General features: G+C 43.1%; 1 protein-coding gene across 2 annotated transcripts; it reads right to left on the bottom strand.

Moving 5' to 3' along the window:
• Positions 1-19,651: 19,651 nt before the first annotated feature.
• LOC139376268 (protein-glutamine gamma-glutamyltransferase K-like) lies at positions 19,652-67,452 on the bottom strand. 2 transcript variants are annotated; one of them, XM_071118621.1, is made up of 14 exons: positions 67,226-67,452; positions 54,821-55,092; positions 54,489-54,680; positions 40,791-41,042; positions 38,084-38,202; positions 37,780-37,887; positions 37,328-37,505; positions 32,952-33,090; positions 30,187-30,379; positions 29,855-30,008; positions 29,299-29,583; positions 28,852-29,012; positions 27,910-28,046; positions 19,652-26,458 (listed from the first exon to the last, which is right to left on the bottom strand). In XM_071118621.1, the coding sequence occupies exons 2-14, from the start codon at positions 55,077-55,079 to the stop codon at positions 26,314-26,316; spliced, it is 2,322 nt and encodes a 773-aa protein (XP_070974722.1). In that variant the 5' UTR covers positions 55,080-55,092; positions 67,226-67,452; the 3' UTR covers positions 19,652-26,313. The 2 variants fall into 2 exon arrangements, with proteins under 2 accessions (XP_070974722.1, XP_070974723.1); XM_071118622.1 differs by lacking the exon at positions 40,791-41,042 and having other exon boundaries at positions 67,226-67,400.
• Positions 67,453-72,089: the final 4,637 nt, after the last annotated feature.

The following is a 72,089-nucleotide window of genomic DNA, read 5'->3' as shown; positions in this document are numbered from 1 at the left end:
GACAGATTCAATTTGGTTTCTCAAAGGGAAAATGTAAAGTCTTGCCCTTTACCTTTGTCCGATCAGATAGGACAGGTTGGCCTGAGGCTATTTCTTTTGGGCTATTGCCCTTGTATATTTGGTCAATCTACTTGTATATTTTGTTATGGCGCTTTCACCATTTGATCACAAAGACCTGTAGATACAGTGCCTTGCGAAAGTATTCGGCCCCCTTGAACTTTGCGACCTTTTGCCACATTTCAGGCTTCAAACATAAAGATATAAAACTGTATTTTTTTTGTGAAGAATCAACAACAAGTGGGACACAATCATGAAGTGGAACGACATTTATTGGATATTTCAAACTTTTTTAACAAATCAAAAACTGAAAAATTGGGCGTGCAAAATGATTCAGCCCCCTTAAGTTAATTGCTTTATGTTTTGGATCATTGTCTTGTTGGAAGACAAATCTCCGTCCCAGTCTCAGGTCTTTTGCAGACTCCATCAGGTTTTCTTCCAGAATTGTCCTGTATTTGGCTCCATCCATCTTCCCATCAATTTGAACCATCTTCCCTGTCCCTGCTGAAGAAAAGCAGGCCCAAATCATGATGCTGCCACCACCATGTTTGACAGTGGGGATGGTGTGTTCAGCTTTGTTGCTTTTACGCCAAACATAACGTTTTGCATTGTTGCCAAAAAGTTCAATTTTGGTTTCATCTGACCAGAGCACCTTCTTCCACATGTTTGGTGTGTCTCCCAGGTGGCTTGTGGCAAACTTTAAACAACACTTTTTATGGATATCTTTAAGAAATGGCTTTCTTCTTGCCACTATTCCATAAAGGCCAGATTTGTGCAATATACGACTGATTGTTGTCCTATGGACAGAGTCTCCCACCTCAGCTGTAGATCTCTGCAGTTCATCCAGAGTGATCATGGGCCTCTTGGCTGCATCTCTGATCAGTCTTCTCCTTGTATGAGCTGAAAGTTTAGAGGGACGGCCAGGTCTTGGTAGATTTGCAGTGGTCTGATACTCCTTCCATTTCAATATTATCGCTTGCACAGTGCTCCTTGGGATGTTTAAAGCTTGGGAAATCTTTTTGTATCCAAATCCGGCTTTAAACTTCTTCACAACAGTATCTCGGACCTGCCTGGTGTGTTCCTTGTTCTTCATGATGCTCTCTGCGCTTTTAACGGACCTCTGAGACTATCACAGTGCAGGTGCATTTATACGGAGACTTGATTACACACAGGTGGATTGTATTTATCATCATTAGTCATTTAGGTCAACATTGGATCATTCAGAGATCCTCACTGAACTTCTGGAGAGAGTTTGCTGCACTGAAAGTAAAGGGGCTGAATAATTTTGCACGCCCAATTTTTCAGTTTTTGATTTGTTAAAAAAGTTTGAAATATCCAATAAATGTCGTTCCACTTCATGATTGTGTCCCACTTGTTGTTGATTCTTCACAAAAAAATACAGTTTTATATCTTTATGTTTGAAGCCTGAAATGTGGCAAAAGGTCGCAAAGTTCAAGGGGGCCGAATACTTTCGCAAGGCACTGTAAATCTACACGCTGAGCACATCAACCTGCCTTGTTTTCTACTGACTTCATGCCCTTATGACTGCTACAAGATCCCTATTTAACAATTGGTGTAGATAAAATAATGATAAAGGCTCTCTGGTAGCCTCAATAAATAGACAAAGATTTGTAGTTGAACAAGTTGTTGTATGTGTAGATTTGATTTTTAATTGACTTGATTTTCAAACTTGTCACTTGACTTAATCTGAGAATGCACTCGCGCATTGACCGGTTCTACTTGTGACTCGACTTGAGACTTGTGACTTGAGAATCGCTTGTGACTCAACTAATAGTGACTTGCTCCCACTTCTGCGAAGCAGTGGTTAAAATGTGACCTGTCGCTCTAAGAACATTGCTAATGATCACCAAGATGTCATGCTCTCTATTTTGCAGATCTTTCGCAGCATGGCTGAACAACAGGACATGCTCTTCAATTCTGATGGCAGCACTGAGATCGAGGAGGGTATCGAGTTCAGGAAGGTAGCGTTATCAAAGATGGTTAAGTATGAAGATGCCTAAACTGCTTCTCCAGTAGAAATCCCTGATCACCAGTCTCAACGTCAACAGTGAAGAGGCAACTCCGGGATCCGGGTTGCAAAGAAAAAGCCATATCTCAGACTGGCCAATAAAAAGAAAAGATTAAGATGGGCAAAAGAACAGACACTGGACAGGGAAACTCTGTCTAGAAGGCCAGCGTCCCGGAGTCGCCTCTTCACTGTTGACGTTGAGACTGGTGTTTTACGGGTACTATTTAATGAAGCTGCCAGTTGAGGACAACTTTGTGAGGCATCTGTTTCTCAAACTAGACACTCTAATGTACTTGTCCTCTTGCTCAGTTGTGCACCGAGGCCTCCCACTCCTCTTGCTATTCTGGTTGGAGCCAGTTTGCGCTGTTCTGTGAATTCTGTACATTGCGTTGTATGAGATCTACAGTTTCTTGGCAATTTCTCACATGGAATAGCCTTAATTTCTCAGAACAAGAATAGACTGACGAGTACTTCATTTCTAGCCATTTTGAGCCTGGAATTGAACCAACAAATGCTGATGGTCCAGATACTCAACGAGTCTAAAGAAGACCAGTTTATTGCTTCTTTAAATCAGAACAACAGTTTTCAGCTGTGCTAACATAATTGCAAAAGGGTTTTCTAATGATCAATTAGCCTTTTAAAATGATAAACTTGGATTAGCTATAACAACGTGCCACAGGAGTGGTTTCCGATAATGGGCCTCTGTACGCCTATGTAGATATTCCATAAAAAATCAGCCGTTTCCAGCTACAATAGTCATTTACAACATTAACAATGTCCACTGTATTTCTGATCAATTTGTTGTTTTAATGGACAAAAAAATTGCTTTTCTTTCAAAAACAAGGACATTTCTAAGTGACCCCAAACCTTTGAACGGTAGTGTATCAACAACCGTCGTTTTATGTGACACAAAGATATGTGCCTGCTGGGACATGCAAGTGTATCTGTAGCTGCAGTAGGCCTACACATCATTTGCACCTACCAACACACAGATCAGCTCAACAATATGAGCACCACTAGACTATTAAAGATTCTCACAGGCTTCATAACTTGAACTAGATTGCTGTCGAATTTGTGACACTATGCAATGAGTGTAAGCAAGCCACAACGTCTCCAAATGGGAAATATTTTCTGTGTGGGAGAGTTTTACACACACGAGCACACGCAAAAGAACACGGAGTGGGCGAAAAATGAGGCTGTGGCGTTTTATAGTATTCACATCACTTTTACAGTAGCCTATCACTCAACAACTGTGTAATGCAAGTGAATGATTATAGAGTGAATGCTTGCCTACTTCTTTTAGTGGGCTACACACGGTATTGGTCCTACTACTGCGACATACAAAATGTAGGCCAATGTCAACTGGATTCCGGTGCTACATGCAACGTAATGCAACGTAATGAGCTACAAAGACAAAATCAATCTGGCACCTGACACACATCTATTGCCCAGCGATACTAGACTAAAGCTGTACTCAGGAGCGCTAATGAGCTCTATGGGCACCTTTTGAGACCGAATGTGTTATTCAGGGACGCAAACACAAGCTGGAGTTTGAGATTGTGAAAACCAGTAAACATCCTTTTCTCTCAGGCTCTACATGCGAACGAACGCCTGCGACTGATGCAGTTCACTGTACCAAATGACCTGCACATTGTGGATCATGTCCAGCATGGAACCCTGTCCAAAGAACAACTACTCAGCAGATATGACGATGTATTCAACATGCCCGTTGAATCAGTGCCTGGGCAGGTACACTTTGAAGTGGATGAGAGCATCACTCCAGTCCAGTGTGCTCCTCGCAATGTGCCCATTGCAATGAAAGTGGCTGTGAAGGCCCAGCTGGACAAGTATGAGGCCGATGGCAACATGACATCTGTGACTGAACCAACTGACTGCTACAACAATATGGTCATAGTGAAAAAAACAGAGAAGCTGAGGGTCTGCATCGACCCAAAGCATTTGAACCAAACACTGAAACGATCCCACTACATCATGCCGACACTAGAGGATGTCCTCTACAAGCTTCCCAAGGCCAGGATTTTCACCTTGGTGGATGCCCAAGATGCATTCCTTCAATGCAAGCTGGACGAAGAAAGCAGCTTCATGACTACCTTCTGGACCCCCTGGGGTCGGAAACGCTGGCTCAAGCTCCTGTTTGGTGTCTCAGTGGCGCCTGAGATATACCAACGCAAGCAGCACAAGTTATTGGCTGGGTTCAAGGGCATTGAACCCATCACCGATGATGTCCTGATCGTAGGCTGTGGTGACACAGACGAAGAAGCAGAACGGGACCACGATGTGAAGCTCCTGGCACTGATGGAGCGCTGCCGATCAGTTAAGCTTTGTCTTGGCCTGAAGGAGCTGCAGTTCATGGTGAAAGACGTCCACTTCCATGGCCATATTCTCTCGGCCAAAGCTCTGTAGCCGGACCCAGACAAGGTCCGAGCGATCCTCGACATGCCAAACCCGTTTGATGCAAAAGGAGTACAGCGTCTCATCGGTTTTGCAAACTATCTTGCAAAGTTCATGCAACACCTATCAGCAGTCTGTGAGCCTCTGCGCCGGTTGCTGGACAAAGACACACCATGGCACTGGCTACCCAAGCACGAGGCCGCAGTGCAGGAGATTAAATCTCTGGCTTCATCCAAGCTAGTGTTGAGCTACTACGACGTTACGAAGCCTGTCACAATCCAGAGCGACTCCAGACAAAGGGGACTTGGATGCTGCCTTATGCAGGAAGGCCAGCCCGTTGCGTTTGCCTCGAGAGCGCTCACCCCCACCGAACAAAACTATACACAAATTGAGAAAGAGTGCCTCAGCATTGTCTTCTCCTGCCGGTGATTCCATCACTACTTATATGGTCGAGAGCTGGTCACCCCTGAAACTGACCACAAACCACTTACTGCCATATTCAGTGAACCTCTCCTCAACGCGCCCAAGAGGCTTCAAAGCATGCTCCTGACTCTGCAAAACTACAGCCTGAAGGTAATTTATAAGCCAGGACCAGAGATGTACATCAGCAACATACTGAGCAGGGCAACAGCACAATGTACAGGCAGAGGCACTGCCTATCAGCGGCAGGCCATCTGTTCGCTACAGCAGGAACAACAAGATGTTTAACAGATCAATCAGGCAGACTACTTAAACGTCACAGATCACCGCCTAGCCCAGATCAGGCAACACACTGACAAGGACGAACACCTACAGTCACTGAAGTCCATGGCTCTCGCAGGTTGGCCATACCTGAATGAGGAGACACCTTTCACAGTGAGAGAATACTGGACCTTTCGAGATTAGATCATCGTGCAAAATGGCGTCTTGTTCAGAGGTCAGAAGGTCATTATTCCCAAATCCCTACGTCCAGAGATGCTTACCTGCATACACTCCAGTCACGTTGGAAGTGACGCATGCTGCCGCCAGGCTCGGGAAATATTATACTGGCCAAACATGCAAGCAGAAATGAAAGACTTTGTCAGCAACTGTACCACATGCAACGAGTATGCTCATGAACAGCAAAAGGAAACCATGATGCCACACGAACTGCCCACAAGGGCCTGGCAAATCGTCAGCATGGACTTATTCAGCTACAGACAAAAGGACTATCTTCTCATCCTTGATCACTACTGCTCCCTGACTTGTCTGCAGAGACGGTCATAAAGTGCTGCAAGGTGCAGTTTGCAAGGCAAGGTCAACCTGACAAGGTAATCACGGACAATGGCCCACTGCACAGTTCAAGCCTCAATTTTGCCTCAGAATGGGAGTTTGACCACGTGACCTCCTCTCCAAGACACCCAAAAGCAAATTGCAAGGCAGAATCATCTGTCAAGATTGCAAAAAACCTGTTAAGCAGGGCCTTGCGCGACAGTAACGACCCATGGAAAGCGATCTTACAGTGGAGGAACACACCCACCGAAAACATGGACAGCAGCCCAACAGAACGCCTTCTGTCCAGGCGTCTGAAGACTACCATCCCCGTGGCTAACAAGCTACTTGAGCCCTGCGTCATGGTTGGCGTAACGGACAACCTGCATCACAGAAAGCAGCTCGCTAAGTGCTTCTACGACCGGACTGCTCGAAGCCTACCAGAGCTGGAGGTTGGTGAAACGGTAAGGATGAAACCGCTGCCGGGAGACCACACAGGACTTTGGAGGCTGGGCACATGCCTGCAGAGAGTTGCACCACGTTCTTACCTGGTGGATGTTGGTGGCTCCCTCTATCGTCGCAATCTGGTGGATCTGCGCGTAGCAGAGCAGACAAACCAGAACACGCCATACACTCACCTAGATGAGCTGGATCACAGTCCAGGCCTAAGTGCAAGGGGCGCAGAATTGAGACATGAGCCAACTGAAGGTGAGGCTTCTACCCCACCAAGCTCTCCATCTCGTGGCCCTAATCCTACCCCTGTCAGAGCCAATACTTACTCACGGGTGGGTCGGCTGTGCAAGCCACCGGACAGGCTTACTCTGTAAGCAAGAGACTGTGTTAACTTGTCCTCTGTTTATAAAAAATTGAAGATTTTTGACAACTGAAGTAAAAAGAAAATGTCATGCTTTTTCAATTGTTATGACTTGACTGTTAAGAACTTAATGTTATGCCGTTATGTTTGTACTTTCTATTGAAAAGGATGATGTTACGGAGTCTAATTGATAGGTAATCGACTAGCCGGACTGTTCCCTGGACTCCGCGTGTAGGGATTTGTACAATGCTTGAACAAGGCTATTGAACTTGACTCTTTCTTCCTTTATCCAACATATCATACTGAAACAATGTGCCTCACCCAAATTATTAGTCCTATTGGTCCCTTTCCCCTCATCACTTAGCCTACTGTTCTGACTTGGTGGTGCACATGTTGCCTATAGCCTGTTTTAGAGAAATGTAATCATCTGACTTGGTGTACAGGGAGAATACAATACAATAGGCTAATACAATATAAGAACAGCCCATGTTGCTGTACATTTCAAAAGTGCTGAACAAATAGTTATGTTAACTACGTTTGTCCTAGCTCGCTCATTAATGTCTTAATCAAAATTACGGATTGCATCTTATCTGCTCGTCGTCCCCTTATGCCATAGTTTGTACATCTCAATTGTTAGTAGAAACCACATTTATTTAAGCAAGTCGGACATATCAGCTATGGTTTTTTAAAAGGCAGTAATTGAGGCTGAATGAACTGCTGTTAGCCAGGTGTAGCAGTGGTAGTCCCTCCATGGTGCAGAAAAGAAAGCAGCTTGTGGGCACTGTTTGTCACCATTATAATGCAATTAATGTACTGTTTTGTGTTTGTGTAGTGGCTTTTGCATCTACAATTGTTATTTTTTTTGTTGAGTTTGCCCCACCTAGATTTACGTGCTAAAATCGCCACTGATGATTACAAAGATCAAGTCATTGCTTGCTATACAGTTTTCGAAAACATAAGTTACTTATCTTTCATATCTGACGTGATGTTTTGATAACCATGTAAATCTCTTTTCGGCTGTATTCAATTCAAAAATAGAAATTAGCATAAAAGTTGACATCATGCAAAACTACAAATCCCTGCAAGCTCATGCACGTAATCTCTTAGCTGGCACCTTTGCTAACAGGTATTGTAAACATTTAAAGCTTGCACGAGACAGTTAACAGAATTGTTAATTCAAATAATTTTTTAGGCAATTTATTCCTTACTACATTTAGCTAACATTATGGCATTTGGAGTCGTAGCTGTGGGAAATAGGGGTGCTGAGAGTGCTGCAGTACCCCCTGAATTTTTTTTTGTTGCCCCAAAATATATTTTCACAAAAGTAGTGCACTGAGCCTTTATTATTATTATTATTATTATTATTAATATTATTATTATTAGGGAACCAATAGCAGGTAAATACAGGCAAATATATTGATAAGTCACCTTGTCCAAAAACATCACATCAGGGTAAGCCTACATGAAACACAGCCCTTATTTTATGCAAACAGTTGTATGCTGGTAACAATGCCTGCTTAGACCTTTACCCTATTCAGTCTCTGCTTTGTAGTAATCATCGTGTTTGTCATAATACAGTGTTAATGTGTTAATATGGCTGTCAGGAACATAATATTCTGTCTCTCCCCCCCCAAGCCAAATTTGGGTTGGGGCTGCTGGCCCTCCATGTCCCTCCTGAAGAGGCAAAGATCCTCACCTGTAAGACCATGTTAATGTCTTTAGATCTTAAATTTGTCTCTTTTCAGTGGAACAAAATCATTGACTCCTATGTACAGTATGTAGTAGTAGTTCCACTGACATATTGTTTCTCCTAGTGTCCCCCCCAGGTATTCAGAATGACCCGTGGTCCAGGTTTGTCACATCATTCAACCTGGACAGGATCTGGACTCAGGTTTATGGACATTTTTGCAAATGTATATATATATTTTAAACAAATACCTTATTACATAAGTATTCAGACCCTTTGCTATGACACTTGAAATTGAGCTCAGGTGCATCCTGTTTCCATTGATCATCCTTGATGTTTCTACAACTTGATTGGAGTCCACATGTGGTAAATTCAATTGATTGGACATAATCTGGAAAGGCACACACCTGTCTATTTAAGGTCCCACAGTTGACAGTCCATGTCAGTGCAAAAAACAAGCCACGTGTTGAGGTACAGATCTGGGGAAGGGTACCAAAAAATGTCTGCAGCATTGAAGGTCCCCAAGAACACAGTGGCCTCCAAGTCTCTTCCTATAGCTGACAGGCCGGACAAACTGAGCAATTGGGGGAGAAGGCCTTGGTCAGGGAGGTGATCAAAAACTTGATGTTCACTCTGACAGAACTCCAGAGTTTCTTTGTGGAGATGGGAGAAACTTCCAGAAGGACAAACATCTCTGCAGCACTCCACCGTTCAGGCCTTTATGGTAGAGTGGCCAGACAGAAGCCACTGCACAGTAAAAGGCACATGACAGCCCGCTTGGAGTTTGTCAAAAGGCACCTAAAAGACCTTTAGACCTTGAGAAACAAGATACTCTGGTCTGATGAAACTAAGATTGAACTCTTTGGCCTGAATGCCAAGCGTCAACTCTGGAGGAAACCTGGCACAATCCCTATGGTGAAGCATGGTGGGGGTGGAAGCATGCTGTGGGGATGTTTTTCAGCGGCAGGGAGACTAGTCAGGACTGAGGGAAAGATGTACGGAGCAAAGTACAGAGCGCTCAGGACCTCAGACTGGGGTGAAGGTTCACCTCCCAACAGGACAACGACCCTAAGCACACAGCCAAGACAACGCAGGAGTGGCTTCCGGACAAGTCTCTGAATTTCCTTGAGCGGCCCAGCCAGAGCCCGAACCTGATATAACATCTCTGGAGAGACCTGGAAATAGCTACACTGCGACACGCCCCGTCTAACCTGACAGAGCTTAAGAAGATCTGCAGAGAAGAATGGGAGAAACTTCCCAAATACAAGTGTGCCGAGCTTGTAGCGTACCCAAGAAGACTCAATGCTGTAATCGCTGCTGAAGGTTCTTCAACAAAGTACAGAGTAAAGGATCTGAATGCGTTTTTTAATTTTTAATTAATGTGCAAACATTTCTAAAAACCAGTTTTTGCTTTGTAATTATTATTGTGTGTAGATGGAGGAGGAGGAGGAGGTCTGTGGATCTGTAACCTGGATGCTTTGAGTCGCTCTCGGAAAGTCAATGCGTTTGACCTCCTGGGGTTTGGCCGGAGCTCTCCACCCCCCCTGAGCCCTCCACCCCCCCTTCCCCACAGATGCTGCCCTGGCCGAGGAGCTGTAGAGGCAATCAGTAGGCCTTGAACAATGTCCTACTGGGACATAGTCTGGGTGGATACCTGGCAACGTCTTACATCATCCAGCACCCTTCTAGGTGAGAGGCCATGTTATTGTTCACTCATGTTGATGTCAGTATTTATTATGGTATCGCCTTGAAACTAATGCTTGATGTACATTGACAGTGCAAACATGTGTACACTAGGGCCGTTGTGTTGACCATATTACTGCCACACCGGCAGTCATGACCGCAGTAAAATTCTACGTGACCGTTGAGTCAGGGTAATATTTTCTTATGCACTCTGGACATGCGTTAGTAGTACCCAACTCACTAACGACCATTGGGTCGCTATTGGCCTGGTACTCAGGGCTCTATTGTCCTTCTAACCAATCTGACATCAATGCAAAGGCAATTGAAAATCACATCAAAAACAGTATGTGCTTTTAAAACTCACCTCACTGTGATTGATCAATTTGAAGAAACAAGTTCAACAACAGGTTGAAACTGAGTGCAGAACATGGTCGTTGTGGATGTTGTTTCAAAGCCTAACACAACTAAATCAAATCACTTTTTATGGGTCACATACACGTGTTTAGCAGATGTTATTGGTGGGTGTAGCAAAATACTTGTGCTTCTCGTTCCCGACAGTGCAGCATTATCTGACAAGTAATATCTAACAATTTCCCAACATACACCCAATACTTACAAATCTAAGTAAAGGAATGTGGACGAGCAATGTCCGAGCGGCATAGACTAAGTATAGAATATATGAGATGAGTAATGCAAGATATGTAAACATTAAAGTGACTAGTGTTCCATTTGTTAAAGTGGCCAATGATTTCAAGTCTGTGTATATACAGTTGAAGTCGGAAGTTTACATACCCTTAGGTTGGAGTCATTAAAACTCGTTTTTCAACCACTCCACAAATTTGTTGTTAACAAACGATAGTTTTGGCAAGTCAGTTAGGACATCTACTTTGTGCATGACACAAGTCATTGTGTCCAACAATTGTTTACAGACAGATTATTTCACTTATAATTCACTGTATCATAATTCTAGTAGGGCAGAAGTTGACATACACTAAGTGGACTGTGCTTTTAAACAGCTTGGAAAATTCCAGAAAATTATGTCATGGCTTTAGAAGCTTCTGATAGGCTAATTTACATAATTTGAGTCAATTGGAGGTGTACCTGTGGATGTATTTCAAGGCCTACCTTCAACCTCAGTGCCTCTTTGCTTGACATCATGGGAAAATCAAAAGAAATCAGCCAAGACCTCAAAAAAAAATTGTAGACCTCGACAAGTCTGGTTCAACCTTGCATGCAATTTCCAAATGCCTGAAGGTACCACGTTCATCTGCACAAACAATAGTACACAAGTATAAACACCATGGGACCAGGCAACTGTCATACCGCTCAGGAAGGAGACGCATTCTGTCTCCTAGAGATGAACTTACTTGGTGCAAAAAGTGCAAATCAATCCAAGAACAACAGCAAAGGACCTTGTGAAGATGCTGGAGGAAACAGGTACAAAAGTATCTATGTCCACAGTAAAATGAATCCTATATCAACATAACCTGAAAGGCCACTCATCAACGAAGAAGCCACTGCTTCAAGACCGCCATAGAAAAGCCAGACTACGATTTGCAACTGCACATGGGGACAAAGATTGTACTTTTTGGAGAAATGTCCTCTGGTCTGATGAAAAATAATAGAACTGTTTGGCCATAATGACCATCGTTATGTTTGGAGGAAAAAGGGGGAGGATTGCAAGCCGAAGAACACCATCCCAACCGTGAAGCACGGGGGTGGCAGCATCATGTTGTGGGGGTGCTTTGCTGCAGGAGTGACTGGTGCACTTCACAAAATAGATGACATCATGAGGAAGGACAATTATGTGGAGATATTGAAGCAACATCTCAAGACATCAGTCAGGAAGTTAAAGCTTGGTAGCAAAGGGGTCTTCCAAATGGACAATGACCCCAAGGATACTTCCAAAGTTGTGGCAAAATGTCTTAAGGACAACAAAGTCAAGGTATTGGAGTGGCCATCACAAAGCCCTGACCACAATCCTATAAAACATTTGTGGTCAGAACTGAAAAAGCGTGTGCGAGCAAGGAGGCCAACAAACCTGACTCAGTTACACCAGCTCTGTCAGGAGGAATGGGCCAAAATTCACTCAAACTTATTGTGGGAAGCTTGTGGAAGGCTACCCAAAATGTTTGACCCAATAAACAATTTAAAGGCAATGCTACAATACTAATTGAGTGTATGCAAACTTCTGAACCACTGGGAATGTGATGAAAGAAATAAAAGTTGAAAGAAATAATTATGTCTACTATTATTCTGACATTTCACATTCTTATAATAAAGTGGTGATCCTAACTTACCTAAGACAGATAATTTTTACAAGGATTAAATGTCAGGAATTGTGAAACTGAGTGTAAATGTATTTGGCTAAGGTGTATGTAAACTTCTGACTTCAACTGTAGGTAGAAGCATCTCTGTGCTAGTGATGACTATTTAACAGTCTGATGGCCTTGAGATAGAAGCTGTTTTTCAGTCTCTCGGTCCCAGCTTTGATGCACCTGTACTGACCTCGCCTTCTGGATGAACAGGCAGTGGCTCGGGGGGTGGTTGTCATTGATGATCTTTTTGGTCTTCCTGTGACATAGGGAGCTGTAGGTGTACTGGAGGGCAGGTATTTTGCCCCTGGTGTTGTTGGGCAGACCACACCACCCTCTGGAGAGCCCTGCGGTTGTGGCTGGTGCTGTTGCCATATCAGGCAGTGACACAGCCCGACAGGATGCTCTCAATGGTGCGTCTGTAAAATGTTGAGGGTTTTAGGTGACAAGCCACATTTCTTCAGCCTCCTGAGGTTGAAGTGGTGCTATTGCGCTGCCTTCACCACACTGTCTGTGTGGGTGGACCATTTCAGTCTGACAGTGACGTGTATGCCGAGGATCTTAACATTCCACCTTCTCCACTGCTGTCCCGTCGATGTGGATAGGGGGGTGCTCCCTCTGCTGTTTCCTGAAATCCACGATAGTCTCCTTTGTTGACGATGAGTGAGATGTTATTTTAGTAGGTTAGCCTACTACTGTTGTGTTGTCTGCAAACTTGATTATTGAGTTGGAGGCATGCTTGGCCAAGCAGTCATGGGTGAACAGGGAGTACATGAGGGGGCTGAGAATTCACGTTTGTGGGGCCCCAGTGTTGAGGATCAGCAAAGTGGAGGCGTTTCCTACCTTCACCACCTGTGGGAGGCCTATCAGGAAGTCCAGGATCAAATTGCACAAGGCGGGGTTCAGACACAGGGCCTCGAGCTTAATGATGCGCGTGGAGGGTACTATGGTGTTGATTGCTGAGCTATAGTCAATGAACAGCATTCTTACATAGGTATTCCTCTTGTCCAGATGGGATAGGGCAGTGTACAGTGTGATGGCGATTGCATCGTCTGTGGACCTATTGGGGTAGTAAGCAAATTGAAGTGGGTCTAGGGTGACAGGTAAGGTGGAGGTAATATGATCCTTGACTAGCCTCTCAAAGCACTTCATGATGACATTTAGTTCAGTTACCTTTGCATTCTTGGGTACAGGAAAAATGTTGGCCATCTTGAAGCATGTTGGGACAGCAGACTGGGATTGGGAGAGATTGAATACACCCACACACAACCCACCTGTTAATTAATATTTGTAAGTGGTTAATACTCTGTTTGATTTAGAAGTGTGGGGTCGTTTTAAATGTGCTTTTATTGGGTTTTTCACTGGTTAGAAAAGATAGTGTACACAAATTAAAGTTTATATCGTCAGAGTTTAGGTTGCACACATGTCAATTTGCTTGTTTGGAAGAAATGTACTGAAAAACCCATGTAAACCTGATACACAAATTGTTTGAAATATCTTTAAATACTATCTGAGGTGCAGGAAAACAAACTCACTTAATAGGGCTGACTGACCTCTGTTCTGACTTCCTGGTGAGGCCTGATCACCCTTACTAGGAAGACATGAAACGTTTTTTTATGGACTATGTAAAAACAAATAATGAACAAGTTTATAACTTATTTATTTCGGACCACGAGAAGGACAGAGCCGTCTCCATTTGTATTTTACCATTACCTTATGGGATACAATTATTATCAAGAGAATTATTATCAAGAGAATTCGTTACTGTCACGGTCGTCCTCCTCTTCGTCTGAAGAGGAGAGGCGAGAAGGATCAGAGGACCAATATGCGGCGTGGTAAGTGTCCATGGTAAAATCTTTAATAAAGAAAGACTGAACACTATACAAAAGAGTAACAAAAACAATAAACCAAATTCAACCGTGAAGCTACAAAATGAGAACCTGTGCTGACACAAGCCACTAACATAGACAATCACCCACAAACAAACAGTGCAACCCAGGCTACCTAAGTATGATTCTCAATCAGAGACAACCAATGACACCTGCCTCTGATTGAGAACCATACTAGGCCGAAAACATAGAAATGCCCCAAAACATAGAAAAACCAACATAGACTGCCCACCCAACTCACGCCCTGACCATACTAAATGAATACAAAACAAAGGAAATAAAGGTCAGAACGTGACAGTTATCAAGAGAATGATCAAGTTATCAAGATAATTCGATTTGATATATTCTAATTTGTTTATTTTGATTTAACAAGGAGTGTATTTTTAATGTATTTTTTCAGACGCATGAATCATGTTGTGAGTCATGTGTCATAGGGGAATTACCAGTCCCTTGGGGTCCATTGGTAAATATGCAAATGTATTTTCTTCACATGGCTGCCTGTAAAAGAGATGTTGGTAATGGATGACAGTTACTCCAAATTCATTGAAGTTTTTCCCCACCCTGAGTGATAGTATTGCTGTTGTTTTCTCTTTCTTTTTGTGCAACACTGACAATGTACTATGTAAACAGTACCAGTCAAAAGTTGACATACCTACTCATTCAAGGATTTTTCTTTATTTTTTAAAACTATTTTCTACATTGTAGAATAATAGTGAAGACATCAAAACTATGAAATAACACACATGGAATCATGTAGTAACCAAAAAAGTGTTAAACAAATCAAAATATATATTTTATTTGAGATTCTTCAAAGTAGCCTGTTGCCTTGATGACAACTTTGCACACTCTTGGCACCAGCTTCACCTGGAATGCTTTTCCAACAGTTTTGGAGGAGTTCCCATATATGCTGAGCACTTGTTGGCTGCTTTTCTTTCACTCTGTGGTCCAACATCTGAGGGTTGAGGTCGGGTTATTGTGGAGGCCAGGTCATCTGATGCATCACTCCATCACTCTCCTTCTTGGTCAAACAGCCCTTACACAGCCTGGAGGTGTGTTGGGTCATTGTCCCGTTGAAAAACAAATGATAGTCCGACTAGGCTCAAATCAGATGGGATGGTGTATCGCTGCAGAATGCTATGGTAGCCATGCTGGTTAAGTGTGGCTTGAATTCTAAATAAATCATAGACAGTGTCACCAGCAAAGCACCATCACACCTCCTCCCATGCTTTCAGAAATCTCAAATCTCAAGGACAGATTTCGGTCTTTTGCTTGTGTTTCTTGGCCCAAGCAAGTCTCTTCTTCTTATTGGTGTCCTTTTAGTAATTTGACCACAAATGCCTGCTCCACTGTCTCCTCTGAACAGTTGCTGTTGAGATGTGCCTGTTACTTGAACTCTGTGAAGCTTTTATTTGGACTGCAATCTGAGGTGCAGTTAACTCTAATGAGCTTATCCTCTGCAGCAGAGGTAACTCTGGGTCTTCCTTTCCTGTGGTGGTCCTCATGAGAGCCAGTTTCATCATAGCGCTTGATGGTTTTTGCGACTGCGCTTGAAAAAACATTCAAAGTTCTTGACATTTTCCGGAATTGACTGACCTTCATGTCTTTAAGTAATGATGGACTGTCATTTCACCTTTGTTTATTTGACCTGTTCTTGCCATAATATGGACTTCGTCTTTTACCAAATAGGGCTATCTTCTGTATACCACCCCTACCTTGTCACAACACAACTGATTGGCTCAAAAGCATTAACAAGGAAAGAAATTCCACAAATTAACTTTTAACAAGGCACACCTGTTAATTGAAATGCATTCCAGGTGACTACCTCATGAAGCTGGTTGAGAGAATGCCAAGAGCCTGCTTAGCTGTCATCAAGGCAAAGGTTGGCTACTTTGAAGAATCTAAAATCTAAAATATATTACGGTTTCTTTAACACTTTTTTGGGTACTACATGATTCCATATGTGCTATTTCATAGTTTTGATGTCTTCACTATTATTCAAACATTTTGAAAATAGTAAAAAAGTAAGAAAACACACCTACTCATTCCAGGGTTTAACTTTTGACTGGTACTGTATACATTTTTGTTGCATGTTATTTTGGCATTAATACATTTGTCACATGAGTTTTTAAACGATAACATTTTTTTTAAAACATTCAGTTAATAAAGCCACATAAAAATGTGTTCTCTTTATTGCTTCTTGAGTAAGGCAACTCCAAAATGCAGGTGTTCCAGCCTAGCTTAGTTTTTTTCTGTGGTAGTGGGGCAGCCAAGCTGAAAATACTGAACGTAGGGTTGGTATGTTCTCTAGTTGTGCCGTGAATGGATCTGTGTTTTGTCACTAATGGGGACACTACGTCACTGCCAAATCTACGGAGAGAGCTCCAAAATTCAAGTCCCTTGGGTGCTGCCATAGAGTTATATTAGAAGTGCCCATCCAAGAAGTCTCGAGGTCATTGGCCACAGATAAAATGACGTCAAATCATGTTAGATCTACCACAGCTTTGATTGGACTAGTCAAGCAGTCATCATCATCAAGTCGACAATCTACAGGCACGTCCTTTTCAATCATTTGTCATATGAAGAGAAATTATTGGACATAAACATTGGAAGTTGGAAATCAGAAATTCAACAATGAGTGGTTTGGAAGGAATCAGTGGCTAAAACCAGCGTTGCAAAGCAATCTCTAGCCTACTACTCAGTGGAGTGCGGGTGTGGTCCAAGTCTGGGTTTAAGGGTCTTTTTTCCAAGCTTAAAAGGATAAACATTCACATGCATCACCATGGGCCTGAAAAGGTTGAATACAGCACGAATGAATGAGTTGTTTACGTCTTTGTTAATTTACCGTAAAAATGTTTTTATTCAGTGTGGATGGGGTCCCTGTTTGAAAGGGGAAAATCATTTGACGCACCGCCGGTGAGCACCTGAAATATTATGTCAGCTCTGAAATGTTATGTCAGCTCTGAAATATTATGTTAGCTCTGAAATGTTATGTCAGCTCTGAAATATTATGTTAGCTCTGAAATATTATGTCAGCTCCGAAATATTATGTCAGCTCTGAAATATTATGTCAGCTCCGAAATATTATGTCAGCTCTGAAATATTATGTCAGCTCTGAAATATTATGTCAGCTCCGAAATATTATGTCAGCTCTGAAATATTATGTCAGCTCCGAAATATTATGTCAGCTCTGAAATATTATGTCAGCTCCGAAATATTATGTCAGCTCTGAAATATTATGTCAGCTCTAGGACAGGGAAGAAGACAGCTGGCCATTTGAACACCGGGAAAAACGCAGGGCAGAGGAGGTCAGCGCTGCAGCAGGGGTTGATTTTTTTTTTTTTTTGCATTGTAGTGAGTTTTCTAGTGTCAAATGCTCAACAATATAGGCTAAGATAATGTTGACGCAAGCGTGTAAAGACAATAACGGAGCTGTAACGGTTTGTTTAGGCTATTATTGGACAAGATAAACACCTTCAATGCCCGCTTTGAGGATAACACAGTGCCACCGACGCAGGCCACTACAAAGGACTGTAGGCTCTCCTACTCCGTGGCCGATGTGAGTAAGATATTTTAAGTGTGTTAACCCTTGCAAGGCTGCCGGACCAAATGGCCTCCCTAGCCGCATGCGCAGACCAGCTGGCTTGAGTGTTTACGAACATATTCAATCTCTCCCTATCCCAGTCTGTTGTCCCCACATGCTTCAAGATGTCCACCATTGTTCCTGTACCCAAGAAAGCAAAGGTAACTGAACTAAATGACTATCTTCCCGTAGCACTCACTTCTGTCATCATGAAGTGCTTTGAGAGACTAGTCTAGGATTGTATCACCTCTACGGCAGGGTAGCCTAGTGGTTAGAGTGTTGGGCTAGTAACTGAAAGGTTGCAAGTTCAAATCCCTGAGCTGACAAGGTACAAACTTGTCATTCTGCCCCTGAACAGGCAGTTAACCCACTGTTCCTAGGCTGTCATTGAAAATAAGAATTTGTTCTTAACTGACTTGCCTAGCTAAATAAAGGTAAAATAAAATAAAAATAAATACCTTACCTGACACCTTAGACCCAATTCAATTTGCTTACCACTCCAACAGATCCACAGACGATGCAATTGCCATCACACTGCCCTATCCCATCTGGACAACAGGAATACTTATGTAAGAATGCTGTTCATTGACTATAGCTCAGCATTCAACACCATAGTACCCTCCACGCTCGACGTCCTGTGCAACTGGGTCCTGGACTTCCTGACGGGCCGCCCCCAGGTGGTGAAGGTAGGAAACAACCTACAAGGGTCCTGTCACGCCCTGACCTTAGAGCTTTTTATGTCCCTATTTTGGTTTGGTCAGGGTGTGATTTGGGTGGGCATTCTATGTTATTTTTTCTATGTTTTTGAATTTCTTTGTTCTGGCTGGGTATGGTTCTCAATCAGGGACAGCTGTCTATCGTTGTCTCTGATTGGGAACCATACTTAGGTAGCTTTTCCACACAGGGTTTTTGTGGGTAGTTATTTTCTGTTTTGTGTTTCTGCACCTGACAGGACTGTTTCGGTTTTCGTTCATTATCTTTGTTATTTTTGTTATTGAGTGTTCAGTTGAAATAAAAGTATGAACACTTACCACGCTGCGCTTTGGTCCACACCTTCTTCAACAGACAATCGTTAGAGAAAGCTTCAAGTTCCTCAGCGTACACATCACTGACAAACTGAAATGGTCCACCCACACAGACAGTGTGGTGAAGGCGGCGCAATAGCACCACTTCAACCTCAGGAGGCTGAAGAAATTTGGCTTGGCACCTAAAACCATCACAAACTTTTACAGATGCACAATTGAGAGCAAAAGCATCATCGGGGGTAAACTACCTGCCCCCCAGGACACCTAGAGCACCCAAAATCACAGGAAGGCCAAAAACATCAAGTACCACCTAAGCCACTGCCTGTTCACCCCGCTATCATCCACAAGGCAAGGTCAGTACAGGTGCATCAAAGCTGGGACCGAGAGACTGAAAAACAGCTTCTATCTCAAGGCCATCAGACTGTAAAATAGCCATCATTAGCACATTAGAGAATGCTGCCCTATACATGGTTTGCTTTTTCTGTATTTCTTTTAAAAAATCTGACACCGGTTGCATTAAGGAGAGGTATATCTATATTTCCATGTCTAACACTTGGATTTTCATCGACATTTATAATGAGTATTTCTGCAAAATGATGTGGCTCTCTGCAATATCACCGGATGTTTTTGGAACTAGTGAACGTAACGCGCCAATGTATACTGAGATTTTTAAAAATATAAATATGAACTTTATCAAACAAAACATATATGTATTGTGTAACATGAAGTCCTATGAGTGTCATCTGATGAAGATCATCAAAGGTTAGTGATTAATTTTATCTCTATTTTTGGTTTTTGTGACTCCTGTCTTTGGCTGGAAAAATGGCTGTGTTTTTCTGTGAGTTGGTGGTGACCTAACATAATCGTTTGTGATGCTTTCGCTGTAAAGCCTATTCGAAATTGGACACTGTGGTGGGATTAACAACAAGATTACCTTTAAACAAAGAATTTTAATTATTGGATTTGAATTTGGCGCCCTGCACTTTCACTGGCTGTTGTCATATCAATCCCGTTAACGGGATTGCAGCCATAAGAAGTTTTAAGCAAGTCAGCCATGTTTTTTTTTAAAGGCAGTAAATGAGGCTGAATGATGTCACGTTCGTCATAATGATCACTGAACAACTGCAACTACTTTCATCAGAATGAACACTGAACAAACAAACAAAATAACAAAACGAACCGTGAAGCTAATATGAGTAGTGCAGACAGGCAACTAAACATAGAACAAGAAACCACAAAAACAAAAGGGAAAATGGCAACCTAAATATGATCCCCAATCAGAGACAACGATAAACAGCTGCCTCTGATTGGGAACCATATCAGGCCACCATAGACATACATGTAACCTAGACCTACCAAACCCCTAGACATACAAAAACCCTAGACAATACAAAACTAGCATACCCACCCTTGTTACACCCTGACCTAACCAAAATATAAAGAAAACAGAGATATCTAAGGTCAGAACGTGACAAATGAACTGTTTTGCTGCCAGACAAGGCTCCGCTGATAGCCAGGTGTAGCAGTGGTAAGGATTAATTCCATGGTGCTGAAAATAAAACTGCTATTGGGACAGCTTTATGTAGGCATTAACAGTTTGTGGGCACCGTTTGTCACCGTTATAGTGCAATTAATGTATTGTTTAGTGTTGTTTAGTGGCTTTGCTGGTAGGCATAAAATAATGTTGGGGGGAGTTTGCCCCTCCAAGATTTGCATGCTAATATCGCCACTGTTCACAATGTATTTCTTGGATGGCCATAGTCTTGAAATAACCTAAATAATTTATTTTCGTTCCTTCTTAGGCTCCCTGTCAACATCATCAAACACATGGTTTCCATGTGTTTTGATGCCATTCCATTCACTCTGTTACAGCCATTATTATGAGCCATCCTTCCCTCAGCAGCCTCCACTGAATTATATGCATGAGATTTTCCATTTCCTCAGGTTAAATTGTGCTAGACACACCTTTGCCTGAAGCTACACAATTCGAATAGATAATAACATGTTAACGAGGAAGCCAAGGGTGTATAAAGTTATAATTCTGTATTTTAAAATAAGTGAGCCAGGGAGGGAAAGTTTGGCTACTAGAGGTATGTACTTGCTACTCTGTTACATTGAACGATGTCATCTTTCTGATCTATTCACTCCATTTTGTCCTACAGGGAGTCATCATGCAAATAACGTAATTAACTACAAAGTAACTTTCCAGTGTTTCCACCTTTCTATGAAATATGACCTGTAAATAATTACATTATGAATGAAATAGTTTTCCTTTCATGAAATAGTAATTAGGTATGTTAAAAAACAGCTTTTTTTTGTGTTGGAATGGTGTGGGTGCATATACAGGTCATTAAAAATATTTATGTGAGTAGACCGCTGATTGGCCAGTTCATCCTCCTCAGGATGACATGAGGAAATAGTAATACTTTTTTAAACGGTTTGTTTGAGGTGGGGTTTTGAAAATGTTTTTTTTTTCTCCAATTAATGCTTTGACCACAAATACGAGTATAGGCTGAGTCTTCAACATTATTTGGATTATGAGTAAACAGAATATGAACTTTTAAAAGGGAGATTTTCACCGGGCAATTTAACAGGGAAGATTGTTGATTAACAAATACATTGACAATTGAAAAAAAAACATGTATATAGATGAATTAATACAATCTAAATGTAATGCGTTAAAATGTTTCCTTTCTTGTATTTTAACGTCCAAACACACAAACTATGAGAGCAGAGCAAGGTCAACAAGGGCCATGGATACAACTGTAAACTCTCAGGAGCTGACTGCTGTTTGGAACAGGGATTTCATAAGAGCACTTTAAGGCAAGGAAACACTATTAGCAAAATAAGATAATAATGTCTTCAATTCTTTCATATAAAAATAAGCAAAACACATTGAGAAGGACTTCTTTAGGCATAAGCATCATAAAATCAAACTGAAGCGCTTCACCTTCATATAAACCATGTGACGCTACATACAGCATATCCAACAATGCACAATGCATACATCTTGAATAATAACATCATTGGATACTCTTATGCTTATACAGTGTATTAATAAAATATTTGATGACAGAAACTTGACATCGTTTGTTCAGTACATTCTACTGAAAATGGGTGCATTAGATAACATTAGTAACATTAGATCATGTATATCTAGATAATAAAGTATACCACGGGATTCTTCATAAAGCATTTCAGTGGCCCCAACAATACTTATGTTTCTTCTTCATAAGTGCGGACGACCCTAACAGTAATGGAAAATCCATTTCAGAGCAAGGCACGCTGGTGAAAAGCTTGGACAACTACTCATTCAAGTTCTGTTATACTTTCCAGGTCTATACCCAAACCCAGTTTGAGCTTCTATTTTTTTTAAATGAATCTCTCCAGAAATAAGTCTCTCACTGTTGTCGCCCCCTCAGCTCTCAGCTGTGCCCTGGACACCATATGTGAATTGATTACAAGCATTTTGCTACACTCGCATTAACATCTGCTAACCATGTGTATGTGACAAATAACATTTGATTGATTTGATTGCCACCCAGAGTTTGTTCTGTTAGGTGACCTAAACTGGGATATGCTTAACACCCCAGCAGTCCTACAATCTAAGATAGATGCCCTCAATCTCACACAAATGATCAAGGAACCCACCAGGTACAACCCTAAATCCGTAAACATGGGCACCCTCATAGATATTGTCCTGACCAACTTGCCCTACAATACCTCTGCTGTTTTCAATCAGGATCTCAGCGATCACTGCCTCATTGCCTGCATCAGCTATGGGTCCGCGATTAAACGACCACCCCTCATCACTGTCAAATGCTCCCTAAAACACGTTTGCGAGCAGGCCTATCTAATCGACCTGGCGCAGGTATCCTGGAAGGATATTGACCTCATCCCGTCAGTCGAGGATGCCTGGTCATTCTTTAAAAGTAATTTCCTCTCCATCTTAAATAAGCATACCCCTTTCAAAAAATGTATAACTGAGAACAGATAAAGCCCTTGACCTGACTGCCCTTGACCAGCACAAAAACATCCTGTGGCGGACTGCAATAGCATCAAATAGTCCCGGCGATATGCAACTGTTCAGGGAAGTCAGGAACCAATACAGGCAGTCAGTCAGGAAAGCAAAGGCTAGCTTTTTCAAACAGAAATTTGCATCCTGTAGCTCTAACTCTAAAATGTTTTGGGACACTAAAGTCCATGGAGAACAAGAGCACCTCCTCCCAGCTGCCCACTGCACTGAGGCTAGGTAAAACAGTCACCACCGATAAATCCATGATAATCTAAAATTTCAATAAGCATTTCTCTATGGCTGGCCATGCTTTCCTCCTGGCTACCCCAACCCCAGCCAACAGCTCCGCACCACCGCAGCTGCTTGCCAGAGCCTCCCCAGCTTCTCCTTCACCCAAATCCAGATAGCAGATGTTCTGAAAGAGCTGAAAAACCTGGACCCGTAGAAATCAGCTGGGCTAGACAATCTGGACCCTCTCTTTCTAAAAATTATCCGCAACCCCTATTATTAGTCTGTTCAACCTCTCTTTCGTATAGTCCGAGATCCCTAAAGATTGGAAAGCTGCAATGGTCATACCCCTCGTGAAAGGGGGTGACACTCTAGACCCAAACTGTTAGAGACCTATATCCATCCTGCCCTGCCTTTCTAAAGTCTTTGAAAGCCAAGTTAATAAACAGATCACTGACCATTTCGAATCCCACCGTACCTTCTCCGCTGTGCAATCCGGTTTCCGAGCTGGTTATGGGTGCACCTCAACCACGCTCAAGGTACTAAATTATATCATAACCACCATCGATAAAAGACAGTACTGTGCAGCCGTCTTCATCGACCTGGCCAAGGCTTTCAACTCTGTCTATCACCGTATTCTTATCGGCAGACTCATTAGCCTTGGTTTCTCAAATGACTGCCTCGCCTGGTTCACCAACTACTTTGCAGACAGAGTTCAGTGTGTCAAATCGGAGCGCAGTCTCTGGCAGTCTCTATCGGGGTGCCACAGGGTTCAATTCTCGGGCCGACTCTTTTCTCTGTATGTATCAACGATGTCGCTCTTGCTGCGGGTGATTCCTTGATCCACCTCTACGCAGACGACACCATTCCTTATACATCTGGACCTTCTTTGGACACTGTGTTAACTAACCTCCAAACGAGCTTCAATGCCATACAACACTCCTTCCGTGGCCTCCAACTGCTCTTAAACGCTAGTAAAACCAAATGCATGCTTTCCAACCATTCACTGCCCGCACCCGCCCGCCTGACTAGCATCACTACTCTGGACGGTTCTGACCTAGAATATGTGGACAACTACAAATACCTAGGTGTCTGTCTAGACTGTAAATTCTCCTTCCAGACTCATATCAAACATCTCCAATACAAAATCAAATCTAGAATTGGCTTTCTATTTCGCAACAAAGCCTCCTTCATTCACGCCGCCAAACTTACCCTAGTAAAACTGACTGTCCTACCAATCCTCGACTTCGGCGATGTCATCTACAAAATAGCTTCCAATACTCTACTCAGCAAACTGGATGCAGTCTATCACAGTGCCATCCGTTTTGTTACCAAAGCCCCTTATACCACCCACCACTGCGACCTGTATGCTCTAGTCGGCTGGCCCTCGCTACATATTCGTCGCCAGACCCACTGACTCCAGGTCAAGTATATGCTAGGTAAAACTCCACCTTACCTCAGTTCACTGGTCACGATAACAACACCCACCCGTAGCACGCGCTCCAGCAGGTATATCTCACTGGTCCTCCCCAAAGACAACACCTCTTTTGATCGCCTTTCCTTCCAATTCTCTGCTGCCAGTGACTGGAACGAATTGCAAAAAATCTGAGCAGCTAACTGATCGCTGCAGCTGCACATCGTCCATCTGTAAATAGCCCATCCAATCTACCTACCTCATCCCCATATTGTTTTTATTTACTTTTCTGCTCTTTCGCACACCAGTATCACTACTTGCACATCCTCATCTGCTCATCTATCACTCCAGTGTTAATCTGCTAAATTGTAATTACTTTGCTACTATGGCCTATTTATTGCCTTACCTCCTCACGCCATTTTCACACACTGCATATAGACTTTCTTTTTTTCTATTGTTGTCACGTTGTTCATTGACTATAGCTCAGCATTCAACACCATTGTGCCCTCCACGCTTGTCACTAAGCTCAGGACCCTGGGACTGAACACCTCCCTGTGCAACTGGATCTTGGACTTCCTGATGGGCCGCTCGCAGGTGGTGAGGATAGGCAAACACATCCGGCACGGTGACCGTCAACACGGGCCCCTCGCGTGCGTGCTCTTGTACCTGTTCACCCACGACTGCGTGGCGGTGCATGACTCCAATACCATCATTAAGTTTGCTGATGACACGACGGTGGTTGGCCTGATCACTGACCATGATGAGACAGCCTATCTGGAAGTCAGTGACCTGGCAGTGTGGTGCCAGGACAACAACCTCGACGTCAATGTCAGCAAGACAAAGAAGCTGATCGCGGACTACAGGAAAAGGAGGGCCGAGCACGCCCCCCATCCACATCCACATCGACATGGCTGCAGTGGACGGAGCCTAGAGCTTCAAGAATCTGTGTCCACATCACTAAGGCATTATCATGGTCCACACACACCAACACAGTCCTGAAGAAGGCACGACAATGCATCTTCCCCCTCTATTGCTAAAAATATTATGCATGGGTCTTCAGATCCTCAAAAAGTTATATAGCTGCGCCATTGAGAGCATCTTGACTGGCTGCATCACCACTTGGTTTGGCAACTGCTTGGAATTTGACCGCAAGGCCCTACAGAGGGTAGTGCGTATGGCCCAGTACATCACTGGGGCCGAGCTTACCAGGCGGTGTCAGAGAAAGGCCAGTCTGCCTCCCAAATAATAGAACGTTTGTTCTGATACCACACGGCAAGTGGTACCGATGCACCAAGTCTGGGACCAACAGGACTCTGAACAACTTCTACCCCCAAGCCATTAGACCGCAAAATAGTTTGTCCGTGTACCTATTGGTTAACTATTTAACTATGTGCATTGACCCTTTTTGCACTAACTCTTTTTATTCATCACTTAGGCTACTGCTGTTTATTATCTATCCTGTTGCCTAGTCACTTTATCCCTACCTATTGTATCTACCTCAATTACCTCCTACCCCAGCACATTGACTTGGCACCTCGTGTACATAGCCAGGTTATCGTTACTCCTTGTGTATTTATTCCTCGAATTCTTCTTCTTCTATTGATCCTTCTTCTCTCTCTGCATTGTTGGGAAGGGCCCGTCAGAAAGCATTTCACTGCTAGTCTACACCTGTTGTTTACGAAGCATGTGACAAATAAACTTGATTGATTTGGAAAAATATGACGTGAGTATTAAAAACATGAACACGGGTAAAAACAATTTAGTGTACAACTTCATCCAACGATCAGGGTATTTCCATAATTACATGTCAGCATGACATTTTTTTTTTACACTCAAATCATGGGAAAACTGAATGAAAAGCTTCCCATTCTCTTTTTGGAGACTTGAATGAAACACCAGATAAGTGGACAGGAGAGAGCAGTTGAAGGCTCCCTCTCATTGGTCCTGGACAATGATGTCAGCAACCCCGTGCACCTGTGTCAGCTGTTTACAGTCCAGAGCTGCTACCAGCTTCCTGTGTCCAGCCTGGGTGGGTATGAAGTGTTCTGTCCGAGTCACCGTAGAGTGGCTCCCAACATCACTTGAGAGAGGAGAGAGACAAGAGTTATCACTTAAAGCAGGGATGAGCAACTGATGGGGGGCCTACAAAACATCTGAACTCAGCATGAGGGGCCGCAGTGGCTCAAGGGTCTGGGTAACAACATCCATACCCACACATGCAGTCAGTGCTCTAAGGGAAACATTTTAGTGGCTCGCCCTCTCGACAGCGGAGAGAGAAACATTTAGAGTTCATTTCCTGCAATTCTACACATTGTCATGTTGCAGTTCTAAAGGAAGTTTGTTGCAATTCTCCACATTTTGCCATGAGGCGGATAGAAGATTTAGCCATTTTTAAAGCTCATTTCCTGCAATTCTAAAAATTCTGTCATAGGATAGAGAGAAATGTTTTCAGTTTTTAATATATCTGAGTGAGAGTGACTAACAAAATCAATGAGGGGCCCCCCAGTTGTAGTAACCTTATAGTTACCATGACTACTACAAGTTTAGATAGCTGGCGTGACAGAAAATATGTATTTACCTCATTTGTTGGATATTTGACAATTATTTACTTAACAAACAGTAAGGTACTTCTGTCCTACCAATGCTCTGTTGAAGAGATGGTTTCCACTCTAGCTTCCTGCAGTTAGTCTGGACGTATGGTCAAGCAAACGGGTTTTTGCTAGAGATAGTTTGAGCTGACAATGACTTGGTGATTAAAAACCTAAAAACTGGCATTCTATAGACAAGATGTGGTGTGTGTGACCCGAGGTAGAGAGAGCCTGGAGTTTAGCACAATGCCCCATTGCTTCATCTTCCTGGCATCTGGGAAACTATGCCGTGTTGGAAGAAAAACAACATCCCGTGCAGATAACCAGGAGATGGACCAAGGAGGCTTATGGGAATGGTAGAAATGATTGACTAATAATTTTTTAGGGCCTATATAAGATCTGTTTTCTCATGATCAGTCAAGCACTCGGCAACACACTCTGGAGTGTGGGGTCGACGCTTTCATTATTGCAATAATTAATCGATGTTAAATAAAGATGATGGCTTGAATAACTGTCCAAGTCTCTCTCAGTACTGACATTTCCACGACACTGGCTAGACTAACTTATGATTGTGAAATAAATAAATTGTTGACATGAGCTAATTGAGTGACTGTCAGTGACTGCCATAAGAAAAAAAACTGCTGATGGACAACCACATTTCAAAATGGATTCTAACTCTCAACAGTAAGCTGAGTTCCCAAATTATTTGTAAAAAAATAATTGGGGGAGGGAAATTGATGTATGTGCATGCTGCTTGTGTGCCGCCCATTGCCCATCCCTCACTAAGAGTAAATGGGAGAGGGACGGAGAGAAACAGAGGAGTTGATATACATACGGAGAGAGATCGAAAGGAATATCATTACTGTAATTGACAGTTCTAAAGTGAAAGAGAGAGGAGAGAGCAGGATAATAGCAAGCTAATAGAGGCGGGTTAGTGTCTTACCCCACAACCACCTCTTTGACCTCCTGCAGGCCCAGTCCCTCCACCCTGAGCACCACGCCCCTCAGTGTACGTGGCAGAGGGTTGGTGAACGTGATCTTGGCTGTCATCTTCTTGCCTACCACCGCTTCCCCTACAGCCTGAGGAAACAAACACAATAACTATTTCCAGCGCTGCTGTTTATCTGTGCAGTGACATCTGTATGCAGTCTGTGCCATGGTCCTGAGGCAAGACATCAGTACTTCATTTCTGTGGCGTTACATTTGTTTTGGGATACTATACTGAACAAAAATATAAACGCAACATGGAAAGTGTTGGTCCCATAATTTCATGAGCTGAAATAAAAGATCCCAGAAATGTTCCATACGCACAAAAAGCTTATTTCTCTCAATTGTTGCGTTTGGCAGTACGTCCAACCGGCCTCGACTGCAGGCCACGCGTAACCACGCCAGCCCAGGACCTCCACATCCGGCTTCCTCACCTGCAGGATCATCTGAGACCAGTTATCCGGGCAGCTGATGAAACTGAGGAGTATTTCTGTCTGTAATAAAGACCCTTTGTGGGGAAAAACTCTCATTCTGATTAGCTGTCCTTGCTCCCCAGTGGGTGGGCCAGTTTACCAAGCGCCCTTGCCCAGTCTAAGGAATTTATTTCAATTGACTGATTTCCTTATATGATCTTGAACTCCGTAAAATCGTTGAAATTGTTGCATGTTGCGTTTTATATTTCTGTACAGTATATGTTAATAGAGACAGAGGGAAAAAATGACTCTGATAGAATCATAACCAGCGTATTGTACACCATTGATTACAAAACAAAAGTGTCTCTACACTGTTTGAAATTCAATTGTAAACTGCTTTTATTGGCCATCGAATTTACAAAAGATGGAAAAGGTACATCCTGAATCCCAGTAACAGATTGTGTTCATGTTAAACTGTGTCTTACCTCAATGCTGAGGTCGGGTGTGCGTAGCCTGAAGCTGGTCTGAGTGGCCAGGACCTGTTGGGTCTCGCTGACCCGTCCAGACAGAGTCAGCATTAGAGCAGCCTGGTCCACCAGCTGGTCCTGGTAGCTGTGGTAGGGCAGGACCCACTGCATGGCCTTCACTGAGGAGGAACAGAGAGAGATTACTGCACATTCTACAGGGACCATTTGAGAGGATGGAGGATGCACGTCGGAGACAATTTTTCATATTACGGTGACTGAGCTGAAATGGTGGCAGTGGGGCTAGCTGCTGGCTTCTGTTTGCTTGAGATTAAAGTTGCCCTTAACTCCAGATCTAGGATCAGATTACCCTATCCAAATCCTAACCTTAACCATTAGGAGTATGACAAATATCTGACCCTGTAGCAGGGGTTAAGGACACCCTCCACCTCCAGCCACTTTACTAACCTTCATTGGGCTTGAGCGCCACAGGCATCTTGTCCTTCTTGACGGTGCCCTTCAGCACCCCGGTGTAGTACATGACTGCCACCTGGATGTGTAGCGTGGTCTTGCGGGTCTGGGAGCTGAAATTGGTCATCACGATGGTCAGCTGGGCGTCAGCCCCCATACGAGGCCCCTCTCCCTCCAACTTCACCTCCAAGCTCACGTCCTCCGCCATGGATGTAGAGTACACGTCAGGCTTGGTGCCATAACGACTAGCTGTCTCCACGGCGATACGTTCCTCCTCTGATCCTGGTGGGGGGAGAGTGGTGAGAGCGGGAAGGGGGTTGAGGAGATAATATTCTGCTGGAAACTTTGGTGTGTAAATATCTATCCCCAATGTCTGCACAATTAATACATTAATAGTATGCTTAATAGTATGTTTCCTCAGAGCCTCAGATGTGAACTCTGATATTACTGTCTTTGTACAGGTAACCATCCGAACCTTAGTGTTTTTTTTGTGTGTATGGTTGCCAAGCTACCCTCTGACAGTGTGTTGAAGTGTATGATGACATGACTGTACCTTCGGTGTGTTTGTACAGGTGTGTGATGTCATCGCGTTTGTCAGAGCCCACAGCCTTGGTGCTGATGCAGTGGCCCACGGCCTTCTTTTCACATTGGATCTGAGTGAAGATACCATCCAGGTTCCTCTGCCAGTAGATCTTATCACTGTTCACCTGACCAGACACACACAGAGACAGACAGGAGAAGTAGGGAAAGTGTGCAATCTTTGATCAAACCTAGGTAGTTATCCAAGGTCAGTTTTAGCATTCCCTTTCTATTTGGAGTTTTGGGATGGTTAAGCTGAAAAAACTGATCCTAGATCTTCGACCATCTCCTTCCCATAGTGCTCACCTCAGCAAAGATGAATGGTGTGTCGTATTTGAGGTAGACCTGGCCGGTGCGGATGGCGGTGACAGAAGCAGGGCCACAGCGGAAGGTCCCCTGGCTGGTCTCCTGCGGGGTGGCGTCTAATGCCTGCCAGCCGCCGTTACCAGGAGGAAGGTCTGGCCTGGCCATCCAACAGTCGTTCCATACATGGAAATTCCTACAGAGAGGAGGAGGGGGTTGAGATTACATACAGTGCCTTGCGAAAGTATTCGGCCCCCTTGAACTTTGCGACCTTTTGCCACATTTCAGGCTTCAAACATAAAGATATAAAACTGTATTTTTTTTGTGAAGAATCAACAACAAGTGGGACACAATCATGAAGTGGAACGACATTTATTGGATATTTCAAACTTTTTTAACAAATCAAAAACTGAAAAATTGGGCGTGCAAAATTATTCAGCCCCTTTACTTTCAGTGCAGCAAACTCTCTCCAGAAGTTCAGTGAGGATCTCTGAATGATCCAATGTTGACCTAAATGACTAATGATGATAAATACAATCCACCTGTGTGTAATCAAGTCTCCGTATAAATGCACCTGCACTGTGATAGTCTCAGAGGTCCGTCAAAAGTGCAGAGAGCATCATGAAGAACAAGGAACACACCAGGCAGGTCCGAGATACTGTTGTGAAGAAGTTTAAAGCCGGATTTGGATACAAAAAGATTTCCCAAGCTTTAAACATCCCAAGGAGCACTGTGCAAGCGATAATATTGAAATGGAAGGAGTATCAGACCACTGCAAATCTACCAAGACCTGGCCGTCCCTCTAAACTTTCAGCTCATACAAGGATAAGACTGATCAGAGATGCAGCCAAGAGGCCCATGATCACTCTGGATGAACTGCAGAGATCTACAGCTGAGGTGGGAAACTCTGTCCATAGGACAACAATCAGTCGTATATTGCACAAATCTGGCCTTTATGGAAGAGTGGCAAGAAGAAAGCCATTTCTTAAAGATATCCATAAAAAGTGTCGTTTAAAGTTTGCCACAAGCCACCTGGGAGACACTCTATACATGTGGAAGAAGGTGCTCTGGTCAGATGAAACCAAAATTGAACTTTTTGGCAACAATGCAAAACATTATGTTTGGCGTAAAAGCAACACAGCTAAACACACCATCTCCACTGTCAAACATGGTGGTGGCAGCATCATGGTTTGGGCCTGCTTTTCTTCAGCAGGGACAGGGAAGATGGTTAAAATTGATGGGAAGATGGATGGAGCCAAATACAGGACCATTCTGGAAGAAAACCTGATGGAGTCTGCAAAAGACCTGAGACTGGGACGGAGATTTGTCTTCCAACAAGACAATGATCCAAAACATAAAGCAAAATCTACAATGGAATGGTTCAAAAATAAACATATCCAGGTGTTAGAATGGCCAAGTCAAAGTCCAGACCTGAATCCAATCGAGAATCTGTGGAAAGAACTGAAAACTGCTGTTCACAAATGCTCTCCATCCAACCTCACTGAGCTCGAGCTGTTTTGCAAGGAGGAATGTGAAAAAAATTCAGTCTCTCGATGTGCAAAACTGATAGAGACATACCCCAAGCGACTTACAGCTGTAATCGCAGCAAAAGGCGCTACAAAGTATTAACTTAAGGGGGCTGAATAATTTTGCACACCCAATTTTTCAGTTTTTGATTTGTTAAAAAAGTTTGAAATATCCAATAAATGTCGTTCCACTTCATGATTGTGTCCCACTTGTTGTTGATTCTTCACAAAAAAATACAGTTTTATATCTTTATGTTTGAAGCCTGAAATGTGGCAAAAGGTCGCAAAGTTCAAGGGGGCCGAATACTTTCACAAGGCACTGTATATATATATATATATATATATAATGTGTTGAAGAGGGTGGAGCACCTCCCAGCCCGTGAAAACAAATGTGTGTGTTTTTTGGCAAGTTCAACAGCGCACTTGTTGTTTGTTTTCAGGGATTTTATAATGTTGTATGTATTCCCCCAAAACCACTTTCCATCAATTTGTATAGCAGGTCCTCATGCCAAATTGAGTCGGAAGCTTTTTTGAAATCAACAAAGCATGAGAAGACTTTTCCTTTGTTTTGTTTGTTTGTCAATTAGAGTGTGCAGGGTGAATACGTGGTCTGTCGTACGGTAATTTGGTTACATAGTTTTCGCTGAGGAAATGTATGAGTCTGACGTTATTTCTGACGTGCTGTTCTTTCTTTTTCCGTAGTGTATTCCTGTATTGTTTTAGTTATTCACCATAGTGAAGGCGTAGGCTCAGGTTTTCTGTGACTCTATGCTTTTGGTTGGATAGGTTTCTCAATTTCTTTCGTAGGTTTTTGCATTCTTTGTCAAACCATTTGTTATTGTTGTTAATTTTTTTAGGCTGTCTGCTTGACCTTTTTAGATTTGATAGGGAAGCTGAGTGGTCAAATATACTGTTTAGGTTTTCTACTGACAAGGTTACACCTTCACTATTACAGTGACACATTTTGTCTAGGAAATTGTCTAGAATTAGAACTTTCGCAAGGCACTGTACGTAGTTAGGATCAGGAGTTTGACCATAGACATCTATTTATATAACTAGAGCCTGGTGTTTTTCTTGATTCAGTCACATGTTCAGGAACATCTCCTGGGCCTTTTTATAGAGTATGATTTGTGTGGCAAGGCAATGGGTATTTAAAGTGGCACACTTTAAACTTGTGGCAGATTAGACGCATTTGATGTGACCAGGAAAACCGGGCCCTACTTAAAGTGGATGATAACTCACCAAACAGAGTCAGTGTTGAGTTCGTCGAACGGCTCCATTTTCTCGTCAAAATACATGTCTGTGGTGAGTGAGACGTCTGTGTCGTGGGCCGACTGGAAGTTTGTTACACTACGGCACGGTATACCCAAGCACCTGAGCACTGAGAGATGGAGAGAAAATGAAAAGGAGGGGGAGGGAGAGCGAGGAGCACAAATGAGGCAAGGCATGAACAAAATTGACACAGATATGAAAAGCAAGCAAAAGGGAGAGATCGTACAGAGAGCAGGGGTGTAAAGTACTGAAATAGAGCCTTGTGTACTCTTAAAAATTCTGTGTACTCCCCTTGTCCTAAGGGTCAAAAATGACCCGCCTTCACTAAAACCCCTAACATAAAAGCAGTTTAATTGAATTTTAAACCCCAAATCTATTTTGCATGAAGAAGCAACCTGTCATTCATCACAAACTTTGTGAATATCTGGGTTTTCCCTCTGCACAATGCAGAAAGACTGCATTTAATCAGTGGACACCACTCGTTTTTATTACAACACACCTGTCATAATGGTTTTCTTTACTAAAGCAGAGGTTTATTATTATTATTATTGTTATTGTTAAAGGTACTGCATAGGTGTAAAAACAATTTTTTAGCAAGAGATAGCGCTTGTATAGCCTAAGAAAGTTGCAGAAATGTGCAGAAAGTAGTTTTGAATGCATTTTATTGAAGGGAAACAACAGTCTTGAACTTTTTTGGCAACATAGTGATATATTCTTATATACTGTACAATGAGGAGCTCAACTACAAAATACTAGTCTTCTACCATTTTTTAAAAACTATCCCCCCCCCCCCCCCCCACAAGGTGTACAGTATAAACAACAACAATATATAAGAATAAAATAAGATACTCTATTTAGCACATGTAGGACATAGTATTTGTTTTTACAGTCCTTCTTGCCTGCCCCAGCTGCAGCCTCAGGTGGATCAGGACAAGAATCAGCCCCCTGAACAGCTTTCTCAAGTGCTGCAGAGGCTGCTGTGCGGGGGAGGCGCTCCCTTCTTTGAATGTGTGGGGTTATAAGTGCCTTTCCCAGCTGCTCCAGGAACACACGTGTGTGTGTGTGTGTGTGTGTGTGTGTGTGTGTGTGTGTGTGTGTGTGTGTGTGTGTGTGTGTGTGTGTGTGTGTGTGTGTGTGTGTGTGTGTGTGTGAAAAATGACCCTAAGACAATCTTTGTACCCTGGTGGTATACAGCTTTCATGGAAATATGAACAAATGCGATGTTTCACTTTTTCTAATGTTGTTGAAAAAACATAATTTAGGGGGTTTTCTCTGCTGTTAAACATTTTTTTTTATTACCTTTAAGACAACACAAGGGTTAAGTAAAATACTTTAAAGTACTACTTAAGTAGATCTGTACTTTACTTAACTTTTTTTGTCAACTTGTACTTTTATTTCACTACATTACTAAAGAAAATAATGTACTTTTTACTCTACACATTTTCCCTGACACCCAAACTTATTCGTTACATTTTGAATGCTTAGCAGGACAGGAAAATTATCAAATTTTTTTCAAAAAAGAACATACTCAACACAAATGCTTAATTTGTAAATATATTTATAATATTTATAATAATAAATAAAATTTTAGCAATTACATTTACATTTGATACTTAAGTATATTTAAAACCAAATACTCAAGTATTATTTTACTGGGTGACTTTCACTTTTACTTGAGTCATATTCTATTAAGGTATCTTTACTTTTACTCAAGTATGACAATTTGGTACTTTTTCCACCACTGCCAGAGAGTCAGCAACAAATGTGCCTGTGTGTCTGTGACAAAAGTGTTAGGAATGAAAGGAATGCTGTTGGGGTATTTGGGGTAGATATCAGTAGTGGGACCCTATCAGAGGCACTGCTATGTGCTGCTCTGGGGTCAGCTACCGAGTGAGGGCCACCCTGGCCTGCACTCAGTATGAATGGTGTTCTGTTACAGAGAGAAACTAATTAGAACTAATTAGCATGACAGACTAGACACATAACAGGATGTGATGGATAATGATATTGTTACTGTGTCTACCTCATTTCTACCAGCATGTCACATGTGCAACCAGAGGAAAAAAATTCTAGACCACCTTTACTCCACACAAAGAGACGTGTACAAAGCTCTCCCTCACCCTCCATTTGGCAAATCTGACCATAATTATAGCCTCCTGATTCCTGCTTACAAGCAAAAACTAAAGCAGGAAGTACCAGTGACTCGCTCAATACAGAAGTGGTCAGATGACAGGGATGCTAATCTACAGGACTGTTTTGCTAGCACAGACTGGAATATGTTCTGGGATTCATCCGATGGCATTGAGGAGTATACCACATCAGTCACCGGCTTCATCAATAAGTGCATCGATGACGTTGTTCACACATTGACCGTACATACATATCCAAACCAGAAGCCATGGATTACAGGCAACATCCGCAATGAGCTAAAGGCTAGAGCTGCTGGATTAATCTAGACGCTTATAAGAAATCCTGATATTCCCTCAGACGAACCATCAAACAGGCAAAGCATCAGTACAGGACAAAGATTTAATCTTAATAGACCATCTCTGACACTCGTCGGGTGTGGCAAAGCTTGCAAACTATAACAGATTACAAAGGGAAACAGTGAAGCAAGCCTACCAGATTACCTAAATACCTTTTATGCTCGTTTGAGGCAAGCAACACTGAAGCATGCATGAGAGCACCAGCTGTTCTGGACGACTGTGGGATCACGCTCTCCGTAGGGACCAGACGGGTTACCAGGATGTATACTCAGAGCATATGCGGACCAACTGGAGAGTGTCTTCACTGACATTTTCAACCTCTCCCTGACCGAGTCTGTAATACCTACATGTTTCAAGCAGACCACCATAGTCCCTGTGCCCAAGAACGGCAAGATAACTCGCCTAAATGACTACCTCCCCGTAGAACTCCCGTCTGTAGCAATGAAGTGCTTTGAAAGGATGGTCATGGTTCCCATCAACACCATCATCCCGGAAACCCTAGACTCACTCCAATTCGCATAACGCCCCAACAGATCCACAGATGACACAATCTCAATTGCACTTCACACTACCCTTTCCCACCTGGACAAAAGGAACACCCTATGTGAGAATGCTGTTTATTGACTACAGCTTAGTGTTCAACACCATAGTGCCACAAAGCTCATCACTAAGCTAAGGACCCTGGGACGAAACACATCTGCAACTGGATTCTGTACTTCCTGACGGGCCGCCCCCCCCAGGTGGTAAGGGTAGACAACAACACATCTGCCACGCTGATCCGCAACACGGGGGTCCTTCAAGGGTGCATGCTTAGTCCTCTCCCGTACTCCCTGTTCACCCAAGACTGCATGGCCAAGCGCGACTCCAACACCATCATTAAGTTTACTGACAACACAATGGTGGTAGGCCTGATCACTGACAATGAAGAGACAGCCTATAGGGAGGAGGTCAGAGACCTGGCAGAGTGGTGCCAGGACAATAACCTCTCCCTCAATGTGAGCAAGACAAAAGAGCTGATCGTGGCCCACAGGAAAAGTAGGGCCGAGAATGCCCCCATTCACATCGATGGGGCTTGTAGTGGAGCGGGTCGAGAGCTTCAAGTTCCTTGGTGTCCACATCGCCAACAAACTATCCTGGTTCGAATACACCAAGACAGTCATGAAGAGGGCATGTTAACACCTATTCCCCCTCAGGAGACTAAAAAGATTTGGCATGGGTCCCCAGAACCTCAAACAATTATATAGGTGCATCAGTGAGAGCATCCTGATAGGTTGCATCACTGCCTGGTATGGCAACTGCTCTGCATCCGATTGCAAGGCGCTACAGAGGGTAGTGCATACGGCCCAGTACATCACTGGGGAAGACTCCAGCCACCCAAGTTATAGACTGTTCTCTGCTACCGCACGGCAAGCGGCCCGGGAGCACCAAGTCTAGGTCCTAAAGGCTCCTTAAAAGCTTCTACTCCCCTAAGCCATAAGACAGCTGAACAATTAATAAAATGGCTACCCAGACTATTTGCATTTCTTTACACTGCTGCTACTCGCTGTTTATTATCTATGCATATTCACTTTATCCCTACCTACATGTTCATTTGGCCTTAATTGCCTTGACGAACCAGAAGAACACATTTACTCGGTACCAGTGCCCCCTGTATATAGCATCATTACTGTTATTCTATTGTGTTACCTTTTTTTACTTTAGTTTATTATATTATAATAATAATATTATATTTTCTTAACTCTTATTTTCTTAAAACTGAATTGTTGGTTAAGGGCTTGACAGTAAGCATTTCACGGTAAGGTCTGCACCTTACCGGCACATGTGACGAAATTAAATGTGATTTGATTTGATTTGACACACCTGTGGTGGTGACCCCAGAGAAGACCCAGCACTGTCCGTATTTGACAGGCAGGCCTCCCTCCTTGTGGTATTTCTTCAGGATCTCCACACTGCCATTCCAGGCTGTCGGGGAAACTCCACCTACATAGTTCCCTGACCAATTCCCAGCCAGGACCCCATTGTCATCTTGGGAGTTGATCTGGAATGCAACAAACAAAATGGGAGAGAACGTTTTGTTTTCAATAAGATAAAATACAGCAGCACGTGGTTGTTTTTACTTAACCAGGTAGGTCACTGAGAACACATCTTTAAAAAAAAAAATATTACCATAACGTTATAGTAATGGTCGTGAAATGAACATCAACATACCTCAACATAATTCAGATCAATGAACGTACGCCAGGAATAAATAAACGGGAAAGTAAATAAGTATGTTCACTACTGGAGGTCAAATAAGTTGACAGGTAACTCACCATGGCAGATATGACTCTGACCACGTTGACAGGGTCCCCTCTACCAGGCGGAGGGATCTCACTCTTCTCCAGCACATAGAGACAGGCCTCCAGCATCCCCTCAAGGAACTGAACAGCACAGAGAGTGGGAAACGGACAGACAGGGAGAGATGGAAGACATGATAGGGGTCAACCAATGAATAAATTACTTGTGTTCTGTGGTTCATAAATGGCTTAAACGACGGTGCTTTTCAGGATGACTGGAATTCGCCGAAAGACATCATGGCCACCGCACTTGATGTTGAATTCCCTCCCCGTCTCGTACTTGTCCGTAGTTCCATGTGCGATCTCCAATCTGTTTCTCTGTGCCGTAGTAGAGTCTTCCTGTGTCATTCAGCACATACTCCTTCTTCTCCTCCTCATCATCCATGTACACTGCGTCATCTTAGGGGGAGTGGGAAGAGGGACAAAGATTAGGTATGCATTTTTCAGTTATGCATGGCAAAAATTATTTCTGTTTTTCTTAACATTTCTGAAATGTAATCTGGTGTGAAGTCCACAACACAGTCACATCTGCCACAAATAACTATTTTGATAAACACCGGGGAGAATCGGAGAGAGAGGCAAGGATAGGGTTCACTGTTATTTGATGAATATCTGGACCATACAAAGCAGGGAGAGTGAGTGTAGCCAGGATAGGGTTAATCACTACTAGCAAAATGTCTGGACTTCACAAAGCCGGGAGAGGGTTTACTATTACTAGAGGCCAGAATAGGTTTAAATGTTGCTAGCACAGTGGCTGGCGCTCACTGAGGGGCCTTACTCATTTAGAGGAAAAGGGATGGATTGTGTGAAATCATCCTAAATGGATAATACACCACAGGGTGGAGTAAGGACCCTATGGGAATATCTGGTTCTCTCTTTTCCATCCGTTTGTTGTCTTTACTGACCACATGGACATGATTATCTGTGTGAGACACTGTGAAACAGGAGAAAGCTATTGGGAGGAGGGACAAGAAGAAGGGGAGGCAGAGGAAAAAGCAAAGGTGGGGGGGTGGGGGGGGAGTGAGAACTAGCAGAAGGGGCAGAGAGGTTAAACAATTAGTTTGGGAGCAGTGGTCAAGATGGGATGTGGGAAGGAAGAGGAAGGAAGAGGTACAAAAAGGCTACACAAACTAATGGCGGGAGAGGACGCTATAAAGAGGGAGTGGTAGAATCTCAAGGAGGGAGGGAGGAAGGGTAGAGATTGTGTAGAGGTTTTATGGGAGGAGGTACAGTATAGATTTGAGCTGTTGACAGGATCTAGCAGCTGAGATTTGGCTGGCTTTACTACTTAATAAACATCTACAGCACGTAGAGAGAGAGCGAGAGAGCGAGAGAGCGAGAGAGCGAGAGAGAGAGAGAGAGAGAGAGAGAGAGAGAGCGCAATAGAGAGAGAGAGCGCAATAGAGAGAGAGAGAGCAATAGAGAGAGAGAGAGCAATAGAGAGAGAGAGAGAAATAGAGAGAGAGAGAGAGAGAGCAATAGAGAGAGAGAGAGAGAGAGAGAGCAATAGAGAGAGAGAGAGAGAGAGAGAGCAATAGAGAGAGAGAGAGAGAGAGAGAGCGAGAGAGAGAGAGCAATAGCGAGAGAGCGAGAGAGAGAGCGAGAGAGAGAGCGAGAGAGCAATAGAGAGAGAGAGAGAGAGAGAGAGAGCGAGAGAGCAATAGAGAGAGAGCGAGAGAGCAATAGAGAGAGAGAGAGAGAGCAATAGAGAGAGAGAGAGAGAGAGAGAGAGCTCAGATTGCCAGCAGCTGTATTACTGTCATATACTCCTACGGTGCAAGGCAGTTTGTACAGGAATTGCGCAGAAGTTCTCTTGTTTTAACTCCAGAAGCCTCAAAATACAGGATTGATAAAAAAGACAATATAGCAACATAAGGGAAAACAGGCCAAGCAGGCCGACATGTCAATTGGCTAAGACCAGAGTCCCAAGCAAATGTACGTGTGGTCTTGACGTGCAACCAGAGAATGAAACAAACATTCTGGGTCACACTGGGTCAAGCTGTGACTTTATGATGGATAGCAGCACATTATTGGGCAGTGAGCTGAGTTTCCCGCCTATGTGCAAATTAGCGCTTCTCTGTGAGACCAAGAGGCTAAATAGAGCACAGTCCTAGAGCCAGCCTCTGTTAGACACTGAGGGTACAAAACATTAGGAACACCTGGTCTTTCCATGACATGGAAGGTGAATCCAGGTGAACGCTATGATCCCTTATTGATGTCACCTGTTTAATCCACTTCAATCTGTGTAGATGAAGGGGAGGAGACAGGTTAAAGAAGGATTTTAAAGCCTTGAGACAATTGAGACATGGATTGTGTGTGTGGCATTCAGAGGGTGAATGGGCAAGAAAAAAGATTTAAGTGCCTTTGGCATGTCAGTAGGTGCCAGGCGCACCGGTTTGTGTCAAGAACTGCAACGCATCTGGGTTTTTCACGCTCAACAGTTTCCCGCGAGTAACAAGAATGGTCCACCACCCAAAGGACATCCAGCCATCTTGACATAACCGTGGGAAGCATTAGAGTCAACATGGGCCAGCATTTCGATGGAACTCTTTCGACACCTTGTACTCCATGCCCCAACTTATTGAGGCTGTTCTCAGGGCAAAAGGGGGTGCAAACTCAATATTTAGGAAGGTGTCCCTAATGTTTTGTACACTCAGTGTAGAAACCCCTAGCTCTTTTGAACTCTACGTCTACTCTGTGATCTGTCACTTGGTCCTGGTGTTAAGATGGGGTCATAGGTCTGTTCCCATAGCAATGGAATAGCAACATTGAAACATTAGACTTACATACAGCATTGAAGCTGAACTGTGATACAATGGGATACCTTTGTTTGACTCACTGTGTCAACTTTAGGTGAGCACGGGGGGTGGGGTTGGCACTTCAGTGGCAATGGTATGGTCCTTAACGTGCCGACCTTGCCTCCCAATATTTATTTGCCGCCCCCTTCTCTCTCATTCCTTCCTCCCACATTTCCCAACAGTCTTTACCTTCACACCAGGGGTTGAACAGCATGACGATGTCTTTCCTGGGGTCGCGTGTGGTTGCAGACCCGCCCTTCGGAGACTCCACCGTCACGGTGAGCTTGTACTTGCCAATCACAGCTTTGGCGTGCGAGTTGACGGACAGCTTGATCCTGTTGCCGTTCCGCTCCACTATCTTGGCCTCCCAGCGGTCGTCCTCCAGCTCTTCCACCAATTGAATGATGACGTGCGTGTTCTTTGACACCATGGGGAGTGGTCCTGTCAGACACATTAGTAAACGGTTTTTCGGGTTATCATTTATGGTCATCACAAGCGTGTGCCAAATGGCGCCCTTATATAGTGCAGTGCACTATAGGGAATAGGGGGGCCCTTTCAGGTAAAGCTTCAGGGGGATTGAAGCAGTGGAATATTGGTGGAATATCATTGTAGTAACAGTGTAGTGGTGCCTGAAACCCATCTCAACAAACTATGCAGTGTTCAGGACCATCGTGTTACTCCCAAAGACCGCCGTAAAGATTGATTGTTCTCTTATCTCTGATGGAAACCGTACCAACCCACATCGAATTCCTCCTGCACCTCTCTTGGACTTAAGCCCTCACCCTTCACACAGAAAAGGTCCACAATACACACGCAATCATTGAAACCTGCTTTCAGTCAAATACACCATACGGCTAACAGCTGCACTTGACTGGCACACACATTCTATTGCAGAGGCAGGAATCACATTCTTCACATAACCAGAGGGGTGGAAATTCCAAATCCCGTCACACTCCACTTGGCAAATACCAATGCTTACTATTTATACAGAGTGAATGTGTGTGTAATTGCATGTGAGAAACAGTAAGAAAAAGCTCTGCAAACTATACCAGTGAAACACTGTCTTGAATTGACCTTAAAAGAGTTGAAATAAAGGTAAGATAGTGGAATGACAACGAGCGGCCTTTAAAGGTAACGTGTAGTCTGCTGTGCAGGAAAGTGAGGAAACCACAGTATCCACACCACTGTAATTCAGAGCCTGTTGTGCCAGAGGGTGACAGTGCCAAAACCAAATGTGAACCACAAGTGTGTCACTGTTATGCAGTTCAGTTCAGCTTCGGTAAACTGAGCTGAGTACTGTGAAAACTCCACTGAGGGTAAACACACAGAACGTCTTCACACATACAGTGGGGTCTGAAGTTTTTTGACACCCAAAATTGACCATATCAAATACATCATTGAAATACTGAGCTATGTTGTACGCTCAAAGCATATGGGAGAATATATTATTTTATACTAATACAACTGCTCAGAGAAAGACATTTTGATGTAGGCTAATGTTTATATTTGGATGTAGTCTATCACAGTGCCGTCCGTTTTGTCACCAAAGCCCCATATACTATCCACCACTGCGACTTGTATGCTCTAGTTGGCTCGCCCTCACTACATATTCATCGCCAAACCCACTGGCTCCAGGTCATCTATAAGTCCTTGCTAGGTAAAGCCCCACCTTATCTCAGCTCACTGGTCACCATAGCAACACCCACCCGTAGCACGCGCTCCAGCAGGTATATTTCACTGGTCATCCCCAAAGCCAACACTTACGTTGGCCGCCTTTCCTTCCAGTTCTCTGCTGCTAATGACTGGAACGGATTTCCAAAATCACTGAAGCTGGAGTCTTATATCTCCCTCTCTAACTGTAAGCATCAGCTGTCAGAGCAGCTAACCGATCACTGTACCTGTACACAGCCAATCTGTAAAAAGCCCACCCAACTACCTCATCCCCATATTGTTACTTGTCCTCTTGCTATTTTGCACCCCAGTATCTCTATCATCATCTGCATATCTATCACTCCAGTGTTAATGCTAAATTGTAATTATTTTTCGTCTATGGCCAATTTTTTGCCTTACCTCCCTACTCTTCAACATTTGCACACACTGTACATAGATTTTTCTATTGTATTATTGACTGTACGTTTGTTTATGTGTAACTCTGTGTTGTTGTTTTTGTCGCACTGCTTTGCTTTATCTTTGCCAGGTCGCAGTTGTAAATGAGAAATTGTTCTCAACTGGTTAAATAAAGGTGAAATAACAAATATTTATTTTTGCAATATTCAATTGGTAGTTAAGGTCTTGTTGGACTCAGGAGAGGCAAAGATCAAGATCTGTGTGTCCTCTGAAACATGACCCAGCCAAGCTGCACGGCTTCTTGACACAATACTCACTTAACCAGGAAGCCTTGTCAGCGTGCATTCTTGTCAGCGTGCATTGCGCCCGGCCCACCACAGGAGTGGCTAGAGCGCGATGAGACAAGGACAACCCAGCCAGCTAAACCCTCCCTTAGGCTAGCGAGCAAACATGAACTTGATTGACCGTGCTGTAGGTCATGTAACTGTTTGTTAAATGCAATATGCTCTGTAGACTCCACTGGACAGATGTTGCTCTCCGGTTTTGTGATGACAAAGGTGTGGTTGAATTTATTCTGCTGCGGTGTCTTCTTATTGTCGTGGCAAGGCATGTGAGCTAACAGGTTATAGAGTGCTGCAGTGGTCTAAGACACTGCATCTCAGTACAAGAGGTGTCACTGCAGTAGCTGGTACGAATCCAGACTGCATCATATCCCGCTGTGATTGGGAGTCCTGTAGGGCGGCGCACAATTGGCCGAGTGTAGTCCAGGGTTTGGCCGTTATTGTAAATAAGAATGTGTTCTTTACTGACTTGCCTAGTTTTAAAAAATTAGAGCAAACTATGCAATTATCACAACACATAGGTTGTAATATATATATTTTTCCTGGCTTGGCTTCCTCAGTGATTTTACCCACTCACAGCTACTGGTAACATCAAATATCCACCACCATATTTTACAGTAGGTATGGGGTTATTTTCTTCTCATGCATCCTGATTTTGACGTTAAACCCACCACTGGTGTGCGTGGCCAAAGAGCTCTATTTTCATGTAATCTGACCATAGCACTGATTTCAACCCAAGTGCCGTTGCCGTATAGCAAACTCCAGGTGTTTACATTTGTAGGATGACATGAAAATAGAGCTCTTTGGCCACGCACAGCAGTGGTGGGTTTGGCGTTGAAATGAGAATGCATAAGAGTCCTTCTATAAATAAAGGGACCAATGTTTGTCATCAGGGTCAACATTTCAAAATGATTTGATATACATTTAAATATGATTTTCTTGTAGCTTCACATGTGTAGTTGCAGGAATAAGACTCTAGATATAGGCACAATGAGACCATAACTCCTAGCAACAACAAATCATCTACATGTCATAACAAAATGTCACAAGAAACATATTCTTTGTCATGCCTCGTAGCAAGGGCTGTTTGTGCTTTAGTCAACTTCTCTATCAATTATAGACATGCTAAACCTATTTAAATAAATAAATATATATTTATATATATATATATATATATATATATATATATATATATATAAGGACATCACTGCTCTAGAGGATATCTGCATGGAGGAATGGGCCAAAATACCAGCAACAGTGTGTGAAAACCTTGTGAAGACTTACAGAAAACGTTTGACCTCTGTCATTGCCAACAAAGGGTATATAACAAAGTATTGAGAAACTTTTGTTATTGACCAAATACTTATTTTCCACCATAATTTGCAAATAAATTCATTAAAAATCCTACAATGTGATTTTCTGGATTTTTTTTCTTCTCATTTTGCCTGTCATAGTTGAAGTGTACCTATGATGAAAATTACAGGCCTCTCCCATCTTTTTAACTGGGAGAACTTGCACAATTGGTGGCTGATTAAATACTTTTTTGCCCCACTGTATATGCTGGATAGAGCTAGAGAAATGTAATCACTCTCAGTTTTATACACAGAGCAAGGACTGACCATCCATGATTTCAACATTATTGTTTTAACCATGCTATGAAGCATTGTTGTTTACGTTTACAAAGTTTAAAAACATACGAGAAAAACAAGCTTATATTTTGGGTTCTCACAGAGTGACAGTTGAACCAAACTCATGAGGCATGTATAAGTTATATTCTTCAAGAATCAATGGATATATTTATTATTCAAAAATGGATGTAGCAACTACATTTAAGTCTATCAAAAGTGTATAAGTTTGAGCATGTGTCCATTAGGCATAAGAATATTTTTTTATCAGCATGAATTAGATTGAGCAATAAAAGCCACACTTATATTCAATAGGCTGGGATCCGCAGTATGCAGCTGTTGCAAGAGTGCATTTTTTCACTGGCTGTCCACTGGATTCAAAAACAATGATTGATAGGCAGCTTAAACTTGTTGAATTCCATCATTATTGGGTTCAAATACACATTTAGATTTGTGATCAGCCATCCACAACAACCACAATCCATAAGGCGCAAATAGCTACATGAGAGAGCAGCAGTGTGATTCACATCAATGCACTTTGTAAATATCATTAATAAGTGATATCCGTATTGCCATAGACTACACCACCGCTGTCATCCTTACCTCCAAGCGTTCATTCAAGTTGGATAATCTTTGGATGCCGACAGCATTCGCACCATTGGAAGACATAGCTTGGACAGTAGCCTTCAAAAGCCTATTCCTGCCTATTCCATCAAACCCATTTGGTGTGTCATCATAGTGGTCTCTGACTTGTGGTCAGACTCCCTTTTTTCAATGCTGATTTGTAATGTTATTGCGAAAACAGAGAAGAGTCAAATATTTTTTTTCCGCAATCGTCTTTTCTGAATATAAAAGTGATCTTCTAAGTAATCATCTAGTTTTTCAAAAGTATCTAGTAATCTATTTAGTAATCCCCAACCCTGGCCCTAGCTATAGTTAGTCAGTGGTTGCACAGTCGCTGCTGCGCCTTCTTCACCACGCTGCCTGTGTGGGTGGACCATTTCAGTTTGTCCGTGATGTGTACGCCGAGGAACTTAAAAAACTTTCCACCTTCTCCACTACTGTCCCGTTGATGTGGATAAGGGGGGGGGGGGGGGGGGTGCTCCTCTGCTGTTTCCTGAAGTCCACAACCATCTCCTTTGTTTTGTTGACGTTGAGTGTGAGGTTATTTTCCTGACACCACACTCCGAGGGCCCTCACCTCTTCCCTGTAGGCCGTCTCGTTGTTGTTGGTAATCAAGCCTACCACTGTAGTGTCATTTGCAAACTTGATGATTGTGTTGGAGGCGTGCATGGTCACGTAGTCATGGGTGAACAGGGAGTACAGGAGAGGGCTGAGAACGCACCCTTGTCGGGGCCCAGTGTTGATTCCTACCCTCACCACCTGGGGGGCGTTACGTCAGAAAGTCCAGGACCCAGTTGCACAGGGTGGGGTTGATACCCAGGGACTCGAGCTTAATGACGAGTTTGGAGGGTAATATGGTGTGAAATGCTGAGCTGTAGTCGATGAACATCATTGTTACATTGGTATTCCTCTTGTCCAGATGGGTTAGGGCAGTGTGCAGTGCGATTTTTTTTTTCTCTCTCTCTCTCTCTCTCTCCCTCTCTCTCAAAAAAATAACAGTAAACATTACATTTACAACAGAATAAAGACATTTCAAATGTCATATTATGTCTATATACAGTATTGTAATAATGTGCAAATAGTTAAATAAACATAAATATAGGTTTTTATTTACAATTTTTTTATTTTTTTTATTTCACCTTTATTTAACAAGGTAGGCTAGTTGAGAACAAGTTCTCATTTGCAACTGCGACCTGGCCAAGATAAAGCATAGCAGTGTGAACAGACAACACAGAGTTACACATGGAGTAAACAATTAACAAGTCAATAACACAGTAGAAAAAAGGGGAGTCTATATACATTGTGTGCAAAAGGCATGAGAAGGTAGGCGAATAATTACAATTATGCAGATTAACTGATAAATGATCAGATGGTTATGTACAGGTATTTATATTGGTGTGCAAAAGAGCAGAAAAGTAAATAAATAAAAACAGTATGGGGATGAGGTGGGTGAAAATGGGTGGGCTATTTACCAATAGACTATGTACAGCTGCAGCGATCGGTTAGCTCCTCAGATAGCAGATGTTTGAAGTTTGTGAGGGAGATAAAAGTCTCCAACTTCAGCGATTTTTGCAATTCATTCCAGTCACAGGCAGCAGAGAACTGGAACGAAAGGTGGCCAAATGAGGTGTTGGCTTTAGGGATGATCAGTGAGATACACCTGCTGGAGCGCGTGCTACGGATGGGTGTTGCCATCGTGACCAGTGAACTGAGATAAGGCGGAGCTTTACCTAGCATGGACTTGTAGATGACCTGGAGCCAGTGGGTCTGGCGACGAATATGTAGCGAGGGCCAGCCGACTAGAACATACAAGTCGCAGTGGTGGGTGGTATAAGGTGCTTTAGTGACAAAACGGATGGCACTGTGATAAACTGTATCCAGTTTGCTGAGTTGAGTGTTGGAAGCTATTTTGTAGATGACATCGCTGAAGTCGAGGATCGGTAGGATAGTCAGTTTTACTAGGGTAAGTTTGGCGGCGTGAGTGAAGGAGGCTTTGTTGCGGAATAGAAAGCTGACTCTTGATTTGATTTTCGATTGGAGATGTTTGATATGGGTCTGGAAGGAGAGTTTACAGTCTAGCCAGACACCTAGGTACTTATAGATGTCCACATATTCAAGGTCGGAACCATCCAGGGTGGTGATGCTGGTCAGGCGTGCGGGTGCAGGCAGCGAACGGTTGAAAAGCATGCATTTGGTTTTACTAGCGTTTAACAGCAGTTGGAGGCCACGGAAGGAGTGTTGTATGGCATTGAAGCTTGTTTGGAGGTTAGATAGCACAGTGTCCAAGGACGGGCCGGAAGTATATAGAATGGTGTCGTCTGCGTAGAGGTGGATCAGGGAATCGCCCGCAGCATGAGCAACATCATTGATATATACAGAGAAAAGAGTCGGCCCGAGAATTGAACCCTGTGGCACCCCCATAGAGACTGCCAGAGGACCGGACAGCATGCCCTCCGATTTGACACACTGAACTCTGTCTGCAAAGTAATTGGTGAACCAGGCAAGGCAGTCATCCGAAAAACCGAGGCTACTGAGTCTGCCGATAAGAATACGGTGATTGACAGAGTCGAAAGCCTTGGCAAGGTCTATGAAGACGGCTGCACAGTACTGTCTTTTATCGATGGCGGTTATGATATCGTTTAGTACCTTGAGCGTGGCTGAGGTACACCCGTGACCGGCTCGGAAACCAGATTGCACAGCGGAGAAGGTACGGTGGGATTCGAGATGGTCAGTGACCTGTTTGTTGACTTGGCTTTCGAAGACCTTAGATAGGCAGGGCAGGATGGATATAGGTCTGTAACAGTTTGGGTCCAGGGTGTCGCCCCCTTTGAAGAGGGGGATGACTGCGGAGGCTTTCCAATCCTTGGGGATGTCAGACGATATGAAAGAGAGGATGAACAGGCTGGTAATAGGGGTTGCGACAATGGCGGCGGATAGTTTCAGGAATAGAGGGTCCAGATTGTCAAGCCCAGCTGATTTGTACGGGTCCAGGTTTTGCAGCTCTTTCAGAACATCTGCTATCTGGATTTGGGTAAAGGAGAACCTGGAGAGGCTTGGGCGAGTAGCTGCGGGGGGGGGGAGCTGTTGGCCGAGGTTGGAGTAGCCAGGCGGAAGGCATGGCCAGCCGTTGAGAAATGCTTGTTGAAGTTTTCGATAATCATGGATTTATCGGTGGTGACCGTGTTACCTAGCCTCAGTGCAGTGGGCAGCTGGGAGGAGGTGCTCTTGTTCTGGAGTTGGAGCTACAGGATGCAAACTTCTGCCTGAAGAAGCTGGCCTTAGCTTTCCTGACTGACTGCGTGTATTGGTTCCTGACTTCCTTGAACAGTTGCATATCGCGGGGACTATTCGATGTTATTGCAGTCCGCCACAGGATGTTTTTGTGCTGGTCGAGGGCAGCCAGGTCTGGAGTGAACCAGGGGCTCTATCTGTTCTTAGTTCTGCATTTTTTGAATGGAGCATGCTTATCTAAAATGGTGAGGAAGTTACTTTTAAAGAAAGACCAGGCATCCTCAACTGACGGGATGAGGTCAATGTCCTTCCAGGATACCCGGGCCAGGTCGATTAGAAAGGCCTGCTCACAGAAGTGTTTTAGGGAGCGTTTGACAGTGATGAGGGGTGGTCGTTTGACTGCGGCTCCGTAGCGGATACAGGCAATGAGGCAGTGATCGCTGAGATCCTGGTTGAAGACAGCGGAGGTGTATTTGGAGTGCCAGTTGGTCAGGACGACGTCTATGAGGGTGCCCTTGTTTACAGAGTTAGGGTTGTACCTGGTGGGTTCCTTGATGATTTGAGTGAGATTGAGGGCATCTAGCTTAGATTGTAGGACTGCTGGGGTGTTAAGCATATCCCAGTTTAGGTCACCTAACAGAACAAACTCTGAAGCTAGATGGGGGGCGATCAATTCACAAATGGTGTCCAGGGCACAGCTGGGAGCTGAGGGGGGTCGGTAGCAGGCGGCAACAGTGAGAGACTTATTTCTGGAGAGAGTAATTTTCAAAATTAGTAGTTCGAACTGTTTGGGTATGGACCTGGAAAGTATGACATTACTTTGCAGGCTATCTCTGCAGTAGACTGCAACTCCTCCCCCTTTGGCAGTTCTATCTTGACGGAAGATGTTATAGTTGGGTATGGAATTTTTGGTGGCCTTCCTGAGCCAGGATTCAGACACGGCAAGGACATCAGGGTTAGCAGAGTGTGCTAGAGCAGTGAGTAAGACAAACTTAGGGAGGAGGCTTCTGATGTTGACATGCATGAAACCAAGGCTTTTTCGATCACAGAAGTCAACAAATGGGGACATGCAGGGCCTGGGTTTACCTCCACATCACCCGCGGAACAGAGAAGGAGTAGTATGAGGGTGCGGCTGAAGGCTATCAAAACTGGTCGCCTAGAGCGTTGGGGACAGAGAATAAGAGGAGCAGGTTTCTGGGCATGGTAGAATATATTCAGGGCATAATGCGCAGACAGGGGTATGGTGGGGTGCGGGTACAGTGGAGGTAAGCCCAGGCACTGGGTGATGATGAGAGAGGTTGTATGGTGTGGGGGGTGGGACAAAGGAGGTATCAGGGGTATAACGAGTGGAACTAGGGGCTCCATTGTAAACTAAAACAATGATAACTAACCTGCACAACAGTATACAAGGCATATTGACATTTGAGAGAGACATACAGCGAGGCATACAGTAATCACAGGTGTTGAATTGGGAGAGCTAGCTAAAACAGTAGGTGAGACAACAACAGCTAATCAGCTGGCACAACAACAGCAGGTAGAATGGCGATTGACTAGGCAGAGGGGGGGTCGGATTAACTACACACAGAGCCTGAGTGCGGCTGGGGCCAACAGATAAAACATAAACAAGCAGAATGGATTACCGTGATTAATGGACAGTCCAGCATGCATCAGCTATGTAGCCAAGTGATCAGTGTCCAGGGGGCAGCGGTGGATGGGGCAGGGAAGCTGGACTGGAGAGTGTTATCCAGGTTAGAAAACTAACAATGACTAAATAGCTTGTAGCCAGTTAGCTGGTTAGCTTCTGGAGGTTCTTGAGTGTGTTCTAAAAATTTAAAAATAATAGCGGTTCCGTATCACATTGGGTGAGGCAGGTTACCGGAAGGTATAAACAAATTAAAAATCGAAAATGGATAGAAAGTAAATATGGGTCCAGTGAGTGTTTGGGACGCGGCGATTCAGACGGTTAGCAGGCCTGTGCTAACAAGCTAACAGTTAGTAGGCCGGTGCTAAACACGGTAGCAGTTAGCGGACCGGGCTAAACAAGCTAGCAGTTAGCAGGCCGAATTTGCAAGCAAGGAGATAGCAAGGGCTAGAGAGTTAGCCTTTGGGGGGACGTCGCGATGGGGTGAGTCTGTTTATTCCTCTTCATGTGGTGACATCGATGGACCGGTCGTGGGTCCGGATATTGTAGCCCAGGAGTATGCTACGGTGGAACAATGGTGTTTGTTCTTCACTGATTGCCCTTTTCTTGTGACAACAGGTCACACATCTTGCTGCTGTGATTACACACTGTGGTATTTCACCCAATAGATATGAGAGTTTATCAAAATGTGATTTGTTTTCAAATTCTTTGTGGGTCTGTGTAATCTCAGGGATATATGTGTCTCTAATGTGGTCATACATTTGGCAGGAGGTTAGAAAGTGCAGGGTCTGTACAAAGTCAACAATTTCCTTAATTATGGGTCAGTCACAGTGGTCAGGTATTCTGCCACTGTGTACTCTCTGTTTAGGGCCAAATAGAATTCCAGTTTGCTCTGTTTTGTTGTAATTATCTTTTTGTTTTCTCATGATTTGGTTGGGTCTAGTTGTGTTGCTATCCTGGGGCTCTGTGGGGTCTGTTTGTGTTTGTGAACAGAACCCCAGGACCAGCTTTCTTATGGGGCTCTTCTCCAGGTTTATTTCTCTGTAGGTGACGGCTTTGTTATGGAAGGTTTGGGAATTGCTTCCTTTTAGGTGGTTGTAGAATTTAACGGCTCTTTTCTGGATTTTGATAATTAGCGGGTGTCGGCCTACTTCTGCTCTGCATGCATTATTTTGTGTTTTACATTGTACACAGAGGATATTTTTGCAGAATTCTGCATGCAGAATCTCAACTTGGTGTTTGTCCCATTTTTTAAATTCTTGGTTGGTGAGCAGACCCCAAACCTCACAACTATAAAGGGCAATGGGTTCTACAACTGATTCAAGTATTTTTTGCCAGATCCTAATTGGTATGTCAAATTTTATGTTCCTTTTGATGGCATAGAAGGCCCTTCTTGCCATGTTGCTCAAATCGTTCACAGCTTTGTGAAAGTTACCTGTGGCGCTGATGTTTAGGCTGAGGTATATATAGGTTTTGTATACTTTAGGCCAATGGTGTCTAGATGGAATTTGTATTTGTGGTCCTGGGAACTGGACCTTCTTTGGAACACCATTATTTTTGTGTTACTGAGATTTACTGTCAGGGCCCAGGTCTGACAGAATCTGTGCAGAAGATCTAGGTGCTGCTGTAAGCCCTCCTTGGTTGGGGACTGAAGCACCAGATCATCAGCAAACAGTAGACATTTGACTTCAGATTCTAGAAGGGTGAGGGTGCTGCAGACTGTTCTACTGCCCTTGCCAATTTGTATATATATATATATATATATATATATATATATATAATGTGTTGAAGAGGGTGGAGCATAAGGTGCATCCCTGTCTCACCTCCCAGCCCGTGAAAAACAATGTCTGTGTTTTTTGGCAAGTTCAACAGCGCACTTGTTGTTTGTGGTCAGGGATTTTATAATGTCGTATGTTTTCCCCCAAAACCCCTTTCCATCAATTTGTATAGCAGGTCCTCATGCCAAATTGAGTCGAAAGCTTTTTTGAAATCAACAAAGCATGAGAAGACTTTTCCTTTGTTTTGTTTGTTTGTCAATTAGAGTGTGCAGGGTGAATACGTGGTCTGTCGTACGGTAATTTGGTTACATGAGTCTGACGTTATTTCTGACGTGATGTTCTTTCTTTTTCCGTAGTGTATTCCTGTATTGTTTTAGTTATTCACCATAGTGAAGGCGTAGGCTCAGGTTTTCTGTGACTCTATGCTTTTGGTTGGATAGGTTTCTCAATTTCTTTCGTAGGTTTTTGCATTCTTTGTCAAACCATTTGTTATTGTTGTTAATTTTCTTAGGCTGTCTGCTTGACCTTTTTAGATTTGATAGGGAAGCTGAGTGGTCATATATACTGTTTAGGTTTTCTACTGACAGTGACACATTTTGTCCAGGAAATTGTCTAGAATTTGCTGCTGCCTCACTGTTTTTTGGTAGATTTCCACACTACTTTCCTTCCATCTAGAGCATTTCTTAATATTATTAAATTATCTTTGGTTTTGATGCCTCATGATTGAGCAAATCTCTGTTCAAGGAAATGCTGTTACCTCCAGGTAGGCATTTGTCCCCCTTTGTGCTGAGGGTGTCAGGTTCTTGTCCAGTTCTGGCATTTAGGTCACCACAGGCTAGTACATGTCCCTAGGCCTGGAAATCTCTAGGATGGAGAAGCTGTCATCGTTAAAGTATGGGGATTATATTGGGGGGGATACAGGTAGCACAAGAGGTCAATTTGTTTATTAATTCCTATAATTGACACTGTTCATTTGGGCTGGCAGGTAGCCTAGTGGTTAGAGCATTGGGCCAGTAACCGAAAGGTTGCTAGATCAAATCCCTGAGCTGACAAGGTAAAAATCTGTCATTCTGCCTGTGAACAAGGCAGAACCCACTGTTCCCAGGCTGTCATTGTAAATAAGAATTGGTTCTTAACTGACTTGCCTAATTAATAAGTATTCTGTTTTGACAAATTTGATAGAGTGGGTCTGCTATATACCAAACTGTCATAGAGTCTCTTCCCTGTTTCACACCTGGTAGTTTGGTGGAGGGGACTACCAGCTCTCTTTAACCTAGAGGGAAACCAGTGGTTCCATCTCCTTTATACCATGTTTATGGATGACAATGTCTGTATTTTCAATTTCTTTGATGAAGTCTGAGTTCCGGCTCTTTAGGCCAAAGGCAGATGACCTCAGACCTTGTGTATTCCAGGATGAGATCGTAAAAGCTTTGTGTTCCCTCGTGTCTAGTGTTGATTTGGTGTGGTTTAAGTCCGGGCCATTACAGTAGGTGTGAGCAGAGCATGTTAGGCATGTGATACATACCTCTGAGGTCGCAGGATGGGGCTTGGGCGGGTGTAATAGTGGGGGTTGGGCCTGTTGCTCTGCTCACGGCCTGGGAATATGTCCTGCTGTCATGTTGAGGTCCTTGCTGCAGAGGCGGGGGGCATGGGTTGGGTAGAAGGAGCATAGGTCTGATATGGGGGGGCTATATAGGGTGTGGCCAGGGTTTGCTTGGGGTGGTCTTAGCTGGTTGGTGTTTGGCTGGCGATGCAGTGGTCTGGGTGTAGGTCCTCTTGACGTGGGTTCTCTCGGTGCAGGTCCTTTAGGAGGGAGTCTTGCAAGTCTGGGAGGGTGTCTCGCTGGTCTGGGCGGGGTGTCCGTTGCTCTGTTGTTCCTGTGTGAGGTGCTGGGGCTATAGTTGAGGGTGACGTCCTTCAGGGTCCTGGCACAAGTTGGGATTTCTGCCTTGTAGAGGCAAACCTGTTCGTAATGGCTGTTCAAGTCCAGTGTGGAGTGGTGGGCCAGGTAGACATTAGGTTTTGAGGCACAGTCGTGCTGGTCTGTTTTGTGGGTTTGTTCTGTGTGTATTGTGTGGACTAGCTCTCTCAGCTATCTGAGCAGCTAATCAATCGCTGCAGCAGTACATAGCCCATCTGTAAATAGCCCATCCAATCTACCTATCTCATCCCCATATTGTTTTTTTCTTGACTTTTCTGCTCTTTTGCACACCATTATTTCCACTTGCACATCATCATCTGCACATCTATCACTCCAGTGTTTATTTGCTAAATTGTAATTACTTCGCTACTATGGCCTATTTATTGCCTTACCTTCACGCCATTTGCACACACTCTATATAGACTTATTTATTTATTTTCTATTGTGTTATTGACTGTACGCTTGTTTATTCTATGTGTAACTCTGTGTTGTTGTTTGTATCGCACTGCTTTGCTTTATCTTGGGCAGGTCGCAGTTGTAAATGAGAACTTGTTCTCAACTAGCCTACCTGGTTAAATAAGGAATACTAACCTCATACTAAATAAGGAATACTAACCTGTGTTCCCTTTTTTGTGACAGACATCAAGGTCAGACTTACCTGTCCTGAGGTCCAGGTGGAGTTTGTCTGTGTTGGAGTTAAAAGGTCGCGACAGGTCCAGTTCTATCTGGAAGGTCTGGCCACGTCGGATGATGAGTGTGTTGCCATGGTAACAGTCGGTGTGATGCTCCATGCGGTTCTGACCCGTTTTAGAGCTCAGTAGATCCACCGAGTGCACTGACAACATCAACTCTGACAGAGAGAGAGAGAGAGAGAGAGAGAGAGACATTGAAAAAGTAAATGCAATGATCATTGCTTATAGGTAGGGCCAGGATTTTTCCCATCTACATGGGCTTACCATTATGAACTAATTAACTCGACTGAGACTATACCTTCCAGCTGATTGTCTCCAGTGTGGGGCTGAGGGGGCTCAGGAAGCGGGGCCTGTTTCTCCACTTCGTCCGTGACAACTGTATCGTACAAGCTGCTCTGGCGTGGCCAGCAGCAGCATATCTTCTGAACACCCTGGAGAAAGCCCCCCTGCTCCTTAGACTCCGCCTCCTCCTGGTTGGTTGCCTCCACTATGGTCAGGGCATTGCCATGGAAACGGCCCACATCAGAACCGCTCTCCATCAATCGTTCTCCTGGCATTCTGAAAGGGGTGCTACGAAAGATCAAGTTCGAGATGAGATAGTAAGATTGAGATTGTAAGAAACAGTAAGATTGGTCATGCAGACAGTCAGAGATAAATAATAATGATGCATAAAGAGGAGTGCCCAGTTTTAAAAAAAAGTAAAATATAGGAGAAAAGCGCAATTGACTGAAATAAATCTATGAAATAACATCAAATGAAGATGCAAAAGCATGTCAACAATTCAATGTGAGAGGGGTTAAGTGCACACATATCAGTTGGACAACACAGCGCACAATTGTCTACTGAGAAAGACTGTTAACATTACTACTCCTATTCTTCCTCCTGTGTTTCCCCAATGTAAACTTCTCTTCTGTATGTTCTCTCTGCTTACATTTCTTCTCCACCTCTTTTCCTCCCGCCATTCCTGAAACCAGCTTGTTTTCTTTTTAAACTTTTCCTACAATTACCCCGTTCTTGACTCACTCTTTACAACAGCCTGCTGTTCCCAAAGCATGCTGTTCCCAAATTCCCCAAACACCCCAACATTCCTCTTGACTGATACCAGACATTATAGCCCCCACCCAGCCACAGATGTGTGTGTAATCTCTAGATATGATGGGGACCATTTATCATATTGCCATGACAATGCAAAATGCTTAATTATTCAGTTAGTCTAGTTCATCTGTTTATACCACCATTCATCAAACTGCAAGGTTAAGCGAACCATGAGACTATGAAACTCTGGATCCAGGCTACCACGCTAGAGTCCAGGCTACAAATCTAAACATAATGGGGGGTTCTAAGGTCAAATGTGAAAGGTCAAGAGAGGTAAAAACAAGAGCATGAGGCATGTTTACAAGAAGACCAAGATACGTTTCCAACCATGGTCTCCATCTGTACTGTTTCATTCGGCTGTGTCTAAACAAACTAAAACACTTTGGCTCAGGCCTGGGTTCTCTCCCAGGACCCAAACAATGAAGCCCCTGTGGAGTCAGTTTGGTCTGATGAATCCCTTTTGTAAACACTCACTGCCCTAACGAGCCATACGCCCTGCACATAGTTAGGAGAAATAAAAGCAGAGTTGTAAACAATTATGTTTACTTTTAGGATTTGCATTGGCAAGACAGAACAGCTGCCTCCGGTAAGACAAGTGGTGGATGTGTCTATTTGTCAATAACAGCCGGTGCGCAATGTCAAATATTAGTCTTGAGGTTTTGCTCACCTGAGGTAGAGTATCTCATGATAACCTATAGACCACACTATTTACCAAGAGAGTTTTCTTCTAAGACAGCACTCAACGAGCTGTATAAGGCCATAAGCAAACAAGAAAATGCTCATCCAGAGGCGGAGCTCCTAGTGGCCGGGGACTTTAATGCAGGAAACTTAAATCCGTTTTACCTCATTTCCACCAGCATGTCACATTTGCAACCAGAGGGGGAAAAAAAACTCTAGACCGCCTTTACTCCACACACAGAGACGCATACAAAGCACTCCTTCGCCCTCCATTTGGCAAATCTGACCATAACTCTATCCTCCTGATTCCTGCTTACAAGCAAAAACTAAAGCAGGAATTACCAGTGACTCGCTCAATACGGAAGTGGTCAGATGACGCAGATGCTAAGCTACAGGACTGTTTTGCTAGCAGAGACTGGAAAATGTTCTGGGACTCATCCGATGGCATTAAGGAGTATACCACATCAGTCACCGGCTTCATCAATAAGTGCATCGATGACATTGTCCCCAACAGTGACCGTACGTACATACCCAAACCAGAAGCCATGTGTAGGAGCCGTTTTGGCCTGTTTATGTGATGTGCATATGTTGTCTGTCAAGGGTTATTTTGTCATTGTTTTTGTATACTAGAGGGCATTAAATGTTGGGGTCATGGGTCACATGTGTATATAGGTAGCACAGGTGACCAGGAAGGGTTAGCACAGGTGAGAGGAGAGGGCATACAGTTCTTACCGTATCACAGATATAGCTTATAGAATGCATCTCTCTGTACCTTTTTGTATAGGAAAATGTGTTTTGGAGCTATTCATATTTTATATGTGCAATACAGGGGAACTTCACACCAAAAGAGTAACGTTTGGAAAGTTGTCATGGACAGCTCTCTCCTGTGCCAGTGGCTTTTCATAGGGAATTGCCACCACCATGGATTACAGGCAACATCCACACTGAGCTAAAGGCTAGAGCTGCTGCTGTCAGGGCGCGGGACTCTAACCCCAATGCTTATAAGAAATCCCGCTAGGCCCTCAGACGAACCATCAAACCAAATACTGGACTAAGATTGAATCCTACTGTACCAGCTCTGACGCTCATCGGATGTGGCAGAGCTTGCGAACTATTACGGACTACAAAGGGAAGCCCAGCCGTTAGCTGCCCAGTGAAGCAAGCCTACCAGACGAGCTAAATTATTTCTATGCGCGCTTTGAGACAAGCAACACTGAAGCACGGATGAGAGCACCAGCTGTTCCGAATGACATGTAGGTATTACAGACTTGGTATTACAGACAGGTTGAAAATGTAAGTGATCATGCGACTGTAGCTGATGTGAGTAAGACATTTAACCAGGCCAACCTTCACAAGGCCGCAGGGCCAGACGGATTACCAGGATGTGTACTCCGAGCATGCGCTGATCAACTGGCAAGTGTCTTCAATTACATTTTCAACCTGTCCCTGGCCAAGTCTGTAATACCTACATGTTTCAAGCAGAACAACATAGTCCCTGTGCCCAAGAACACCTGTGCCCAAGAACACCAAGGTAAGCTGCCTAAATAGGGCTACCGAGTGGTGCAGTGGTCTAAGGCAATGCATCTCAGTGCTAGAGGTGTCACTACAGGCACACTGGTTCAAATCCAGGCCATGATTGGGAGTTCCATAGGGGGGCACACAATTGGCCCACCATCATCCGGGTTTGGCTGTTGTAGACTGTCATTGTAAATAACAATTTGTTCTTAAGTGACTTGCCAAGTTAAATAAAGGTTAACTTTTTGATGACAGGGAGCAGTATTTTCATGTCCGGATGAAATGTATGCCCAAATTCAACTGCCTGCTACTCGTCCCCAGAAGATATGATATGCATATTTGGATAGAAAACACTCTGAAGTTTCTAAAACTGTTTGAATCATGTCTGTGAGTATAACAGAACTTATTTAGCAGGTGAAACCCTGAGGACAAACCATTTAGATTTTTGTTTGTTTTTGAGGTCACTCTCTTTTCAATGTGTTTTAATTGGGAATCCAGGACCTTCTTGCAGTTCCTACCGCTTCCACTGGATGTCACCAGTCTTTAGAGATTGGTTGAGGTTTTTCCTTTGTGTAATGAAGAAGTAGCCCTGTTCAAAACGAGGGTCACTTGTAGTGTACTGTTAGATAGAGACGCGTGACCAGAAAGCTAGCTACAGTTTGTTTTCCTCCTGTATTGAACACAGATCATCTCGTCTTAAATTTTATTGATTATTTACGTAAAAAAATACCCAAAGTTGTATTACAAAAGTAGTTTGAAATGTTTTGGCAAAGTTTACAGGTAACTTTTGAGATATTTTGTAGTCACGTTGCACAAGTTGGAACCAGTGTTTTTCTGGATCAAACGCGCCAAATAAATGGACATTTTGGATATATATCGACAGAATTAATCGAACAAAATTATAATTTGTGATGTTTATGGGACATATTGGAGTGCCAACAAAAGAAGCTCGTCAAAGGTAAGGCATGAATTATATTTGTATAAATGCGTTTTGTGTCGCGCCTGCAGGGTTGAAATATGCTTCTCTATCTTTGTTTATGGAGGTGCTATCCTCAGATAATAGCATCGTTTGCTTTTGCCGAAAAGCCTTTTTGAAATATGACATGTTGGCTGGATTCACAACAAGTGTAGCTTTAATTTGGTATCTTACATGTGTGATTTCATGAAAGTTAGATTTTTATAGTAATTTATTTGAATTTGGCGCTCTGCATTTTCACTGGCTTTTTGCCAGGTGGGACGCTAGCGTCCCACATATCCCAGAGAGGTTTTAAATTCACGTCTGTAGCCATGAAGTGCTCACATGAACACCATCATCACAGAAACCCTAGACCCACTCCAATTTGCATACCGCCCAAACAGATCCACAGATGATGGAATCTCTATTACACTCAACACTGCCCTTTCCCACTTGGACAAAAGGAACACCTTTTTCAACACCATAGAGCCCACAAAGCTCATCGCTAAGCTAAGGACCATTGACCCAAACACCTGCACCTGGATCCTGGACTGCCTGATGGGCCGCCCCCAGGTGGTAAGGGTAGGCAACAACACATCTGCCACGCAGATGATCCTCAACACAGGGGCCCCTCAGGGGTGCGTGCTTAGTCCACATCTGTAATCCCTGTTTACCCATGACTGCATTGCCATGCACGACTCCAACACCATCAATACGTTTTCCCGATGACATAACGGTGGTAGGCCTGATCACCGCCTACAATGAGACAGCCTATAGGAAGGAGTAGGTCAGAGACGATGCAGTGTGGTGCTAGAACAACAACCTCTCCCTCAACATGGTCAAGACAAAGGAGATGATTGTGGACCACAGAAAAAGGAGGATCGAGCATGCCCCCATTCTCATTGATGGGGCTGTAGTGGAGCTGGTTGAGAGCTTCTCAACAAATGATCATGGTCCAAACACACCAAGACAGTCGTGAAGATGGCACGGCAATGCCTATTCCCCCTCAGGAGACTGAAAAGGTTTGGCATGTGTCCTCTGATCCTCAAAAAGTTCTACAGCTGCACCATCGACAGCATCCTGACTGGTTGCATCATCGCCTGGTATAGCAATTGCTCGGCTTCCGACCACAAGGCACTACAGAGGGTAGTGGGTACGGCCCAGTACATCACTGGGGCCAAGCTTCCTGCCATTCAGGGCCTATATACCAGGCAGTGTCAGAGGAAGACTCCAGCCACCCTAATCATAGACTACTCTCTCTGCTAACGCATGGCAAGAACGCCAAGTCTAAGTCCAGAAGGCTTCTTAATCTACCCCCAAGCCATAAGACCACTGAAGAGCTAATCAAATGGCTACCCGGACTATTTGCATTGACCCCCACTTTTTTTACACGGCTGCTACTCGCTGCTTTTTTATCTATGCATAGTCACTTTACCACTACATACAGTGGGGCAAAAAAGTATTTAGTCAGCCACCAATTGTGCAAGTTCTCCCACTTAAAAAGATGAGAGGCCTGTAATTTTCATGATTAGGTACACTTTAACTATAACAGACAAAATGAGAAAAGAAAATCTAGAAAATCACATTGTAGGATTTTTTATGAATTTATTTGCAAATTATGGTGGAAAATAAGTATTTGGTCACCTACAAACAAGCAAGATTTCTGGCTCTCACAGACCTGTAACTTCTTCTTTAAGAGGCTCCTCTGTCCTTCACTCGTTACCTGTATTAATGGCTGTATACATTTTTCTTATTTTGTCTGTCAAAGTTGAAGTGTACCTATGATGGAAATTACAGGCCTCTCATCTTTTTAACTGGGAGAACTTGCACAATTGGTGGCTTACTAAATACTTTTTTGCCCCACTGTACATATACAGTACCAGTCAAAAATTTGAACACACCTACTGATTTTTCTTTATTTTTTACTATTTCCTACATTGTATAATGATAGTGAAGACATGTCAACTATGAAATAACACACATTGAATCATGTAGTAACCAAAAAAGTGTTAAACAAGTCAAAACATATTTTACATTTGAGATTCTTCGAAGTAGCCACCCTTTGACTTGATGACAGCTTTGCACATTCTTGGCATTCTCTCTACTAACCTGTACCCCCACACATCAAATCGTTACTGGTACCCCCTGTATATAGTCTCGTTATTGTTATTTTATTGTTGCTCTTTAATTTTCTACTTTAGTATATTTAGTAAATATTTTTCTTACCTCTTATTTTTCTTAACTGCATTCTTTGCTAAGGGCTTGTAAGTAAGCATTTCACGGCAAGGTCTACTCCTGTTGTATTCGGCACATGAAACAAATAGCATTTGATTTGATGATTTTATTGACATATTTACGTTCAATCTCATGCCTTCTAGGAATTCCTTCTGCTTTTAACTGACCAGGTCTTTCACATCAGGAAACAAAAAAGAAATAGGTCAAGGAGAGGATTCTACTTGAGGCTATTGAGATGCATCCTCTCTATCACTCTAACCCAGATGCTTATAAGAGAAGATGTATGTCGAGGCCAGGGTTGGGCTCAGTTTGAATAAAACAAAAATGACAATTCAATAATTCAAAAAGGGCATTTATTTTCAATGACTTCTCAATAAACTGAAAAGTAAAATCTATTTATTTCAAAAGTTCTACCATTTCTGAATGTTAAGTTCAAATCACTTCCTGAATATTCTGCGTTCAATTTGAATTGATGCCAAGTCTGGTAGAGGCTAGTTAAAAGGTGTCACAAACCTTTTGATAATAACAACTGGTAGGATAGTTCTGTGACAGCTCAGAGGGAGGAAAGAGAACAGCTGGGTGAAGAAGAGGGGCGTTTTGTACATGGTGGGTTTGGCAACTTTATCAACTAAAGCACTGTGTGTGTGTGTGTGTGTGTGTGTGTGTGTGTGTGTGTGTGTGTGCGTGTGCGTGTGCGCGTGTGTGTGATTTAGAAACTTGTCAGTCCATATGCTGGTCCAATGATGATAAACCTGTGTCCCTCTCCCTGTTTCTCTCCTGCCAAGTAACTTTGTTTTGGCAGCTAGCACCATGCAAACACCGTTAGAATGCACATGGGCCACTGAGATAAGAGCCTTTAATTCAATGCTGTTTCCCAACAACAACATCCACACTTTAAATGCTATGGGTTGAAGGCTGCTTCACCAGCACACATATAAAAAGTCACCCAAATTGATGCCAGATGTAGAAAACACCCACTATAAACTATTGTTTATACTGTATTATTGACTGTATGTTTGTTTTACTCCATGTGTGTGTTGTATGTGTCGAACTGCTTTGCTTTATCTTGACCAGGTCGCAATTGTAAATGAGAACTTGTTCTCAACTTGCCTACCTGGTTAAATAAAGGTGAAATTAATAAATAAATAAAAATCAGCATTTGTTTGCAAATTAAATGGCACACAACATGCAACCTATAGTGCGGCTGGGCGATATATCGAACGAATTTGTTTCATTCGAATTCATGTTTTTGCGCGATATTCCAAATGATAGTGCCACTAATCAATGTTTTGTTATTTTTCGTTTTTATGAGCGTTTATGTCCGCTTGTTCTCATTGTATTTTTGGTCTCGTCTCCTTCGCTCCTCTGTGCTGTGTGCCCCTTTCCATTTACACCAGAGATCTGTCTCCGTCCAACAGATTTGAACAAGAGTGAAACCTCTCACCTTGCCTCTTTCTATGTGGTTTACACACATACCAAGCTCTTTCCTCTCAACAAAGTTGAAAGATCACACCTTCCTCTCTTTGAACTCGTCAAACAGAATTGGCCATATGGACACCAAAACACATTGAGACATTATTTTACTGTAATAGAGGAGAAGTAAACTTTTCAATCAATACCCTTTTTATGTCTCAACTACTCAAAATGCGCACAGAGCAGACACTAGTAAAACAAGAGTATCAATGAACATCGATTGTGGAAAATGAATGCTCAGTTTGTCGTGCGCGACATTGGGGTACCACGTATCACTAGCAGTATTTCAGCCAAAGACTGTTATACTAGCTGTCTAGTCTTTTTTAAATTGTGTTTTATAAATGTGCAATAAGCATAAAACACAATTATATAAGGAATTGGCAACTCGTTCTCATTCTGAGAAATCAGGTAGGCCACTTGATTTCAAGAAGTGGACAGGCTAACATGCTTTCAAACAGTTGGAGGCAGACTGAAGGGTGTGCTCATTGCAATTCCACTGTTCAGCCTTGTTAGCTAGCAAATAGATCCAAGTTGGCTAAACTTAAAATATAAAGATTATCTTGGCTAATCCCTAGCACATGGGCTTGAGAGATTGTGGAGACCTGTGTTCATTTTCTATAGCCCAATGCCTGCTCCAAGAAGTTTGTCATTATTAGTGAATGTGCATTATGCATGGTTCTAGTTAAATTTGTAACAAAAAAGGGAATTTTTGTTGAAAGCCAGATCAGTGATTGCTGCACAAAAAAGCAGGTTAAATTATTTTGATAAACTCATTAAATTAGCAGTGTGTCAGAGTCGTGTGTATAGGTGGCAGGGAAGTCAGGCGCAAGAGAATCAAACTTAATGGAATGGAGTTGTTTAATGATTGTAAACAAAACATAACTCCAAAACCAATGAATCATAATAAAACAAAATGGAGTACGAGGACCCGTCGCGCACAAAAACTGAACAACAAACAATCTCTGACAAAGACATGAGGGGAAACAGAGGGTTAAATTCACAACAGGTAATGAACGGGATTGAAACCAGGTGGGTAGGAAGACAAGACAAAACCAATGGAAAATGAAAAATGGATCAATGATGGCTAGAAGACCGGGGACGTTGAGCATCGAGCGCCGAGCACCGCCCGAACAAGGAGAGACCTTTATTTAACTAGGCAAGTCAGTTAAGAACAAATTCTTATTTACAATGACGGCCTACCAAAAGGCAAAAGGCCTCCTGCGGGGACAGGGATTAAAAATGAAAAATAAATACAATATAAATATAGGACAAAACACACATCACAACAAGAGAGACAACGCAGCACAACATAAAGAGAGATCTAAGACCACAACACAGCAAGGCAGCAACACATGACAACACAGCCTGGTAGCAACACAACATCACAACAACATGGTAGCAACACAACATGGTAAAAACATTATTGGGCACAGACAACAGCACAAAGGTCAAGAAGGTAGAGACAACAATACATCACACAAAACAATCACAACTGTCAGTAAGAGTGTCCATGATTGGGTCTTTGAATGAATTGATTGAGATAAAACTGTCCAGTTGGAGTGTTTGTTGCAGCTCGTTCCAGTCGCTAACTGCAGCGAACTGAAAAGAGGAGCGATCCAGGGATGTGTGTGCTTTGGGGGTACAAATGTGTGTGTCATAGGATGTGTGTGTCATAGGTGAAAGGGTAACAACATTACATATATAACTTGCCTATTATTTTATTTTTGTTGGTGCTAATTTTGATCTTTCCCTTTATTCAACTTCTTAACTCACCATCAAGTCTCTGAACGGGGTTAGGTGTGTGGGAGTGAGGGTGGGGGTGTGTGCCTCTTTGGGTCTCCGAGACCAGGATTGAGAAGCACTGCCTTTGAACAAAATACACTGAAATTGCAAATCGTGAAATGTGTAATAATAACTTGAAAAATGAATTATGTGGAGGCCAGATCATCTGATGCAGCACTCCATCACTCTCCTTCTTGGTCAAATAGCCCTCACACAGCCTGGAGGCGTGTTGGGTCAATGTCCTGTTGAAAAACAAATGATAGTGCCACTAAGCGCAAACCAGATGGGCTGGCGTATCGCTGCAGAATGCTGTGGTAGCCATGATCGTTAAGTGGTCTTGAATTCTACATAAATCAATCAATCGATCAATCAATCAAATGTATTTATAAAGCCCTTTTTACATCAGCCAATGTCACAAAGTGCTATATAGAAACCCAGCCTAAAACCCCAAACAGCAAGCAATGCAGATGTCGAAGCACGGTGGCTAGGAAAAACTCCCTAGAAAGGCAGGAACCTGGGAAGAAACATAGAGAGGAACCAGCCTCTGAGGGGTGGCCAGTCCTCTTCTTGCTGTGCCGGGTGGAGATTATAACAGTACATGGCCAAGATGTTCAAACGTTCATAGATGACCAGCAGGGTCAAATAATAATAATCACAGTGGGTGTAGAGGGTGCAACAGGTCAGCACCTCAGGAGTAAATGTCAGTTGGCTTTTCATAGCTGAGCATTCAGAGTTAGAGACAGCAGGTGCGGTAGAGAGAGAGAGAGAGAGAGAGAGTCGAAAACAGCAGGTCCGGGACAAGGTAGCACGTCCGGTGAACAGGTCAGGGTTCCATAGCCGCAGGCAGGACAGTTGAAACTGAATCAGGCCTCCAGTGTCAACAGTAAAGCGCCATCACACCACCTCCTCCATGCTTCATATGCGAAGATCATCTGTTCACCTACTTCGCATCTCACAAAAACACGGCGGTTGGAACCAATAATCTCTCATTTGGACTCATCAGACTAAAGGACAGATTTCCACCATCTAATGTTCATTGCTCATGTTTCTTGGCCCAAACAAGTATCTTCCTCTTATTGGCGTCCTTTAGAAGTGCTTTCAGCAATTTGACCATGAAGGCCTGATTCACGCAGTCTCCTCTGAACAGTTGATGTTGAGATGTGTCTGTTACTTGAACTCTGTGAAGAATTTATTTGGGCTGAAATTTCTGAGGTGCAGTTAACTCTAATGAGCTCTGCAGCAGAGGTAAGTCTGGGTCTTCCTTTCCTGTGGCGGTCCTCATGAGAGCCAGTTTCACCATAACGCTTGATGGTTTTTGCGACTGCACTTCAAAAAACTTTTAAAGTACTTGAAATGTCCTGGATTGGGCCTCCCGGGTGGCGCAGTGGTTCTGGGTGCTGTACTGCAGCGCCAGCTGTGCCACCAGAGACTCTGGGTTCGCACCCAGGCTCTGTCGTAACCGGCCGCGACTGGGAGGTCCGTAGGGTGACGCACAATTGGCCTAGCGTCGTCTGGGTTAGGGAGGGTTTGGCCGGTAGGGATATCCTTGTCTCATCGCACACCAGCGACTCCTGTGGCGGGCCGGGCACAGGGCGCGCTTACCAAGGTTGCTAGGTGCGACACATTGGTGCGGCTGGCTTCTGGGTTGGATGCGCGCTGTCTTAAGAAGCAGTGCGGCTTGGTTGGGTTGTGTATCGGAGAACGCATGACTTTCAACCTTCGTCTCTCCCGAGCCCGTACGGGAGTTGTAGCGATGAGACAAGATAGTAGCTACTAAAACAATTGGATGCCACGAAAAAGGGGTAAAAATAAAATTAAAATTAAAAAAAGAAATGTCCTGGATTGACTGACCTTCATGTCTTAAGGTAATGAGACATGTTTCTCTTTGCTTATTTGAGCTTTTCTTGCCATAATATGGACTTTGTCTTTTACCAAATAGGGCTATCTTCTGTACACCACTCCTACCTTGTCACAACACAGCTGATTGCCTCAAACGCATTATGAAGGAAAGAAATTCCACAAATGAACTTTTAACAAGGCACACCTGTTAATTGAAATGCATTCCAGGGACTACCTCATGAAGCTGGTTGAGAGAAAGCCAAGACTGTGCAAAGCTGTCACCAAGGCAAAGGGTGGCTACTTTGAAGAATCTCAAAATATAAAATAATATTTTGATTTGTTTAACACTTTTTTGGTTACTACATGATTCCATATGTGTTATTTCATATTTTTGATGTCTTCACTACTATTCTACTCTATTCTATTCTACTATGTAGAAAATAGTAAAAATAAAGAAAAACCCTTGAATGAGTAGGTGTCTCCAAACTTTTGACTGGTACTGTATAAATATATAAAGAAAGGCAAAAAATGCCTCACATTTCCATTGGTTGTCGACGCACAACATTATGTGAGGGAACAGGTATCTAAAATATTTCTCACTTTATGAGCAGAGCCTGGTACCACTGGAACCAATAACACCCATCACCCTGTGTGTGTGTGTGTGTGTGTGTGTGTGTGTGTGTGTGTGTGTGTGTGTGTGTGTGTGTGTGTGTGTGTGTGTGTGTGTGTGTGTGTGTGTGTGTGTGTGTGTGTGAGAGAGAGAGAGAGAGAGAGCAATTCAGTGTTCAGTAATTCAATGGCCAAATGAAACGTAATATTGCTCAGTCGGCTGAGCTAATAACTATCTGCCATTTAAAAGTGCCTTTTATTTTGATTTATCCATTGGCTACATAAGCACTTTCCTCTGCCTGTTCTTTCATGCCAAGTTAATAAGCTACATGTGGTGGATGCAGGCTTCTAGTTGCAAGCTTTCAGCCTATAGGCTACTCACTTTCAAGTCAAATCAAAGTTTATTTTTCCCTTCATACCTCATCAAAACACATCCCAACTGCGAAATTTGTGAAAGTTCTTCACTTGAGTAGCCTACCACAGTGTAACTAATTGTCAAGAGTGAAATGAACAATTGCTTACGTTGTGTTGAGTGATGGCTTCTTTATACACCGAAAAAGTTTGAGTGACTTTTTAAAGCTTCTAATATATATATCCTTGTTCGTGTATTATCAGCTTTAAAAGTTTCAGCTCGTGCCAGTTCTTCTGTCTCTAACAGACGCTTCTTGGATAAGGTTTAGCCTATGCTCCTCTGGAGGAACGCAAATAGGAAGTGACTTGACACACCCCCTGCCTCGGACAGTTCCAACCTACCCCCTCACCATTATGGTATCAAATAAACCATAGCCCTCTATCGAGGACATCCTGTGTGGAGCGTCAAGGCACTCCAGCAGACAGCATACACGGCAAACCCACAGGTTACTTAGTACAATAACAGGCGCGTTAGTTTATAATGCAGAAAGGCAGTGGAAACCAAGCAGGCACATTTTTGGGTGGCAACCCTTTTGATGGCAGAGAGAAAAATTTACATTTTAAAGTTGATTTTAGAAATTATGCCATGTGGCAGAGGGAAAATGTAGCAATTTTATAACACATTTGATGCAATTCTACTAATTTTACCATGGGAGGGAGAGAAATTAAAGGGCAATTCCACCACTTTTCAACTTCATATTCACCATCTTCAGCACCAAACCAGGGTCTACATACGTGAAAACGGGGCGTTTCTCTGTCTGTGGTTAAAAAAATAAGGTTCTAAAAATTGCTTCTCTATCACATGGTGGGATAAAAAAAAAATACTGGCAAACATTTCAGTGTTCATACCTTCCTGTGTGCTGTCCCGTATACAAAATCTAATCAAAATCTAATTTAGTTTATCACATGCGATGAGTACAACTGGTCTAGACTTTACAGTGAAACGCTTGCTTAAGAACCTTTCCCAACGATGCAAAGTTTAAAAAAGAATGATACACATTTTAACGTAACTAACGCGAGGAATAAAATACACAAGAATGGAGCTACAGTATATACAGGGAGTACCAGTACAATATGCAGAGGTACGAGGTACTTGAGGTAAATATGTAGATGAAGGCAGAGTAAAGTGACTTCGCATCCGCATAGATAATAATAAGAGTAAAATAAAGAACAGATAAGCAGCAGCAGATTAAAAGTGTGTGTGTGAGTGTGCGCGTGTGTATGTATGCATGTTTGTTTGTGTTGTGTCGGTATGTGTGTGTGTGTGTGTGTGCTTATGTACTGTTTGAATGTGTGAGAGATTTGTGTGAGAGTGACAGTGTAGTGTGTGTGTGAGTGAGTGTGTATATCAATTCTAGTGAGTGTTCATTGGGTCAGTGCAGATAGTTTGAGTACCATTAGTTGACTGTTTAGCTGTCGGACTATTTAGCAGTCTTATGGCTTGGGGGTAGCAGCTGTTTCGGAGCCTGTTGGTCCAGAGCAGATGTTCCGGTACTGTTTGCCGGACGGTACCAGAGTGAACCGTCTATGGCTTGGGGGGCTGGAGTCTTTGGCAAATTTTCTGGCCTTCCTCTGACACCCCCTGATGTAACCAGGTTTCTATCTCCCCATATTGACTGATACCATTCAATAAAAAAAAGACAATACAAGAACAATCCAAGAACAAAAACCAGTGCCTGGTCTCTCAATTTAGAGACATAAGTATCAAGCCTGTCTGTGCGTCTGGCAAGTCTCCATGTGCTCCATACATTTCTGTGAAAACATACACACAGTCACTGTTCTATAGGATCGTTTTCAATAACACGTCACAATACCTTTTGATTTGGCTGCTGGGGGGCAAGGAGACCCCTAGTTCCATTAAAACCATTGCCATCTACAGTGCCTTCAGAAAGTATGAGTTTTTACACATTTAGTTGTGTTACAGCCTGCATTTGAAATGGATTACATTGAGATTTTGTTTCACTGGCCTACACACCTACACACCCCATAATGTGAAAATGGAATTATGTTTTTAGACATTTTCACAAATTAATAAAAATGAAAAGATGAAATGTCTGAGTCAATATGTATTAAACCCCTTTGTTATGGCAAGCCTAAATAAGCCCAGGAGTAACATTTTTCTTAAAAACTTCTTAGAGCTAGGGTCTATTTAAATATTAGTAGAGAGAATGCTTTATTTCAGCTTTTATTTCTTTCATCACATTCCCAGTGGGTCAGGCGTTTACATACACTCAATTTGTATTTGGTAGCATTGCCTTTAAATTGTTTAACTTGGGTCAAACGTTTTGAGAAGCCTTCCAACAAGCTTCCCACAATAATTTGCTTGAATTTTTGCCCATTCCTCCTGACAGAGCTGGTGTAACGGAGTCAGGTTTGTAGGCCTCCTTGCTCGCACATGCTTTTTCAGTTCTGCCCACAAATCTTCTATGGGAATATTTCAGTTTACTGGTCACGATAACAACACCCACCCGTGGCACGCGCTCCAGCAGGTATATCTCACTGGTCATCCCCAAAGCCAACACCATCTTTGGCTTTCTTTTTTTCTATTGTGTTATTGACTGTACGCTTGTTTATTCCATGTGTAACTCTGTGTTGTTGTTTGTGTTGCACTGCTTTGCTTTATCTTGGCCAGGTCGCAGTTGTAAATGAGAACTTGTTCTCACCTGGCCTACCTGGTTAAATAAAGGTGAATAAAAAAAATAAAACATTTTAAAAAATGTGGTTCCAGGTAGAACAATATAAGTTTGTAAAGCAAATAAAACCCTTGTGTCCTGATTCAGTCTCCCTTGGTGTGTCATGTAAAGTTTCTCCCATTTCTCTCTTGCTCATTCTCCCTGTCGCTCAGTCAAACTCACACGTGTACAATTCCAAAGAAGAGGATGAGATTAGCCAGTTACACCCATTTCTAACAATGTTTGTTGCAGGACTGATATGACAGACAACTATAGAACAAGATCATCTTTTATTGTCTCTTTGTTGCCTCTTCACACATACTTACATTTTTGCATTTAGCTTTCTTTTTTTAAGACTGCCAAGCCGTACTCAATTGGAGGAACCTCTGTCCGGGACAATTTCCTCAGGATTATGGCGCAGTATGTTTATACATTTTTTGTTTATTTTTTATATTACAACATGTATAAGGATTAAGCAACTTTACCATTTAGAGATCAGTTAAAAATTGTCATTATCCAACCACTGTCTAATTCTGATAGCCTCTTTCTTAAAATGTTTCAGATTGATGACCAATGAATGAATGTACCAATAGGAAGGGACAGAGGAGAAAACATCCCTTTGCTACCACTTTTAGTAGATTCTGACTGTTAGAGATATTTTACTGAGCGTTACTTTCTGTCGTGTTCTGCATGCCCACATTATGCCAATCACTCATTTATTTTTATTCTCTTTTTATGCTTACAGTAAGTGTCATGAAAGGCCAGAGACTCAGGATGTTGGTTTGTTGCTGGCCCTCTGGAAAGCCCCAAAATATTTCCCTGACCACAGTGAGGGAGGACACAAAGTGTGCATATGAGCAAGTTGCTCCTTACTGAAGACATCTCTAACCTACAACTGCCACAGAATTCTTCATGTAGTACCATGGAAATACATTTAGCCAGCTGAGTCCACAAAGTTTCTTCAAGAATGTCCTTTTCTAGTTTGTGTATATATCTAAAATTGATCAGTCGGATTGCGCTGATTCTCTTCAATGCAGATCTGACCAATCACACAACTCTTCAAGAGGGCCACAACGTTCCAGGTCACCTTCTGTGCTCAGAGGTCCTTGATGAGGATCTACGCCATCACACCACTTTTATTAATCATTAATCAAATACAATTACTGTATGCAGATGTGCGAAAAATTGTGATGTAGATTTGTTTTTGCCATTGCTTGATCTGTTTTAAATGTAAGAATATGTTGAAGAATAACTTTAATTAGTGACTATGGAAACAAATATAAATGTAATGAACAATGATTTCAATATCCAACTTTATCCTCTGCAATACTTTTTACAGTACACTCAGAAAAAAATGTGGAATCTAGAACCTAAAAGGGTTATTTGGCTGTCCCTATAGGAGAACCCTTTGAAGAACCCTTTTTGGTACCGGGTATAACCCTTTTGGGTTCTATGTAGGACCCTTTCCACAGAATATTGTTGTTCTACATGGAACCAAAAAGGGTTGTCCTGTGGGGACAGCTGAAGTGTCCTTTGGAATCCTTTTTTGTCATGCGTAGGTGTAATAGGTGGCAGGGAAGTCAGGCGCAGGAGAGTCAAATGGAGTGTAAAATGGAGTCTTTTAATAAAGTCCACGGAGTATGCTCCATAACACTAAATGTACATAAACATGGGTACGAGGACCCGACGCGCACCTATACAACAATCACACTACACTGACAATAAAACAATCTCTGACAAAGACATGAGGGGAAACAGAGGGTTAAATACACAACAGGTAATGAATGGGATTGAAAACAGGTGTGTGGGAAGACAAGACAAAACCAATGGAAAATGAAAAAAGGATCAATGATGGCTAGAAGACCGGTGACGTCGAACGCCGAGCACCGCCCGAACAAGGAGAGGCAACGACTTCGGCAGAAGTCGTGACATTTTTTCTAAGAGTGTGGGTAATAAGCTGTAGTCAGGTGGTCATTACCAGGTTATGATGAGGTCCTAACCATGACCAGTAGGCGACATAATATAGCACATAATGTAGTGGTCAGAATTATGACTAGCTGGTCAGATAGAGGTCACAATTATGATCAACTGGTCATATGGTCGTCAGAAAAATAAGTTTTAAAAAAAGTACTTTTTCAACCCGTTTGCGACCAGAATAAGACGTGTGTAAAAATACGTCATACTAACCATGTTTCCATCCACAGTTTTTATGCAAGTCATACCATTTAAAACAAAATCACGACAGCGGTGATGGAAACAGGACGTTTCACTACAATTGTATTAACGGCGACACGACATTTAAT

The sequence above is a fragment of the Oncorhynchus clarkii genome, chromosome 20 (assembly GCF_045791955.1).
Source record: "Oncorhynchus clarkii lewisi isolate Uvic-CL-2024 chromosome 20, UVic_Ocla_1.0, whole genome shotgun sequence".
In the NCBI taxonomy this organism is placed as follows: Eukaryota; Metazoa; Chordata; class Actinopteri; order Salmoniformes; family Salmonidae; genus Oncorhynchus; species Oncorhynchus clarkii.
Note: the sequence above shows the minus strand (reverse complement) of the source record. Positions and strands in the feature narration are given on the sequence as shown.

What these genes read in the sequence shown, in the direction of transcription:
- LOC139376268 (XM_071118621.1), bottom strand. Translation starts at nt 55,079, where the DNA reads ATGCCAGGAGAACGATTGATGGAGAGCGGTTCTGATGTGGGCCGTTTC. An exon ending in CACCATTCATCTTTGCTGAG is followed by an intron (nt 30,009 to 30,186) that starts GTGAGCACTATG and finishes GTGTCTGGTCAG; the next exon opens with GTGAACAGTGATAAGATCTA. An exon ending in GTCAAAGAGGTGGTTGTGGG is followed by an intron (nt 26,459 to 27,909) that starts GTAAGACACTAA and finishes TCCTCTCTCAAG; the next exon opens with TGATGTTGGGAGCCACTCTA.